This window comes from Coffea arabica, chromosome 2c (assembly GCF_036785885.1).
Source record: "Coffea arabica cultivar ET-39 chromosome 2c, Coffea Arabica ET-39 HiFi, whole genome shotgun sequence".
NCBI classification, from domain to species: Eukaryota; Viridiplantae; Streptophyta; class Magnoliopsida; order Gentianales; family Rubiaceae; genus Coffea; species Coffea arabica.
Window position 1 is genome coordinate 71492175 of NC_092312.1, and position 69739 is coordinate 71561913.

Here is a 69739-nt window from a genome sequence, read left to right on the forward strand (position 1 = left end):
TTATGTACGAAAAGAAAATGTAGTATGTCATTTATATAGATCACATCATACTTTGATACAAAAGTTTAGTTGTGTTAATCCATTTATTATATGCTTAACTATATATCCCAGTGAGTTGTGTACCTGTGTGTAAAAAATTCTTATCTTCACAGGATAATCTAGTGTGGTGTTACCTTGTCATGTTGATTGCCACCTTTGGGTCTCAAGAAATTGTAGTCACTAATATGGAATGGTTCTGTCATCCAGCATGATTTGTTCAATCCTCAGATAATCGATGTTAACTGTTCTTGGATTACTGTGAAGGAATGACAGAAAGACATCATAAAAAGTGCTTCAACATCAAGAGAAAAAATGTAAAAATAAAAACCAGATTTCAACTGGTGCTGACTTATACACAGTTGAAATGAGAACAGAACAGTTTAAGAGCCCTAGAGAGATGGTGGCTGAGAGATGCGTTGCAGTCACCTGTCATTAGCATGCATAAACAAGTATGCAGCAATAGTACAGTCAATAGGTTTATTATGTTTTTAGCTGCTTAAACAAATATATTTGAATGTGGTGCTGGTTGCCTTGAGTGTGCAAAAGTTTTAGACTGTACTCAAGGATTCTCATTCAACCAGAAAAAGAAAAATGCTGAACAGTTTCAGGATTACTATTGCTGGAGGCTAAGTTGGATGATATGGAAAATGCTTTGACAATTTATGAGCACCTTTAGTAGTTTGCTCCTGAGAAGTAAATGTTTTCTCCTTGTTTTCCATTGGCAGAGTGGAACTCTTCTTTTCTTATTGCTTTACTCTGCAGGGATTTCTGATCAAAACTGCACTTATCTGCTGATTCAAGTAGAAGTTTCTTTTTAAAACTCTTTTTTCATTAGGGGACAGGTGTTGTTTACATTATGTTGGAGTAAAAAAATTTAATATTGCACATTAAACATGTTTCCTTGAGCAAGTTGTGGCATCAAAATCATTATAGTCTAAGGGTTGTCAAAACTAGTCTATAATTACTTTTTGCATGTATTTCTCTCTTTCACAGATCCAAATATCATGAAAAAATTCCAAGTTGATAGGGGCGCGATTAAATTTGTCCTATCTGGTGCGAATATTATGTGTCCTGGGCTTACGTCTCCTGGAGGTGCTTTGGATGATGACGTGGAAGCAGAATCCCCTGTGGTAAGTACAAGAATCATATTCTTCATTGCTTTACCATGTCCATTTCTATAATCTAATTAGATATATAAAGATATTTGGTTTGATGTGCTGTTGTGCCATAGTTGTATCAATTTTGGTTTGATTGTGGTCTTAGAATTTATGACTCGTTGACTTCAATTATCAGGCTATAATGGCTGAAGGAAAGCAACATGCTCTCGCTATTGGTTTTACTAAAATGTCAGCTAAAGATATGTAAGTTTGTTGTAAGCTGTTAGGAAACTTCGACTGTCCTCTTATGTTTCTTTCCTTTTTCGGTTTGCATTTTCTTTGTTTTGATCATGTTATGTTGGTGAGTACGTTCTCTATGTTTTAAAAATTATTCTGTGCTATTGCAGAAGGTCAATCAATAAAGGAATTGGTGTGGATAATATGCATTATCTTAACGATGGACTCTGGAAGGTATATTCTTTTCTAGTTCATTTCTTTGGTCTCTTAAAGCATTAAGGTGGTTTTATTTTTCTTTTGGAGGTTTTCTGTATTTCTTGAAATTTCCTCACGAGTATTACAACCATCGGAATTGCATCTTATCAGCAGTTTCTTTAGATTTTGGCATTGTAAGTGGTTAAGTAAGTTGAGTTCATTGATTTGTTCATCAAATGGAAAATTTTTTTCTATTTGTTCTGCTAGCTACATTTGATTATGCAAATTGGTATCTATGGCATTAATTCAAAGTGTATTTACAGATGGAGCGTTTGGATTGAGCTGACACAACGGTCAAAGGATGTCCAATTTGCAAGAAAATGAATAAGTTTTACCTGCTAGAAAAGCTGCTTTCTTTTCTGCAATAGTTTTCAGTTAATGTGGATGCTGGTGGTAAAGTCAGTTTTCTTGAGACCCTTTTTTCTGCCTTGGAGGGTTTACAGGTTTTGGTTCTGAAAATGTATAACAATTGTATGAATGTTAGGTTATGCCCCTCCCTCTTGAGTGTGGATCTTAAAGCGGGGGCTGGTCCTCAAACATCTTGAGGCTGAACTTTAGTCATCTCTTCAATTTTGTTGCATAGTTGAGCCAAAAAAATGTAGGAATTTTCGAGAAATCGTGAAAATAGAAGTTGGAACCCGTTAAAATTTGTTGGAGAGACAAGCCTACCTTATATGTTGAAGCTTCAATGGCCATCTTCTTTTGATAATTGTCTTGGGTTTGCTTTATTAGTTCTACGTGGAGTACTCATCCTACAGGTTATGAGATAAGAATGGATGCATCTCTATTTCACAGTTAGACAGACAAATTTCGGAACGCAGGTAATGATTGCATGGTGCTGAAGTGTAATTTGACATGAAACCTAGTGGTGAGGCAAACCTGATGAGCTTGTTTCTCTCCTTACCTAGCATTAGTTGTCAGTCTTCCAGCGTTGGCTGAGATCTGACTAGCTCTTGGGTTCATGGTTCTATAGATCTTTGATCAAGTGCTTGACGTTGCAAAATACAGGTGATACTGGATTCTTATCCAAAGCGTTACAGAATTGTTTAATGGATGATTGATAGTAAGAATTGAATGATCTTGAAGCTTTACCATAAAATAAAAAATCAAAGAAGGAAATCCTGCAGCAGGAACAGCGAACAGACATAACTGAGAATACCTAGCGGAAAATCAAGCTTCTAAATGTTCAATTGCCACTCTGCAGAACCGCAGGGCATATTACCACAAGTAGCTCTCAGAACATTTTGATGAAATGATGGATGTGATGGTTGATCTCTTCAGCTCTTTCTTGGTGGAGGAAGTGGCCCGTGCCCTTCATTATCACAGGTTCTTCCAAGAATGGCACGTCCCTTTTGAAGCCGCCACCATGTACGTATTCCTGTGTCCCTGGAGTGGTATACACCATATCCAAGTCTCCGACTATGAATTTCACAGGAACTTTCACTTGTGCTCCTGTCCATGCTGCAGTCAGCTCCCAGTTTCTGCAACAGTGTGGAAAGATTACTATGAAAGGCAAAATCCATCTTTAAAACCAGGAAGAAAGCCAAGGGAATTTTCTCAATGCATTCTATCCTTTAGATTCATTAGTCTCCATGTTTAATCTTTCACTATTTTTCAATTTTGACCAATATTTTCCCTAACGACATTCATAAAACTGTGATGATCATTAAAGAGCTCAGTTCTTTCTAACTTTGCTGTGTAAAACTAAACAGCATGGACTTCAATAGTGTTTTGCAATGGTTTAAGAGGGAACTGCACCTGAGACAAGTCTATCAAGTATGATCCTAGATTTGCTCCAATTAGAATGTGGATGCATAAATGGAGACTAGAGACAAGAACAAGAAAGCCAAGAAGGCAATTCATCAAGAAAGAAAACGTACAAATCCAATGCACGGTAGTAGTTCAATCCTCCAGTGAAGCCCTTCTGGGCGTATTTGTTAGCATAGTACTTCAAGTCTTCTTCTGATAGCCAGGCGGGCAATTTGATGTCAGTATCAGGTGAAATCCCAAAAGGGTTCCCCTTTGGTAGACAAGGAGGACCAGGTTTACGATCTGTAAGAATTTTCTTGAGTACTGCTTTGCTCCCATATTTTGCAATTTCAGCTTCAATCTCTCCAGGTTCCTGTGACATGAAAATACTTAATTGGACAGGAATTTTCTAAAGAAAAATTGCTACATTTTCCGTGAACACATTTTCCAATCACTTTTTTACCTCACATATATCAAATCGCTACAGTAATTTTTCTACAAAAAATCTAGAAAAATGCAATCCAAACACAAGCTAACGATAAACATTTTATTGTCGGTTGTATGTTACCAAGATGTGTGTTATAGAACATGGCATAGATACTCAAGTCATAAAGTGCAAATTCATGCATTTAAGAGTGTAAAGTGCAGATTCTACAAGCTAAGTCATTCAAATCCAGTGCATGGTGGGACAACTTGATGCTATAAATTGATAGTTGAGGGTCTATAGTGCAAATAGGTGACATTTCAAGGGTATATATTGCAATTAATTCAAGTGGAAATAATTGAGAAATCAAAGACCATCATGACCAATGTCCAAAGGACTTGTGTTAAACAATTACACCTTAAACTAGGGATATGGAGACCTATAGTTTTAACAATCAATTATACATAGCTTTGATAGAGATTATGCGACAAATTTATCTATCTAAAACGTTTTAAAGGTTTGGATTGAGGGAGTCGGACAAAAACGAAAGGAAAGGAATTGAAGGGATTTGATTATGCTCATTTTAATTGATTCTTGAGAGGCAAAGAAAAGGATAGAAAGGGAATGGAAATGAAACGATCTAGTTATTTCGTTGAAGTATGATTTCGATCCAAAAGCGAGCAGAAATAGAATGAAAGAGAATCACATCAAATAAAATAACTTAAATTTTTTTAAAAAGTCATTTTTTTCTTATCCTATTAATTAACACTCGATCTTTTCTTTTCTCAATCTAAACAAAATTTCAAATGTTCTTTTTTTTTTTTTTCCATATTCAACCCAAACAAAATGAATGAAACCATTTTACTCCACTCTCATTTTTGGCTTTTGCCTTTTAATATGGGAGATGCAGGGCTTAAATTATGGCCATAAATGCAACTGGAATTTAGGTAATGGAAACAGCGCATTCAAGAAGACTGAATTGGCATTCAAGAAAAAATGCTTATGAACCACGAACAACAGGTCATAGCTCACAATGTACGCCCACAAACAACCAAGCCATATGAGTTGTATGACCTGCCTACGTCTTTAATGCCTACGTCTCATTTATTGGGAGCAGTGGTTTGTCTGCATTTGTAGAGTTATTAATCCAGAATATGGGGTGCCATAATAAAATAGCCCTTTTCTTTGGGTTCAGATCTAGCATACACGTTGTTGTATTTATTGGACTTGGCTTCTCTCCGTAGATTTTCTTTCCATTTTCTACAGTACACGTCTGGATGCATGATACGTGTCCTGATTTATTAACACTGATTAGAATTAAATTTATTTGTAATAAATAAAGACACATATCATCCATTCATTCAGACGTGCATTGTCGAAAATCGAGACAGGATCCACTTGAGAGGAGTCAAATCCGTATTTATCCTCTCCTTCTCACCTAAGAATTGTGCATGGTTTCACAAATTTGGACAAATTCTAATCTTTCGCAAGAATTTCTTCCCTTGCGTAAATCAGATTTCTAAAACTAAAAAACCCTTCAAATAACATAAAACATCATGAATAACTTTGAGGTAACAAGAAGATTTTGCAAGTAGCTATCTTGCAACTTTTTGATGTGTCATGTGACAACTACACCAGTCAATTGGACAGGCAAGTAGCCTAACTTTCAATATTAAGGTGTCCGTCACATGACAATTTTTTTTTGAGCAGACACCGTGAACTAAATTGGTGAATCTGGTGAACCGTAATTTAGTTGATTTGATATTTTTCTAAGATATACATCTCATAAGCATACACTAAAGTTCACAGAAAAATATATTAGCGACACTGGAATTAATGATCCCCTTAAATGATTTACAAGGCAACCCTAACCACCCAACCCTTACCCGACCCAAGTGGCTGAGGCCAAGAGTCGAGACCTCATACGCAGATACTAAGGCCCCATTTGGATTGTATTTTTCAATTGAAAAATTTCGTGGTTCTACTCTGTGGATATTTGTTCAACATAATTTTTAATTACCTTTTTATCTGACATAAATTTTATTTTTTGTAGTAATTTTCCCTCAAAAAACTCCCAAAAAATGCAATTCAAACGGGAAATAAGACAGTGAGAGGTTAATCAAAGTGGACGCATGATCCATTTCATTTCATTCCCTATTGTCCAAGAAGCAAATAGATCTATGGAAACAAATCCCTTTTGGTTCAAAGTCGAACATAAAAAGTTTCCAAAATAATAATAATAATAATAAAGAGTCATACTTAAAAAGCTGATTTCAAATCTAAATGCTTTTGGTCATCTGGAAAAAAAAAAAAAAAAAACCTGGAATCTGCACATGTAATACTCCTCCCCAAAAAATGCCCGCAAGCCGGCAATGGGCTTCATCTTAGGATTCCTTGGCCGGAAAGGCAGAGTCAAGCTCACAAATGCCTTCACCATGTCAGGCCTAAACAAGCACAAGTACCAAGCAATCATGGCACCCCAGTCATGAGCCACCAAGAAAACATGGTCTACGCCTAGGGACTGAATGAGGGCCACGAGGTCACCTACAATGTGGAAGCAAGTGTAGCTGGATATAGAAGAAGGAGCATCAGTGTCCCCGTAGCCACGGAGGTCCGGCGCAACGGCACGGTAGCCTAAGGTGGCGAACGCCGTGATCTGGTGGCGCCATGTGTACCAGAGCTCAGGGAAACCGTGGAGGAAGAGGACTACTGGGCCTTCACCTTTTTCAGCTACGTGCATGTTTATGCCATTTAAGTCCACTATCTTGTGCTCGATGCCCTCCATTTTGTGGCTGCTTTTTGGCTATGAACAAGGAGGAGAAGAAGAAGAAAAGGTTGAAAATTTGAAATGATGTAGGAGGAAGGTAATGAAGTGCATTTGAAGATGGATATATATGGTTGTGGCTGAACTACTCCCCTTCGACCCCCTTTCCCTCTCAAGTGGACTGTTCCTTATATGGTAATCTTTAGAAAGTTGCCTTGTCTGTCTCATTGAATGCATGGTTTCTAATTCAATGTCTTAGTTTGATTTGATAGAGTATTTAGACTTTAGAGAGAGAGTTGAAAATCACAATTTAAAAGATTTTCTAAGTAAAATATTTATACTGAAAGAATACTTCGTATTATAAATTTCCATTTATATAAATGCACTAAAATGTAATAGTAAGATATTAATTCAACTAGAAATGCAATATATATATATATATATATATATATATATATATATATATATATATATATATATATATATATAGTTAAAGTTCTATTTAGTGTTATGAGATTTTTTTTCGGTCAAAATCAGATAATGCTGTTAGAGTTCCATCTTTAACCTTAAGATATAGAGGTTAATTTTCATTATCTGAAATTCATTTCTGGATTCTTCCTTCCGTGTTCCGACTTGAAAGGAAAATTTTTCAATGATAAGGAGGGTTGGATAGAGTATTATTCCAAATAATTACTGCAGTACATTTTGTGATGTGTTGTATATGAGATAAAAAGGTGATTAGTAATATAAAAATGCAGATTGGGAAATGTATTTATGATACAAGCAAAAAAATTTTTTGAAAAAATTTGCTATCCAAACATAGCCGTTATATAGCCGGAGCTATTATTTTTCTGTCAGAACCAACTACTTCTAGAATAGTTGGCCACTAGGGAGAATGAGAATAGATAAAGGATCAAATCCCTTGACCTACATTCTAAAAAAATGTAGAATTTCAAAAAAAAAATTCGCCAACAGGTGTTGGATCGACGATGGTTCAATCCCCTCCAAATTCTCCCTTTAGTCCCTTTGGGTTCCCTCGTCCCTTAATCTAGACTCTAGAGTAGGTATAAGTGTAGAATAGAATCTATTCGTGTTTGGCAAAAAAAATACTATTATTTTTCTGTCATAGTAATTTTACTCCAAATACCCTAACTACCCTTTATTGGCAGATGATTTAACAGTAAGTGCGTCCCAAGCCATGTGGGCCTTTCTTCTTCCTCTCTCCCCTGAATTCATGGCTTCGAATCCTCTGTTCCCAAAGTAATCTCTATCCCCTCTGTCCCTTATTAGTACAGCTGCCACGTGTCTCTAGTCTTTTGTTAACTCAAACTCAAATAAAATTACAAGTTTACTCAAAATCAATTAAAACAGATAACTCAAAACTTTTTTTATTTTCTTTTTAACAAAAAAGAGCCTTGTTGATCATACATGATCTATTGATTTGTTTTACCTGGATAAAGATGAAATTGAATCTTGCTACTTGATCCTTTGAGCATTTTTGCTGCAAGATTAAAGATATAATAAGTGAATCAAAGTACTTGTAAGGGTTAAAAAAAAAGATGATTTGGGGTAAAAAATAAAAAAGAGTTTTAGTTGATTTCTATGCTTATGATCAACAAGACTTTTTTTTGTTAAAAAGAAAATAAAAAAAAATTTTTGAGTTATCTGTTTTAATTGATTTTGAGTAAACTTGTAATTTTATTTGAGTTTGAGTTAACAAAAGATTAGAGATACATGGCAGCTGTACAAATAAGAAACAGAGGAATAGAGACTACTTTGTTATTAGGTGGGAGCATCTCAGAAACAGATGCAAATGAACAAGAGGAAAGGGTGGGAGCAGATGGAAACATGCTGATCATTCGTGTAAATGTGGGGCAACACATTGAAGGACAGAATATGGGAATTGGAATAATAACAACAAATGCCATGAACCAGACAGGTGCAGTGTGGATGCTGAAAGAAAGAAGCACTGGATCAGCTGTCTTGGACAATTTAATGGCTATACAATTGACACTTTGTAAGCTAAAGAAACGAGGTTGGCAGAACATATAGATTCAGCCACCATGCAATCAGATTTTAAAGATCGATGATAATCTATCAAGCCCCTAGCAACATGCGTAAAGCAACCCACCTAGAGTATGTAAAAGATCTAAACTCAATGTTTAGGACATGCTCATTTGATAGTCAGTCTGGCAATGGTAGTACTAATATACTCAGCCATAAACTGAGTAAGCAAGCAATGCACATCTATTTTAATGAGAAGTTCTTTGATCCTTAGTGTCTTAGTACACTTTTGTAAAGGACAAGTTTGAACCCTTGCTCATATATTGTAATATTCTCTATTAGTAGAAATAAATATTTCTATCGTTTCAGGGGAAAAAAAAGGGAAAATAGTAAAAACATAAAAGGATTATTTTATGAATTTCATTTTGCTGTCCAAGATCCAAATGACACTTCAGCATATGAATGCCAACATAGAAAGGTAGCGAAAGGGGAGAGACAAAAGGGTGGCACATAAAGATCAATCTTATCATCGAAGGGGGATCGAGGTACTGGGATTTGAGAGATGTAAAAACAAAGATGGAACTGCCCCGAAAGACACTAAGTGCGACACAAAAGAAAAGTGGCACGTTTTCCATACAGCCATAAGTTACTGAGTGAGGATAGTTTGGGCATTTGGTGCAAAATTGCTCTGGCAGGAAGATTTTAGCTCTGGCAGTAAGGATAGTTTGGGCATTTGGTGCAAAATTGATCATATCAATGCATCGGAAATTTGGAATGGGACCGCATAATTATGGTTTGTCATGGCACTAAAGGAAAATTATAGAGCACAGATGTAAATGAATGGGGGAGTAAATGAGGAGGAAGACCGAATAATTTTGAGCATTCAAGTATCGACCGATTCATTGAAAGATCGTGGAGTAGTTACTCTGGGAGTCTCTCCTGTCACCAATTGGCTGGATGGAATTTCTCTGTGGATCTCCTTTAGATTGTTCTTGGGGCCGATTTTATCGATGTCTTCTGCGTCGTTTGAGTGAGTGGTGTGTGTGCATTTTCTGTAACATTTGTGAAAGAAAGAAAAAAGTATCGGCCAATTCGCGCAGAGTTTTTGTTTTTTTCTTTTTAAAAATCATTTTATTTAATAAATTTGTATTAATACTAGAAATACATCTCCTTTGTCTAAAGCACTTGTTGCGTTTTGCCAAATTGGAAAAGAAAATATTGCAGTGATTTTCTCACACTATAGAAGTTAAGCAATTTCTATTGTTACTATTTTTACAAGGGAAGACTCTAAGCTTAAACCTTACAAGGGATAAGGGAAAAATCATGAGAGTTTAAGAGTTGAACTCAATGTTTTTAAACTCGGACCGGCCAATGAACCGGAGAAGGGATTGGTTCGAGGTCCGACCGAGTCCGACCGGTTCAACCGGCCGGTTCACCGGTTCACTGCTTTTTTCTTTTTTTTTTTTTGGGAATGCAACTTCAGTGCTAAAACTAAATTTAAAAGCATTGTTATTGATGCTCCAAAGTAGTTATTGATAACTTAAGTTCTTAAAATGCAATCACTAAAATAACTTAAAATTAAATTTAAGTTGAGATAATAATAAAATTCCTAAAATTTATACATGAATTGGAATGATAAACATAACCAAAATATCGTAATTTACCGCAAGTTTTCTTTCTACTTTTCCTATAAATAATGTACTAAAAAAATTCGATGAAAATTGGACATGAAATAGAGCACAATCGGTTTATGAAATATTTGCCTTATTCAATTTATATTTTTTCTATTTATATTTTGTCTTTATTTCTATTTGCAACAATATTTCTGGGAGCATTTCTTACCCAATCTCTGTATCTTATGCATTCATTTATTTAAATTTCTCTTCAACATCAGTCCAAGCAAAAAAACCAAGTTGGACTGTTTGGAATTTGCATCAGTTAAAAAAACAAAAAAAACAACCCACGGGACTGTCTTTTTCCTTGTATTCCCCCAACAAAGCAAGAAGGATACAAACTAAAATTTAAAAAAAAAACTAATGGAAGAAAACAATAATAGTTATAAAATGAAATTGCCCATAGCATAGGTGTCTTTATTATATTTTATTTTGCTAAATTCAAAATGAACCAAAAAATAGAAAAAAGGGAATTACATGCAACAAATTTTAGCCCAATTAAAACAAAGAACAACCATAAATTATCCAAAAATCAAAGATATATGTAGTTTAGTATTGCATTTGAGTGTATTTACATGACAAAAAATAGACAAAAAAAGGACAAATTCATGAAAAAAAATAAAATAAAAAAAGAAAAAGTTGATTACTAGATTAGTACTTCTTTGGATTTCCTTCAAAATTTACTTGCGAATCTCAACTCTGCAACTGAGGCGAAGAAATCGTGCAAAAATAGTACAAACTAGATCAATATTCAATTCACGGCTGAAATGCCAAAATGAGAAGAGGAAAAAGAAACAGAACAGAGGAGAATGATTGAATGAGCCGCCGACACCAAGGAATTGAAGCCAACAAAGGAATAAGAGGCTGACGTGTTTTAGACTTTTAGTGCTAGGGTATTTTCAATTTTTTACTTAATAAATTAAGTAGATGTCCACAAATAACAAACTAACCTGTGGCTTAATGGCAAAGAACCCTCCTTGCAATCCTATGAACCCATGTTCGATTCTTATCAGCCACAATTCCGAAACTAATTTTGCAATGTTCACAAAAGTTTCAAAAACTGCCGGTTTACGGTTCAAGCGGTTTTTCACGGTTCGTCCGGATCAACCGGTTTCTAACGGTTTTCTATTAATCTCCGGCTTTAGCTCCAGACCGGACCGGTGGCATGTCCGGTTCAACCGGTTTTGAAAACATTGGTTGAACTAGGAACCTTACCTATCTAATGTCTTTACTAGCTAGATTGGGTTTTGGGGATATAGTTAAACATTTCATTAGACTTCTTTAAGAGGAAAATAGAATTCAGTATTCCCCAAATTTTTAAGTTTTCTTCTTTTTTTTTTTCTTTGTTGGGTCAAGCAAAGATTCCAAACCCTAATTTTACTTCGTTTAAATTATGAAAAATTTTTATGGTCCCTTTTGGATACCATCCCTTCAACTTGTATCTTTCAATAAAAATAATAGTTTGGATTTTAAATCTTTGGAATTGTTAATATTTAAGAGCCAATAACATATTTTTCACTATTTAACAGTGAATTTAACTTGGGCGTATGATATCCAAAAAGGACCGTAAAATCTCCCTGAAATTATTTTCATAAGGTAAAATGTTTGTCACAGGTCCAGGCTCCTAAAGTTTGGTGTAGATGTTGTGGATTGCCAGTTGACAGATTTGTAGGGTTGGAATGGGCCAGAAACCCACCCAGTTGGTTCAGTTTGGGATGGGCTCATGTCCCTGGAATGCAATAAAATGTTATCCATTCATATTTCTCCTTTTCCGTCAATTACACTTCTTTTGATTTACAAAATTTTGATTTCATAAAAAATACGCCAATGTTACATATTAGAGTTAGATCCAATCCAAAACAAGCTTAGTTGAGGTCGGAAACTGGGCAGCAAGACAATGATGGGTTTGGGTTGGGCTGCTGTCCCTCGATGCAATAAAACATCTGATCCGTCCATCATACTTCTTTTGACCCCTTTTTCGTCTCCCTTAGATTTGATTTTTTTTGGTCGAATTTTAGAGTAAAATTCTTATACATTGTGTACATTTTTCAGGCCAAATTTTTGAAAATAAATTTTTGTGTACACTATTAGTATAAATATATTTTACAATTATAAATTTAAATCATTACCGGATAACATGAATTCAAATTTAAAAATACAATGCATTCATAATTGTTAGTGTACAAAAATCACTACACTATCTATATATAAGAAGTTAATCCAATTTTTTCATTTGAGATGATCAACAAATCCTTCAATGTTTAAGGAGTGGTTGGATTGTAATTTTCTAAAGAAAAATTATTACGTTTTTCGTAGACACATTTTTCAATCACCATTTTACCTCACATCGTCACAATAATTTTTTTATAAAAAATCTAGAAAGATGCAATTGAAACAAAGAGTAAGAGTTAGATTCATAACAATTAATCTTTGATTAGGAGCCAAGTGCCACTCTTTATTTTCAATTTGCAGAACACAAACAATACATCAATAACTAGTAGTACAAGCATAGCATTGATATGACCAAGGACCTCGTACCTAATGCCTCATTTGAGAGTTTATGTGCAAAAAATGAAAAAGAAAAGACAATAACGTGTCAAATTTATAAGCTTGGCCTTCAAATCAAAGGGGCATTATCCAAAAAGAAAAAATTGATTTTGTTTCCATTTTTTGCCAATTGTGGCAAGACAAGGATTCGGACGTTTTGAAAGAAAAAATTATATCATTTTCTATAGGGGAAAGAATAATGTCATAGTTGAGGTGTCAGCCATTACCATTGAAGCATAGCTCCACAGTTTCATGGGGAGAAAGCTCAAGCAGAATGGATGATTTCTTTACGCACAGATAAAATCTTGGAAACTGTTGTGATTGAATTGCCAAGAAGAACTATGTGCGATAAACCAGAAACAATAAACCAAAAAAAATCAAAAAAAGAAATTGCTGTTGGGGAAAAAACGAAGACGAAAAGAAGAAGAGATACAGAGTAAAGGTAAAACAAGAACAGAAAACCCAAAAAAAAAAAAAAAAAAAAAAAAGAAGCTTCTGCTGAGAAGAAACCCAAGACAAAATGAAGAAGAGATACAGAACAATGGGTAAGATGAGGAGGCCGCATGGCGGGGTCTCGAACCCTAAAACGAAGTCACTGATCTGGGCTGCTACTATTTATACAAAGATTGGGGGGTCGAAGGTTTCCCGGGCCAATTTTTGTATGACGCTATTGCCCACATATGCATCTTCTTATTTCCTTTTGAACCCTCCTGCCCTTCATCCATTTTTCTTGGGATAATTTCGGAAATCTCCCCGGATGTTTCTGACAATTTCACTAGCCTTCTCTGAAGTTTGTAAAATTATACAAACCTACTCTGAAATTAAGATTTTGATAAAAAGGTTAGTCCAATTAGAAAAAGTAACATTAAAAAAGTACTTTGAGCAGAGAGTTGAAACTTTTATTTAATAAATACCCCTTATGCATGGACATAAGTCATATTAGTAAAAGAATAACAATAATTAATATACACATTTAACCACTCAAAAAGTTCATATTTAATAAATTAGACAGCACAGGTAAGTAACAAAACTATACTAATAATTACAAGATTTGCCAAAACAAACTAGTCATCTTTTTTAACATGATATTTGTTATAATTCTTGTAATTTGAACATAAAAATTTTCAAACTTTGCCTTTCTTTTCTCTCCTTTCAATTTTCTTTGAAATTTTTAAAGTTGTAACAATTGTAAAGTAATTTTATGGAAATAAATGAGACAATTGTAAAGTAATTTCATGAAAATAAGGAAGAAAGGAGGGAAAAGAAAGACAAAATTTAAAAATTTTTCTGTTCAAAACGACAATAATCATATCAAACATCAAGTTAAAAGAAATGACTGGTCTATTTTATTGAATTTTGTAATCATTAGTGTAGTTTTGTTGCTTATTTTTATTGTCTAATTTATTAAATATAAACTTTTTGAGTGGTTAAATGTGTTCATTAGTTGTTACTAACTTTTAATTATTTTATTCTTTTACTAATACGATTTATATACCTACATAAGAGGCATTTATGAAATAAAATTTTCATCCTTTTTCTTAAAGTACTTTTTTAATATTACTTTTTCTAATTGGACTAACTTTGTTATCGAAACGTTAAATTTTAGGGGAGATTTGTATATAAATACAAACTTCAGAAGAGGCCTTAATTATATACCTTAGGAGAGGTTTCTGTAATTATCCCTTTTTTCTTTCATAATCAATAAGTGGCTTCTAGGGAGAGAAAATGGCTTGGTTAAGTCATCACCACCAATGGGGGAGATATATAAGCAAAGTAAGAGAGCTGATCACAAATGAAAATTGGAACAAGCAATTGATAGAGTCCATTTTCAGCGAGGATACAAGAGAAGTACTAAAAATCCCTCTAAAGTACATGCAAGGCAAAAGACAGGTTCTATTGTTTTCACTCACCAACTGGTGGGTATACAGTAAGATTTGGGTATATGCTGGCGAGGGAACTGAAAAGAAAGAAGATATCCAGGAGTATCATAGGTGGAGAAAGTAGCAGAAATGAGAGCAGAACAAGAATATGGAAACTGTTGGGGGGAATGAATGTGAAACATCATATGGAAATTCCTAAAGGGGTTTCTACTTGTGAATGAAGTGATAAAGACTAGGATGGGAAAAGGAGAACAACGTGCAAGTGTCTGTGGCAATCAAGTGGAAACATTAGAGCACATGTTTTTCTTCTGTAAAAATGCAGAAGCAATATGGAAATGTGCTCCTATAAAATGGGATGGACTGAAAAAGTATAGAGACAACTTCTGGCACTGAGCTTCTGGGAGTGACCCAGAGAGAAAATGGTCATGATCATATTGCTTTAACCATCAATATTTTATGCAGATTTGGAAGGCGAGGAACGAGTTCCAGTTCAACACAATGAAGAGGCAACCAATGACACAGATCAACAAGGCCATATCAGAATGGATAGAGTGCAAAGAAGCACAAACAGCTATAATGGAACAAGAGGAGATCAGAGGGCCTAAAGAAGAAGATAAAAGATGGGTTCCACCAAGGGAGAAATGCATCAGAATCAATATAGATGCAGCGGTACAGACATCAAGAGGGAAAGCTGGATGGGGTATAGTGACTAGAAACTCAGAAGGGAAACTGATCTCCACGTGGGCAATTCCTCAAAAATGTCCTTCAGAACCAACTGTGGAAGAAGAATTAGCCATACAAATGGCCTTAATGAAAGCTAAACAGAAAGGATGGAAGGAAATACAGATTCGACCAGATTGCAAAAATGTAATACGGAAGCTGCAAGAAAACTCTGCTGAGAATGTGTACTGCACTACAATTCTGAAGGATATTATCAAGTTGAAGAATGAGTTTGATGTTTGCATTTTCTCTTTGATTAGAAGAATAAACAATGTAGTTAGTCATACGCTGGCAAATTTTGCTCTGAGCTTGATTACTGTTGTAACCTGGGAAAGAAACTTCCCAACTTGGCTCGATACACTAACCAAGGAAGATATGACGAGCAGTTGCTCAGAATTTTGTAACATAGTTTTTATGCGATGAAAGTTATCGTTTTGGGGGAAAAATAAAGGCATCCTCTAAATCTCTCAAACTACTTCATTTCCATTCTTGATCTAGCATGGCAACGCAAGGCTGTATATTACATCTGCAAAATGGCATTCTATATAGGGATGTGATCAAGCCAAGTCGAGCTCGAGTATTGTTATACTCGAGCTCGACTCGACTCATATATATCTAGGCTTGAGCTCGACCGAGTACAAAAAATCGATACTCGAAACTTGACTCGAGAAACTCGCTTTAAGCTCGAGACTCGACTCGATAAGGCTCGACCTTTAGTCAAGCCTTATCAAGTCGAGTCTAATCAAGTTTTTTAACTCGACTCGAATGTAAATTTCGTAAAACTTATACTGATAATGATCATTTTATAATTATAATACATATATTATTTAAATTATAAATATATTATTTAAATACTCCAGCTCGACGAGTAGCTTGACAAGTCTCGAGCCTCAAAATATTGACTCGAAACTCGACTCGAATGACAATCGAGTAGCTCGAGACTCGGCTCGAACTCGGGTTGAGCTGTTGACTGAGCTACTCGATTACGACTCGCGTACATCCCTAATTCTATGGAATGCATTCCGAATATTAATTTTATCACAAAAATAGCGCTACAAATGAACAAACTTACACGGCCTGTAAGTACAATGAAAATATTGAACATAGCAATCCAAAAGAGCATATTTAAGGTAAAAGATTCTTTAACTTGCATCCCAAAATAACATGCTAATATAGTTCGTAGTCGGACATTGCTTGAAGTTAAATCAAAGTATTGGATGCGGATCAAGAAAACTTATCTTGGAACATCTTGCGGCACATTCTATACTATAATTGATCAGCACCTCAATCAGTTGATGATAACAACCTGCGCAAATTTCTTTTTAACTCCAGTCCGGGGCCTTATCTATTTATACTATAAAAGCCAGGGAAGATGGCTGTGGATGCCCCAAAAGACCACCAAAACAGTTTTGATGTAACAGCTTTTGATACAACTAAATAACGCAAAATCAGGAGTCGTATAACGCTGAATGTCAGAAATGCAAAATCGAGCTACAATGTCAATAATAATAATAAGAATAATGATACAACAACCATATAAGTTCTCAAAAAACCATGAGGCGGAGAAAGAACACACTTCCATATCTTGTAATTAACTAATATATGGAGTGCCTTTGAATCCTCATGAATGTCTTACAGCTTCAATCATCTGCCCCAAGAAATCCCATTCCACGAAACCTTTCTGGGGTCCCTGATCAATCATAACTAGCATTCAAGAAATTCAGTAGCTTGTTCCGATTATTTTCTGCCATTTTGTCCTCCTTTGATTTCTCAAGCTTTAATAGAATCTACAAGTCAAGAACACGATATAACCTTAGGTGTCTTCCTGATAATATATATGACAATCTAAAGCTACTTAATGCGAATCAAATGCAACCAGTAGAAAGCAAATCTTTTCTAGCATGAGCATCGAGTCAGCTCATCTGACTTTTTCATATTTCAGTAAGAAGATCTACGCACAATATAGAGTCATGAAATCCTCCAAGACACCAGTTTGCATTAATGTTTTACATTTAGATGACTATATTGTGCTAATTTTAAGAAGCCGGACATCTACCTTTTTGCCAGAGACAGCACTACGACGGACACTGTCATCTTTGTCTCGTCCCAGAAACTGTATTGTACCCAGAATATAAATTAGTTCACAGAGGAAAAGAAAACTTAAGCAGCAAATTTCAAAAGGAAATCTTAGAGGGCGAAAAGACAACCTTAGACAGCTGCACAGGGCTGCTACTCTCCTCCTGCTGCTTCTATATATAGCTCCCATTACCAGGATAAAATCCGAGGCAGAAACAACATCCGAGCAAGCCAATCAACCACCCCATCATCATGCCACAGACCCAGCTCCAATTTCGAAGAGCCATTAATTAAAACAGACAGAAAGTATTATAAGCGTCACGTCAAAAAAAGTATACACCAATTCATAAAAACAAAACCAATAAACTACCACACATGAGAGAACTCTTAACATGGCTAAGAAGGTTGTTTCAATCACAACATTAGGGATGTGATCACTCTAATCCAAAGCTGAACCAGTAATCTACCTCTTTGACTTTGTGCTTGTGACGTTTATGCTGATGGCTTTTCCTTTTCTCTTTATCCTTGCTCTGAAAGATCAGAAGCCATTAGAAGGTTACACAATGGAAGAGGAATAGTAACCAATGGGAAGTAAATAAAGTCATTATTCAAGACAACCTTCTTGGGTCTGTCACTCGATTTGTGCCTCTTTGAACGATTTGATGCGTCATGTTCACTATCAGAGGAACTGCAATAACAAAAAATATGGCATGAGACGAAATCTCCAAGTTCCTGTTATAGTTTAATTAAACCAAATAGTAATTCGAAGTCACTTTTTCAATCTGCAGCATATATACATTAATAGAAATTCAAATTCAAGTTCCTTGTGTTTGAGGGGGAAAAGCCAAAGTGCAATATGGCATCATTTGAGAACAACATAATGTACAGACCCTCTAATGCACGGCATAATGAGTTTATTAACAGAGCAGAGAACTTTTAGGTAAGCCTTACAGAGATTGCCTAATAAGTAAGATGATCTGCCCATCTTTAGACCGCAATAAACCAAGCAACCCCCTTTAACATCGGATCAAACAAAACCAGAATTGAAAGCATTTTAAGAAACCTTATAGATACTAGGAAACCTCCTAACTACCAATTACTTTCCAGTTTTTTAATGTAGATTTCCTGCACTTTTGGAACAAGTAAGAGATCAGACTTGAAGCAGGCTTCTGGAAAATACAGTTCCAACTTTTATAGCTAAAAAGAAGTTGACCACATGGTAGTATTAAACAATTTTGAAGAGACTTGTGAAAAATTTGAACTGATTTAGGCTAATGCGATAGTCCTGTATTTCCAGTGCAAATCGTATTAAGGAATCTTGACCAATCTTCTACCATTTCTTGCTCAATACCAGGTAACCATGTTACCAATAGACAAATTAAAATCAGATCCAATAGAATGAGCACCATCTCATGGAGTGAACAAGTTATTGATTCCCAGCATTCCATGTTTTGTCTGTTTAATATAATTTGCATTCTATTAGTCTGCTCAACCTATGAAATAGTTAATTTTGGCAAAATATAGGCAGCATATTATCCCCCGTTCCCGTCCCTTCTCTTCATAGCAGCATCTGCTGACTGCACCGCCTCTATATTATGAAAGCTTTCTATTCAAGCTAAGAATACTCGAAAGTATAAAGTTCAAATTGGTACCACCATCTCATAAGGAAAAATCCAAGAAAAATTTTGACAAAGGCAAAGCCTAAAATTTTGCATTGAATTAATAAATGATTTCAAGCAAGTGACTAGACTTACATTCAACTGACATTACAAACACCTTAACAGCAAGTGTCTCCTAACTACAACAAGTGCGTAGGTTGCCCAAGGGGAGCCCACGCTGAAGTTGAAAACAAAGTGAAAAAGAATGAATATCCTTGAAAAATGATATTAAAACAGTTTAGGTCATAAACAACTCAAAACAAGGTTTCTAACCCCAAGCCTAGAAAGAAAAGTAAAAAACAATAAACCACCGCAAATACAAGGTTTATTTACTGTCACAGACTGTCAAGGCACCAAAGTGACCTAAGTAATGCCTTTATGAACGCCTCCATTATGCCTCCTTGTATTGCAGCTTGAATTAGCAAGTAGATGACAAAAATGGTCTACCTTACCCTAAAGGTCGGATTTCATGAGCTAATAGTATGTTTAATCTAGCACTGCTTACTTCCAGCTAAAGAATATTCTTAGATGTTCCTACATATCTATAGCTTCCTTTTAGCTTACTAAAAGCTCAATATTATTTTCAGAACAAGAAGCTAAAATCTTCTCTACCCAACCAAACCACCCGTTGCATTTTTCACTGCTTTTTGACAAGGCAGAATTCACGATAATTAAATGCAACCTTAGAAAAAGAATCTAAATTAAATAAATCACACACCCCCCCCCCAAAAAAAAGGAAAAATTAAAGAACTACAATCCCCAAAACAACCAAATGCAATCCGTAACATCCTAGAACAAACGTCAGTCAACAGATTTCCGAGAAAAGAAAAATCCAAACTTCATCAAATAACAGAGGGGAGATTTTCTTTTCGAAATAATTAAAATACAAGATAAAAGGGAAGGGTCGAAAAAAAAAAATGAGACCTGTAATCATCATCCGATGAAGCGGAAGAGGAGTAAGAAGAGTATCGGTCGGACGAGGAGGAGTGGCGCTTATGACGACGCCGTTTGGATTGAGAAGAGCGGTGGTGGCTTTTCTTGCTCACCTTGAGCTCGTCTCGGTCTTTGTCTTTGTCTCGGCGTTGATGGCGGCGACGACGGTGGCGCCGAGGCGAAGAATCCGACGAGCTGTCCGATGAAGAGGACGCCGAGGATGATGAGGTGGAGGAGGCCGGCATACTTACGCCAGAGATTTGGGAAGTTCTCTTCTCCTTTTGCAAAATCTGGGATGAGCTTCGACTTTCGATTGGTATACTGGTGAACGGTTGGGACTTAAACGACGTGGTATCAAGGGTTTTGTGCTTTTTTTTTTTTTCTTTATTTTAACCTTTCTTTGCTTTGTTGTACCTAGTGCAAGTGTACAACTAGAACTGCTATTTTTAATTTTCTAAATTTTACTCCAATGACTCCACTTTTTCCTAAAATGAACCCTGCAAAGTTTGCTATCTTTAATCAAACTTAAAAAACTAGTAAAAAATTGAATAAAGTTTAATATGGTTTTGACTAGATAATTAGGAATCTAGAATAATGCAAAAAAATTATATTGGATGGCTCTCTAATTTGATGTGAAACTTTAAAAAAGAAATATGATGGACAACTCTCTACACTGTGATATGGATATTAAAACTAATAATGTCATTGTAATAATTGCGGAGTAGCAAGATTTTGAATTTTTAGTTTAACTTGGTGGTGTTTGTAATTTCAACTTCATAAATTTTTAGCAATGTTAGTTTGATTTGCAATACATATTTTTAGAAATTCTAAGAACATATACAAAAATATTTTATTTGTATTCAATAAGTAGATCAATATGTTGTACAAAAGAGGGAAAAGAATGCAATTCCATATAACTTTTTTTTTTTTTTGTCAAAACGATAACATTTGTATTGATTTAAACTTGATAATACAAGTATGCTTTACAAAAGGGGCAAGTTACCCTCACAATCCTTTCGTGCTAGATATTTTATCCAACCCGGGAAATTTGTTTCTCAATACACATCATTAACTAACTTCAAAGTGAATTTTGCTAGCCTATGACACACCTCATTTCCTTCCCTATATATAAAGGAGAAATTGCATTGATCATAAAACTCCCTTAGCTTATAACTAAATGAGACTTATTTGTATGTAAACATTAAATTCTTGAAGGTGATGATGCATAGACTAAACTTTCATTTGTATAGTGTTTTTGAATACTATTTTAACCATTTTTTTAAAATTTCATCAATATATTTATTAGAAAAGTGTTACAATAAATTTTTTTCAAAAAAAAAATCTAAAAGCACCATATTTTGCTATAAATTTCTTTTTTACCCCCCTTTTTTCACTTTCATTTTGTTTGTTCCCAAATGAAGATCCTTGGGTTTAAGGCCTTCATGATGATGTAAGTACCTTGCGAGTCAATAATATTCGATTGAAAACTATTTTTGACATGGGAATAGTGGACCAAAAAGTAGGAAAGAAAGCTTTGTGAATCAAGAGCTCAGTTTGAGACAAAATATGAAGATTCTTATTTACTTTTCTAGCTACAAATTAGAAATCTTGTGCTCAAGGGTTTTTTTTTTTTTTTTGAAGGAAAAGTGTTTAAGGGTTTGAGTTTGTGTTAATATAGGAAAATTATAGATATTTTCATGGTTAATATACACTGCATGATACATAATTTACATTTAAATTGTCACATTAATTTTCATGTGTTTTCCCTTGCATTTAGCCACTTTCATGATTAAGTTTAAGTTTTTCAACAGGCAAATGGATGAACTTAATCAAATGAATGCCTCAAACACACTGTAGACATACTTCACATTTATCTGTAGGTATAATTTTTATTAACATATTACAGAACTCTTGTCTCTCTAACAAACTTGTAGCTGATCTTGAATTGGTTTGCAAATTCTTGTTTCCATAATAAAATTTGGGAAAAGCCTATTTGGACGTACTTCATTTTTTCTTATTTGCACTCCCATCATTTTGTTTTATCATATAATTTAATAAATAAAAATGATGTGATTAAAATGATAGTGGAAGTGTAAACAACATTTTCCAAAATTTTATGTATCAATTTTTGTGGTCCTAATTGGCTATGCAAAATATCATAGTGGTATTAATTTGCTAGTGACTAATGGGATGATTTTATCTTCTTCTTCTTCTTCTTATCATTTGTTGAGAAATCAATGAATGATAAGAAGAAGAAGAAGAAGAAGCCCTTGCATGAACTGAGTTGGCTTATTTTATTGGTTAGGAGATGGAGCAAGCTAATTGTTTGTTTTCTGATAGAACGATTATTTGGCGTATTTTGCACTATTATTTTGTCCTAATTTTGGCTATTCACGGTGCTAAAAATTGGAATTTCACTCATATTCGATATTTGTGTGAATTGTAGGTGGTAGGCATGAAAAATGATCTCGCGAGATAAATTTCTAGAAGACTTTTCGTCTCAGGGCGTAGCCACGCCTTAGAAGGTGGACGAAACCGAAAGACGGACCATAGTCCACGTGAACCCGAAGCACTGGATTGGAACCTTGAAACAAAAGTTGTGGGCCTCCTAACCCTTTGAAGACTACTGACGGCTACAAAAGGCGGAAGAGACCAAAAGAAAAAGGGATTCACGTTTTTGAATTGGGAGGATTAGCTCTAGTTTTCTTATTTTCGTTCCCTAGCTGTCAGACGGCAGAGACCTTTTTCGTTTTCGCTCTTGGTTTGGGCGCTTTTGACTCTTTTGTTTTTACTTTGGCTCTGTACAATTTCCGTTGGCTTGTGCGTATACTTTTGGGGCTTCAGTACAAACATCAAAGCGGAGACAAGGAAGACTTTTTCCTTTTTCTTTCTTCGGTACTTTAGCGTTTCAAATTCTGTGATGTTTGCACGGGTGTCTTCAATTAAACCACGCGGGATTGACACGATGAGGAGCGGCTAATTTCCTCCTCTACCCAAAGGTTGACGCGAGGGCGCGGTCCATAATATCTGTGAGATCTAATCGAATTTTCATTATTTCTTCTAATTTATTGCTATTCGTGCGTTTCCTGAATTAATTGTTCATGGGTATTTTATTAATTGAATATCAACGGCCGGGTATTTGATTTAATTTAATAGTCTACTGCCACGTTAATTAAATAGAATCCGTAATTGTTCATTTAGTTAACATCTCGTGGCAACCACCATAATTGATTTTATGATGGGGAAACGCAAAATCTAGCTTAAATAAACCCTCTTAGCGTGTTTATTGTTTAGGGTTGGGTTCTTCTAACTTTAATGCAATTGGGTAATTAAATTCCTACGGTCGTACCTAGGGTTGTTATCTGGTTAGAGAAGCAGTCAATGGTCGTACCTTGACTGTCGAAAAAGTAAGGAAGAGCTGGTTGTTAGAGTTTATTGATGGCTATAACCAACCTAGTGATAAATGGATGAAATATCTTTGCATCGATGAGCATTTATTTGGACCGTGCCTGAGCAGTTGATCCTTTGGGTAGAACTTTTATTAATTGCTATTTTTAGTAAATTGTGCTTTGTGAGTTAGTTTTGAATTTTGCTTGTTTTATTTTATTTTATTTTTATTTTCCTCCCATCAAAAACCCTCCATACTCTGAACTCTAGAAGAAACGAATTATCCCCAATCCCTGTGGATTCGACCCTACTCACCGCTATATACAAAAGTCTGTATTTTTTCTCGAGTAGGTATTTATTATTGCACAGGTTCGGCACCTGTCAATTTTTGGCGCCGTTGCCGGGGATTGGTGCCTGATTAATTTGTTTCTTTTTGAGTTCATTTTTTTTATTTTTCTCTTATTTTTTTGTATATATTTTATGGCTGCTAACATTCCGTATTTTGGTGATAGACTGGATTTTAATTTTACAAGGGGTTATGAGACTCATGCTTTTTCTAATGATCAATGGGCTGTTGCAAATTGTGGAGCTTATTTTGCTTCGAATTATTCACCCGACATATGCCCTGCATTTCAAGATGGTCGAAGTACTCCAATCGATACTTTTGGAGATTTTCCACCTCAATATCGAACGTGGTATGACCCTTATTCAAACGGGTATGAGTAAGGATGGTGGGATGATTCCACTTTTAATTATGAACAAAGGCCAATAGATTTTCAACAGCTAGAGTCTCAAGGACCGTCATCCATGTCAGGTATGTCTCTTGAAGAAATAGTTAAATTAATAGCTATTAACACATATCAAATTCAACAGGAGACATATCAAATTCAACAGGAGACACGTCAATTTCAACAGGAGACACAAAGGTTGATTAAAGAGATGGAAGATGGAAGGCGTGAATTGGCATCTACAATGAGCAAATTGATTTCTCCATTTTGTGAAGAATTGCCCTCAGCGATTATTATCGACCATGAAGAAGATGAGGGTATAATTATCCTGACAAATGACATGGAACTGCAAGAGTCTCATGAAGAAGAATCTAAAGATGCAGTTGAAAAGAGAATTGAAGTACAAGAAAAGGAACCCCAATATCAAATTGTTCAAGTGGATGAATCCAGTGAACAATCTCCAAATGCAGTGACACCTCCCCCATTCCTTGATCAATATTCTCCTGACTCTTATTCTTTAATTCCTGTTAGTGAGATTGATTTTATTATACCAGAAAATTTTGAGTTTCATGACAGGAATGAGTTAAGAGTCACGATGGCAAAATATCTCGAACTAATAAGTGCCCTTGATGGAGGAATGAGTGAAGATTTAAGGTCATCACTTATTTGTTTGGCGCCATCAACTAATCCATGGGAGACCGTATCTCGTGTGTTCAAAGATTACTCTATTTACGAGGGATATCAAGATTATATAGAAGATGAAGCACTGAAACGAGTTATACGATTTTATCCTCTATGAATAAACATGGTGATGTCTAGCCAAAGACATTAAAAAAAGGCGCTGCTTGGGAGGCAACCCAAGGATTCTTTTGTTTTAGTTTTCTTATATTTTTGGAATTTTTATTAAGTGTTAGTATCATTTAGTGGATTGTTGTTTTGTGGCAGGAAGCTGGCAGTTGGACATGCCCACTCTAGTTGATCATGCCTAAGGAATGAAGTTTTGGAATTGATGGTCAGAAGACTCTAGCTTCCAAGGCGTGCCCACGCCTTCCAACCCTTCCGAAAATGAAACTTCAGTCTTCTCCTTCCTGTTGGTGTTGCGTCCATCGCCGCCACTCTACATTGTGCACGCAGCCGTCTCACCTCCTCCGCCTTAGTGTCTTACTTTCCCTCCCCGGTGGTCAGGGAAGTTTCTTTTCTTTTCTCCTAATACTTCATTTGTCTTTTATACATTGAGGACAATGTAGATTTTAGGCGTGGGGGAGTGGCTTCCATTTTTTTTTTTGCTTTGTTACTCAAAAAAAATGAAAAAAAATGAAAAAAAAATGAAATAAAATGAAACAAAAATGGATAAAATGAAAAAAAAGGAAACATTGTAGTTAGTTGGCTTTTTGTTTATTTCTATGCTTGTTAATGCTGGAGCATGTTGCTGTGATAAATGACACAATCAAGGTGCGTGGGTATGTGGGTAAATATACTAGTTATGCATTTCGTTTTTCCTTGGCAATGTTGTTGAGTGTTGAATACGCTGGACGTGACCCATTCTTGAAACTTTTGAGAGCTTTTGAGCCTTATATGAGCACATTATTCTTGTTTGCTCTATTTTTGTTTGATTGAGTGGGTATCACACATGGTATTGGCATTCTAGAACTTGCTAATTTATACATGTCGAGATCACATTTTTGTTGAATGGAATGCATTTGAAATGATAAGGGAATTTAGGATTTAACCCTATTTAGCTATCTTAAAAAATCAAACCCTCATCTTATCTCCCAATAGTGAACCAATTTGAGCTTTTATCCCTCTCTTTGTTTGTTAGCCGTACTGGATAATCCATGACCTTTTTAGACTCTTTTGTCCAACCTTGTGTCATTAAGTGATGTCTGAAATTCATTACTTGTGCAAGGTAAATAAATCTGTAGTGGCAAGTGTTGTAAAAAAAGATGTTGTATGGTGCTGTTTCTGTACATCTGAGATCGAAAGAAAAGCCAAAAAAAAAAGAAAGAAAAGAAGGAAAAAAAGGGGAGAAATCGGCAAAAAGCTGGTGACCAGAAGACTCTGTCTTCCAGGGCGTGCCCACGCCTTGCTAGACGTCCTCTCCAAAAAAAAAAAAAAAAATTTCGAGCACTTGTACAGGGTGTACAGCAAATGGAAACTGCCTTGTTAGTGAAACTCCTCCGGTAAAGCACTGTGGTTATTGGTGAGTTTCGGACATTCTCTTGACACTTTACCCCCTATCTATACCTTCTTAACCCGCCTTTCACCTGAACCCCATTACAACCCTATTAAAGTCCCTTTGATTTATGTGTTTGGTTCACTTTTAAGTGGTGGAGATGCGATAAATGTGCAAGCCTATGGTAATGGCATTCCGTGATGTTGAATTGAGCGTTCCTAGTATTCATATATATTCTTTGAATTACAACATGTCCGGGGTGTTTTACTTTTGGTGATATTGTCAGGGACTCTAGATGCTTGTGTTAGTATAAACTACTACATGACCTTTGCTCTCTTGGTTGTACTTCTGAGCTCCGAAATGCTTGAGGGCAAGTATTGTTTAGGTGTGGGGGGATTTGATAGAACGGTTATTTGGCGTATTTTACACTATTATTTGTCCTAATTTTGGCTATTCACGGTGCTAAGAATTGGAATTTCACTCATATTCGATATTTGTGTGAATTGTAGGTGGTAGGCATGAAAAATGATCTCGCGAGATAAATTTCCAGAAGACTTTTCGTCTCAGGGCGTGGCCACGCCTTAGAAGGTGGACGAAATCGAAAGACGGACCATGGTCCACGTGAACCCGAAGCACTGGATTGGAACCTTGAAACAAAAGTTGTGGGCCTCCTAACCCTTTGAAGACTACTGACGGCTACAAAAGGCGGAAGAGACCAAAAGAAAAAGGGATTCACGTTTTTGAATTGGGAGGATTAGCTCTAGTTTTCTTATTTTCGTTCCCTAGCCGTCAGACGGCAGAGACCTTTTTCGTTTTCGCTCTTGGTTTGGGCGCTTTTGACTCTTTTGTTTTTACTTTGGCTCTGTACAATTTCCGTTGGCTTGTGCGTATACTTTTGGGGCTTCAGTACAAACATCAAAGCGGAGACAAGGAAGACTTTTTCCTTTTTCTTTCTTCGGTACTTCAGCGTTTCAAATTCTGTGATGTTTGCGCGGGTGTCTTCAATTAAACCACGCGGGATTGACACGATGAGGAGCGGCTAATTTCCTCCTCTACCCAAAGGTTGACGCGAGGGCGCGGTCCATAATATCTGTGAGATCTAATCGAATCTTCATTATTTCTTCTAATTTATTGCTATTCGTGCGTTTCCTGAATTAATTGTTCATGGGTATTTTATTAATTGAATATCAACGGTCGGGTATTTGATTTAATTTAATAGTCTACTGCCACGTTAATTAAATAGAATCCGTAATTGTTCATTTAGTTAACACCTCGTGGCAACCACCATAATTGGTTTTATGATGGGGAAACGCAAGATCTAACTTAAATAAACTCTCTTAGCGTGTTTATTGTTTAGGGTTGGGTTCTTCTAACTTTAATGCAATTGGGTAATTAAATTCCTACGGTCATACCTAGGGTTGTTATCTGGTTAGAGAAGCAGTCAATGGTCGTACATTGACTGTCGAAAAAGTAAGGAAGAGCTGGTTGTCAGAGCTTATTGATGGCTATAACCAACCTAGTGATAAATGGATGAAATATCTTTGCATCGATGAGCATTTATTTGGACCGTGCCTGAGCAGTTGATCTTTTGGGTAGAACTTTTATTAATTGCTATTTTTAGTAAATTGTACTTTGTGAGTTAGTTTTGAATTTTGCTTGTTTTATTTTATTTTATTTTTATTTTCCTCCCATCAAAAACCCCCCATACTCTGAACTCTAGAAGAAACGAATTATCTCCAATCCCTGTGGATTTGACCCTACTCACCGCTATATACAAAAATCTGTATTTTTCTCGAGTAGGTATTTATTATTGCACAGGTTCGGCACCTGTCATTTTCCACGTTACCTCACATGAAGAACTTATATCCCGCAAAAAAATGTCATTTTTCAAATACCTTTCCTTTTCCGCATGAAAACCTATGAGATTTGCCGTATACAGCCAACACAAGTTTTACACTCAAAGACTCATATATAGCCAAGTATAAAAGGACAGGATATTATTATACAAGCAAGAAACTATTGGTAAAAAGAGATGAATGCTAGTAGTAGCTACTCTCTCTCTCTCTCTCTCTCTATATATATATATATATATATATAGACACAAACAAAAGTTACTACTTTTTCTCCCCTATGTTAATACGGAATTATGTTATTAAGCATTTGAAATATATGTTCAGAAATATAATGGCAATACATTAAAACAAAAATCTTGATATATATGATAAACCATAAACGAATATAAATTACTACTGTTACTACTACCATATTCCAAAAAAAAAAAAGAATATAAATTACTACAAATTGGCCATGAACTTAACATTAAGTGAAGAAAACGAAATTACAAAAGGGATAAAAAAAAATACACAATTGGTTATTTCCAAAAAAAAAAAAAGGGGGAAAAAAATTTAAAAAAAAGTCTTTTTAACTCGAGATTTCTACACTTGATTCCTTCGAGCTGTCTGCATTGTCATGGGAAAATTGAATCTTACAGTTCATTGCGATTTCATCACTGGAATATTCTACCGTCGGATAACAGATGCCAACATGTCACCAAATCTTTGCTATAAGCCGCCTAAGACGTGAACCTGATCTCCGTTTGCGAGTGGGAGTGGGAGTGGGAATGGGAGTGGGAATGGGAGCGGGAGCTGGAGCGGCAACTGGGCTCAAAGCTGGAGGAAGGCCATAGCTTGTAAGAGGAGGGGCCGCTATTGATGCAGATCCAATGTCTGCATTATCAGTTGCTGCTGGTTGACGGAAATAGAATGCCTCCTTGCTTCTGTCTGAGCCTAAGTCTTTGGTTTCTTCTGGTGCTACAGGGGAGTATTTAACACTGGGATCCTCCTGTGGTGGTGGGTAAATGAATCCAGAGTTGTAGGGGACACGAGCTGATTTTATCCAGTGATTGCCGTCGATGAATTTGGATGGAAGAAAACGTTCAACTCGAGATGATGGAAGCTCCTTAACACCATTCCATTGAGCACGGAGCATCTTATTGGAGGAAGGTCCTCTGTTGTTGAATTCAGCATAGAAGAGTGTGTCGAGAGCAAAAGAGCCATTCCAGGCCAACCATCCCTCCGGCTGGATCAAATCATCAATGAAAGATTCCATGATGATGGTTCTTGAGAATTCTTTCCATGGACGGCCAAGATATGATTTGAGTTGAAATCTGTATGGGAAATATGCTGGATCGGCCACAAAGCTGCAATTCTGTAGCACCAGACCTGTTGGCTGGCGCACGTCCTTCCTGCCTTGTGCTGTGACGATACACTGTTGATTGTCCAGAGGCTTTCTGACCTCCAATGTGCAGTTTTGGAGCACGGCAGCACTATCACCAAATACAAAATCTATGGTTCCAGAGATTTTACAGTTGCGGTAGAATTGGCGATAGGTGTGTGCATAGAGAGTATCTTGGAAGCCATCGAAATGGCAATTGTAGAAAATTGTTTTGTCAGCTCCAACACGCACTGCCACGGCTTGATGCTTTTCAGGGCCAGCAGCATTCTCGAAGCCAATGTCCTTAGCAATGAAAAAGTCTCCAAGCACAGCTGCATTCAAAGATATTTCTCACATTATTAGAAATCCAAAAAGGAAAAAGTTACATTCCCATTTGAATTACTGGCGTTGTGTCCTTTGTTTGATATATTATTAGTAAACCAAGGCAATGTATCATAATAATTGGGAAAAAAAAAAAAGAAGGGAGGGAATACATACCGACTGTAGCCGTGTGGTAAGTCGGAACTCCATCAATGAAATTCAATTTTCCAGTAATCCTTGTCTTGGTTGGGCCATCACCGATAACCGTCAAATGAAGCAAGTTCTTATGAAAGGTCACCTTCTCTTCGTAGACACCCTCTTTGATGTAGAGCACAAATTCTTTTTCTTCATTTTTGGTGATATTCAGGAGTGCCTCGTTGATCGTCGTGAAATTGCCGGATCCATCCTTGGCAACAATGAGATCAGGTTTAACTTTACGTGGCTTAGCTCGAAGCAGCCTGCGCCTTCCTTCATCTATCCAAGAAGGTAAAATGTCCATACCGTGACCGAGGATATCATCAGATAGGAGACGACGATTTGTGAAGGCAGGAAGTTCCAAACTTGTGAGGACTGAAGAGATGTCATTGATCATAGCAAGACCATTGCTAGTCAGTTCCATACTAGTCTCCAAAGATTGCCTCATTTTCTCTCCTGCATCTCCCTCGGCACCTTCAAAACCATCCAGACATGTCTGTTGATATGTAAGGGCACCACTGAGCCAAACCTTGATATCAGCAAGCATGTCATCTATGTTGCTGAAATCAAAAGTTTGGAACTTGGCAAAAGATCTTTCAAGATCCTCAACAGCCTGGTGTGCAAGCTCTTTGCAGTTTTCAAGAGCCAATTTGGTTCTGGGATCTTTCTGAAGCTCTTGCAAAACAGTTGAGTTCTTGGCTGCTTCGTTGATGTAATTAGTGGTAGCCTTGAATGCAGCCTGAATGAGTTCTTTGGGATCTGTGGAATTTCCAGCTTCGGCTTGTAGGGTCTTGATGCAAGTCTCTTTGTAATCTGTAGGTTCACAGATTGTCTGGATGGCCTTCTGGGAGTCAGAAACTGCTTGGTGATTGTAGTTGTCGGTGTCGGAGTTTTGGGTGCCTAAGGTGACGGCAACCACCATAGCCACTAGGACAAGTGAAGCAATGCCAAGAATGGCAAATTTCTTCTTGGCCTGGCCAGCCATATTTGACAATTGTATAGCTATCAACAACTGCCAAATGAAATCACTTTTCTTATAACTTTTTCAGAAAGGTTGTGGCTAATAGAACGAATTATTAACCTGATGATCAGTGGAGAAGGGCCAGAACAGCTACTTTGTGACCCTCTCCTTTCAAGCTATGTATTAGCCCGCAGGATGCTGTTGGCCCTGGAGAATTACTAGAAAGATTGTTTTATAGGAGGTGTGTAAATCAGTATGTGAAACTTAGTAGTTATTCTGTTATATAACATGAGGCTCAGAGAGAAACCTGTATGGAGAGTTAGAGATGTTTTTACTATGGTTAGCAAGTGGTGATTAACATTCGGCTGTTTTCTTTGCTTATATAGTGGAACTGTTAGCAAGTATGGACACAATCACATCACACGGATAGGACACGGCAAACATCCAATCTAACCTTTTATTTTTACATTTAGACACAAAAAAATGTCTTAAATTACGGAGGACACTTCTTGCACACGCTATAAACTTGTGTTGGATAAATTTTAGGTAAAATACCAAAAAATTCCATGTGATTTGTTGAATGTCTAGTTTAACTCCCACTGATTTAGAAACTTACACTGTAATTCCCTGTAATTTCAACTAAATTGAAAATTAGACAAAAAGCATCCAATTTAACGGTTATGTGTGAAATATCAATAATCTCCCTACTATACAAGAAATGTTTTTCATTCGATTTTCAATATAGTCAAAATCACAAAAAGATATAGTATAGCTTTTCAAATCAAAGTGAGTTAAATTGAACATTCGCCAATACGTTATCAATATGTGCTACATAATGGCCAAAACAAGCATGTGTACGTACATCAATTGATTCATACAATATCAAGCATATAACTGCAATCAAAATGAATTAATCATTTAGGAGCTTTATTCTTCACACAAGACTAAAGTTTAGATTCTGTAAGACCCTTTTATGTTAATTTTATTTCGTATAATTTTCCACATTGGTCGCAAGGAAATCATCTCTTATCGTGCAAATAAATCATACAAAATAATTTTTTTTTGTTTTTGTTTTTTGATTTTGATCATTGATAAAATAAGCTGCAAAATCTCTTTTCCTTTGCCTTTAATCATATCATCATTACAGCGAAGTTAAAACATTTCTGATGCCAAAGTTCAATAAAGCCGAATTGAAAGGGCATTACAGTATACAAGTTCCATCCTACAGTCTAATTATCACCTTAATTAAATCGATTATGAGTTTACCCAAAGTTGCCTCGCCCCAGTTTATTTCCTTCTTAAAAGCTTTCTCAAACTTTGACCACACACTTAATTATTCAAGAAATATTTCGCTTGAAAAGATTAATCACCTCACTTTCTCCAACAATTCCCACCATGTGATCCAAGGAGTTTGGCATAAGATTTAGCAACCAAAACAAAGCTCACATTAAGAAAGACTAAAAGCCAAAGCCTTCAAGTGATATGATTACAACATTGCAAAATAAGATTAGATGCTATCTATTTAGCCAAGCTAAACTGTTTAGAATATAAGGTAAAAAGTAAGGCAAATTTTATATGCATTGACAGTGTATATAGTATTACCGTTAGATTCATGATACGTGCACAAAAATTGGATTTCAAATTCAAATTTTGCATAGTTGTTCTTCATCCAAAACTGGCAGTGTAGAAAAAATTAGTCCTAAAAATTATATAGATAAATCTCAGTTTATTGATTTTCGTCTTTCTAATCTTGCACCAGCTTCAACCAAAACAAGAACCGCCCAAATGGAAGGATTTTTAGGCATAAAGAAAGCCACCAATGTAAGGAACTCCGGTAGCAGGCAACCAGAAGTCCCCAGATATGAAAATGGACACAGTGAAATTAACAACAGCAGATGCACTTGTGATCACATGATAGCCAGGCCATGTAACCCTGTTGGTAGTGTTCGATCCCGGACCAGAGTTGTTATACTCAGCATAGTACAATGTACTAAGCGCAAAATCCCCTGACCATGGTGCCCAACCAGCAGGATTAATCAAACCATCCATGAAGGATTCCATATAAACCGTCGTGGAATAATTCTTCCATGGTCGTCCAAGATACGTTTGTACCGTCGCATTGCTCAAAGATAAGTCGGTGGCGGCCAAAATGTTGCAATCTTGAATAGAAGTACCAGTATTTTGGTTTATGTCGGTTTTTCCTTGGGCAGTGATGGTGTTGAATTGGCCTTGGAGAGGAAGTCTTGAGTACATGTTGCAGAGCTGGAAAACAACAGCGGCATTTCCGAAAATGTAGTCTATGGTTCCATATATGTCACATTCCCTGTAAAACTGCCTCATAGAGTGGGTGTATAATGTGTCTTGGTAACCTTCAAAACTGCAGTTGTAAAATGTAGAAAGATCAGCACCATTTCGAACAGCCACAGCTTGGTATTTTGCTGCTCCAGCAGTATTACGGAACGTAATATTAACTGCAACAAATCCTTGTGCAACCACGGCTGCAAGAAATATATATTATGTTGAGATATGTACCAACATGTAGTTTTGATTTCTGAAATATAACAGGGCAAACATGAGACGATTGGCTCTCATTCTTCCCCTCCCCTCCCCCCCCCCCCCCCCCCCCTCCAAGAACCCCACCCACACACACAAAGAAAATAAGAAAACTCGAACTTTTGAGGGAGATTTGGAAGCACAAGTTACCCTGGTTCGATTTGAAAAATCACCTTATTCAGGAGGGAAGGAACCAATTAAGGTGTACCGCCCCCAAGCCTTAGGAATTTATATTTTTTGGGGGTAAATTACCTTTTAGCTCCATGTGATTTAGTATTTTATAACATAATCTCTTTATGGTTTGAAAACTTATGTATAGCTCTCTCATGGTTTGAGTTAAAGTGTCATCATTAGTTTTTCCCTTAAAACTAATCGTCAATAGTAAAAAGTCAAAATCAAACTAAGAAATTAACAAATTCACCCTTTTACTACCTTTTTTTTTTTCTTTTTCCTCTCTCTGTCTCTCTCTTTCTCTCTCTTGAAGAGAAGAGATGATTTTGAAAACCTATATTTTGGCCTACAAAATTTTAATTTTCTCCAAATACAAAAATGATGGAAGGGAAGTAAAATATAAACAAATAAGAAACAACAAAAATGGAAGGGAAATAAAAATAAATAAATAAATAAGAAACAAAAAAGATGGAAGAGAAATATAAAACAAATAACTAAGAAACAAAAAAAATAGTAAGAGGTGGTTATGTATAGGTTTGTAAACCATAAGGGGGTTATGTGGTAAAACATCAAACCACATAAAGTTAAAAAGTAATTTACCCTATTTGCCATGAATTTTAAAAGGATTTCATAGATGTTAGTTACAAATTAAATAAACTTTTTGCCTTCACAAAAATTTTCAAAAACTTTCATATTGACCCCCAAACCTTATAATCCCTCCAAAGTAAGTTTTCCATTGTGAAAAATAAATAAGAATTGCAAGGAAATGAATATATAGGAAAATTTGATGAACTAGTGAGACATTGTTTATTGGATGTATGCAATGAGATTAAGTTTTACGTATTCTTCGGAAGGTGCGCATGATTGACAAACACTAAAAAATCAATTTCAATTCTTTGCAGATGAGCGGATTAAAAAGAGAAAATTTAAAGAAGTCAAGGCTCAATCTACTAATTATGGTACCAAACAACTGTGACTAATGAAATTGCACGCCATATGGTCTAGATGCAACTCCACCTAGTCAGTTGGAAAAGGGCTTTAAAACTAGGCTGGCATACTATATATAGAAACAGGCTAAAATAATTTTACCCAATTTAGTCAAAGAGCCAAACACATTAATGAATAGAGCAAAAGGCTGACAGTTTCAGCATTTCAGGCAATTGAAAAGAAGAAGACATCCAACAATAACCAACAGAGGCTTGGACTTTCTATCAGTTATGTCCATTCTTGTAATAGAATTTTCAGCTTAAAGAATTGCAAATTGTGTTCAATTATGATTTGTCAAAGAGTTAAACTACAAATTTATTCGTCCTGCTCCATAAAGATTCATTTCTCTTAATTAATCTAGCTATCACGTAGGTAAACATGAGAAAAACATTATTTAGGGTGAAATTAATCATCAGATAAGCCTAAATTAGATCTTACTGAATCAATTGATCTGGGGGAGGGAAAAGGATGCTCTAGAGTCTTAGGTCATAGGCTACAATAGGGTAGTGCAAAGCCTCTTTACCACATCTGATCAGTATTCAGTGTCAACATTTTCCCAAAGCCAAACATTGACATCCCTCACGAAGCTGCATGCAGTATGCATACGACCTCATTCTACAATGCCAGGGCTTCTACTTTCTTAACTAGTGTTTTTGCATAATTATAACAATTTTTTGCTTCTAATAGAACAAACAAATATTACTAATGATATTGCTAGATATCGTTCAACACAATTTACTCTTAATAAATCTAGAGGAAAGTTCCAGAGAGGCTCCAACATAGGGCTTACTCTTAATTGATTATAGATTTTTTATTTTGGAAAATCAATTTTTTTGATGTTCTCGTTTAGTTTTTGTATTTAAATTATAAAATTTTTTAGTAACCAAAAATGCTAAATTTCATATCAATCAAATAGTAACTTTTGCTGATTTTGATTATTTTGTGTAATCACTGTCTATAATTAGATTGTGCAAAATCTAAGGCAGACGAGAACAAGGTATAGTTTTATCTAGTACCAATTCGAAGGACTAACTAAACAAAGTCGTAAAATAATTGAAGAAGTGTACGTACCAAACGTGGCAGAATTGAAGGTTGTCCATCCATCACCCACGCTATGATTACCAGTTATAATCGTCTGGTTTATGCCATCACCAACCATCATCAGATACTTCTTGTTACTAGCAATAGAAATGTACTCTTGGTAAACTCCAGCAACAACATGAATCAGGTAATATCCCTGGCCTGCTTGAGTGTTGTTAGGTGCAGCTGAAATGGCATCGTTAATGGTGGTGTAATTGCCACTTCCATCAGGATTCACCACGACTACTTTGGTAATGTTAACACTACCACCACCAGATTGTAGGAGTTTTCTTCCAATTGTTGACTCATAGAATTTAGGATGCCACCTTGATAGTCTCAGAGGCAAGTGATTTCTTGCATATTTCGCACCAGAAAAAGGGAATTTTTCACCAAGCAATCTGGATTTTGGGGTAGATGGGATCCAACCATGCTTGACAAGTGCAAGGGACACGCTACAAAGCATGGTTCCATTAGCTAATGAAGGTGAAAGGCCATTTGCGATTGCCCAAGCTGATGACACAGCATATAGTCCCTCCAAACAAGTCTGTTTGGAGGTAATGGTTGCACTAAGCCAAGTCTCCAAGTCATCATATTGTGAACTTTGGAGGGCATTTCCATCTTTTATAATTCCAGCAACACTTGATAACAAATCCACATTTGAACTGAGGAGAATTTTGCAATCCTGAAGAGCAAAAACTGTGGTCTGGGATTGTGAAGAACTTCCGGAATGTAAGTAACGGTTGATTGCAGAAAGTAAGACTTGGGATGTTGAAAGAGATTTCTGGATGGACAACCTGCCATAGTCATATATGTTGGTTGATTTGTTTTGAGGCATTTCAGAATTACAGAAATCCGGGTAAGGAGTAATGTCACAGAGGCCATCGGATGAAGTAGGTTTTGAGAATGAAGAAGATGCATGGATAGGAGACATGATTGAATGAATGATCAAAAACAGTGAGAAAGTAGAAATCGACATTGTTTCGATACAACTAGATTGGAAGGCAGCTTAATGTTGTGATTTATGATACACTTATGCGGGTTTAAATAGACAATTATGTCAAAAGAATACGATCAAGTTGGGGAGATGAACGTGGTGCTGACTTTTGGATGCCACTCTGTCATGAGGAAGTTTCCATTTCTTTATCATTAATCAAGCTCCTCTTTACTTAATAATGCACCAACCAAGTATGGTTAAAGCAGTTCCAGATCAAAACTGCGACTTAATATATTTTAATATGGTTTGATTAATGGGTGCACGTCGTTAATAGGGTCTCAAAAGTTTTTTTTTTTTTTTTTGAAAAAGTTTTTTAATTGAGAGGTGCAATACTTGTGATATTGTATATTTACATGACAAGTTAAATGTAATTTATATGTGTTAACAAGTGTTTGCTCATCCCCCAAAGCTTTCTTACTTAATGCGTCCAGATGAAGACTTCAATTACCATCCGTGTGAAAACTTTGGAGTTTTGAGATCCAGAAAACTGATGGTGCGTTTGATAAAACTGAAATTTGAATATCGAAATCTGAAATTTGAAATTTAAAATCTAAATTTATTAAGTTACTGAATTATTAATTACTAAATGTGACACATTTGAGTGTATATCACATTAAATAACAAATGAATACCTGATCACTTTTTTTTGTGGAACAAATTTTGGCTAAAAAATTCAGTAGTATTTAATTAATTCAGATATTCTAATTTTAGTTATCCAATGCATATGAATATATTAAGATCTTAACCCATTAAATTTAAGTGTTAAATTGAATTTTTAAGATCTAAGAGTTACTTTTGGAACAACACCTCAAATTTCAGAAATTTGTCTTTTCTCCCCTTGAAAATTTGTAAGTTTTCAAAATTTTCCTTATAAATGATATTTTGCCTCGAAAAAAATTCAAAGAATTTTATATCAAGTCTAAAGTTTATATGTGTATGCATTTCGCCCTCAAAGTAAATTTTTCTAGTTTCGTCACCGGTCAACGTTATCTCCCAATCTTGATCATCTTTACTCGTTGCCTATCACGTGAAAAATCAGCTATGTATTTCTGCTTGCATTATAGATGTATTATCCCATCCATGTAGTTGACCTTACGAAAGTCTCATTCTCGTTTCCTTGTGAACATTGCTGCATTTGGGCTTTTCCAGATTGTAGCCATTGGTAGATTCGTCGAAGGTTTTGCGCAAAAGACAATAATCATCAAATCTGGTTAGGGGTTTGTCATAAGACATTGAGACCCCTCGCAGGTTACTGAATAACTCAGGGGAGATTACAACAAAAACCTTCAAGTGATTAGTGTGAGATTGTCCAATGTGAATAATCCACAATTCATTTAGCTAGCTGAACGTTTTAAAACGCCAGGAATATTAATTAAGACACTGACAAGTATCCGACCATTAGCTGGTTCTTGTTTTACTAATCTTTAAGCTGCTCCAAGAAAATAAGAGACCTCGGATTGAGAAATCTTTATGAATGCAAAAAGCCACCAAGATAAGGAACTCCAGTGGCAGGCAACCAGGAGTCTCCAGATATGAAGTTGGACACAGTAAAATTAGAAACATCAGATGATTTTGTGATGACATGATAGCCAGGCCATGTAACCCTCTTGGTAGTCTTTGATCCCGGACCTGTATTATTGTACTCAGCATAATACAATGTACTCAGCGCAAAATCCCCGGACCATGGTGCCCAACCAGCAGGATTGATCAATTTATCCATGAACGATTCCATAACAACCGTTGTGGAATAATTCTTCCAGGGTCGTCCAAGATATGTGTTCACAGTCGCATTGCTCAAAGCTAAGTCCCTCGCGGCCAAAATGTTGCAATCCTGGATAGATGTACCAGTATTTTGGTTTATGTCAACTTTTCCTTGAGCAGTAATGGTGTTAAACTGGCCTTGCACAGGAAGCCTTGAATATATGTTACACATTTGGAGAACCACTGCTGCATTTCCAAATATGTAGTCTACAGTACCATAAATGTCGCATTCTCTGTAAAATTGCCTCATGGAATGAGTGTAGAGAGTATCTTGGTAACCTTCAAAACTGCACTTATAAAATGTCGAAAGATCGGCACCACTTCGAAGAGCCACTGCTTGGTGTTTTATTGCTCCGGCCGTGTTACGGAAGGTAATGTTCATTGCAACAAATCCTTGAGCAGTTACAGCTGCAAGAAATATTATTTTTAGACGTGTTAGTAGGTGGCATTACGTAGTTTTGATTACTAATTAAAATGATCCTCCACAAGATACCTCACCAGCACAGAATATTACTCAAACGTGTATACATGGTGAGAGTTTCAGACAACAGGATGAAAAACTTTTATCCTGAAAAGCATTTGTTCATCAAACTATAGCATAAGTTTTGACTTGTCTTTTAAATTTTTAATCCTATAATGGATTTCAGCTTCATGAACTGCAAAGTCCAATACCATTATGAATTCTTCAAGTATAAAATTATCCACCCTTTCCTGTACAAAGTCAGCCAGCCAAATGAATCCAAGCTTACACTTAACGAAAAAGGAGGACGATTTTAACCAGATCAAAATGTGTGATTGAAAAGAAACAAATGAGGTACCCAAGTAAAATGCGCTGTATGCATTTCTCTTGTTTTGTCATAAAATATTGGAATGGAACTAATATATTGCAATGGAAAGTCTGAAAATGTGAATTCCAAATACTACTTTTCAGTATGTATTAATCACAAATGATCCTGTTCGGAATCTTAAATAGTGAGATGTAAGTGCCAATTACATTCTATAATGCTGATTAAAAGGTGTAAAATTCCTTTTATACATTTTTAAAAGCAAAAACCTTAGAATAAAGTACTCCTCAGGGAAAGGTATCGCTGTCACAGCATGAAGTACTATATTAGAACTGAGTTACTAACATATCAGAGGATTGTGTATTTGTTTAGGGAGTTAATTCTCCAAAAAAAAAAAAAGAATAATAATTTGATTCCTAAAGAGAAGTAAAATGGAGTAATAGTGTTACCAAATGTTGGAGAATCGAAGGTTGTCCATCCATCATCCACGCTATGATTACCGGTGATAATTGTCTTGTTTATACCATCGCCAACCATCATCAAATACTTTTTGTTACTAGCAATAGAAATGTACTCTTGGTAAACTCCAGCAACTACACGAATCAGGTAGTACCCCTTGCCAGCTTTAGTGTTGTTTGGAGCTGCCAAAATGGCATCATTAATGGTAATGTAATTGCCACTTCCATCAGGGTTCACCACAACAGTTTTGGTTATGTTAACACTCATACCACCAATTTGTAGGAGCTTTCTTCCATTTGTTGACTCATAAAACTTAGCATTCCACAAGCTCTTTCTAGCATATTTTGCCATAGACAAATGAAATAACTCTCCAAGCAATCTGGATTTACCGGTAGATGGTTTCCAGCCATACTTGAGAAGAGCAAGAGACACCCCACTTAGCATGCTCCCATCGGTGAGTGAAGGTGAAAGCTCACTGGCAACGGGTGAGGCTGATAGTACAGCTTTCAGTCCGTCCAAACAAGTTTGTAGACAGGTTATGGTTGCGCTAAGCCATGTATTGGAGTCCTCATATTGAGAACCCTGGAGGCCATCGCTATTTTTTATAGTTTGGAGAATATTTGACAACAAATCCACATTTGTAGTAACAAGATCTTGGCAATCTTGAAGAGCAAAAACTGCGGTTTGAGACAATAATGAACTTTTGGAACTTAAATGACGGTTGATTGCTGAAAGTAGGACTGTGGATGTTGAAAGGGATTTCTGAATAGACAGCCTGCCATGGTCATGTATGTTGGTAGATTTGTTTTGAGGGAATTGAGATTTACAGAAAGTTGAGTACGGAGTCAGGTCACATAGGGCATCAGATGAAGTAGGTTTTGAGGGAGAAGAAGAAGATGCATGGACATGAGGAAATGAGATGGAACAAATTACACTGATGAGCAACAGGAGAGTAGTGCAACTTAAGAAAGTAGACATGGACATTTTCTCCATACTCAATTCAGAGGGTTATCAGATGTTGTGACAAATGGTATGCCACTGCAGGAGTTTTATAGGCAGGAGGGCTATAAAAATATGATCAACTTGGCTGGGTGAACTTGGTGCTGACTTGACTTTTGGAGGCCACACTGTCACGAACAGGTTTGCATTTTCTTTGACATAGATCAAGATCTTCTTTACCTAACAAAATTCCAATCGTGCATTTTAATTAGAAGTGGTTCTTGATCAAATTTGTACTTGTACTAGTGTAACATGGACCCAAGAAAAAAGTTAATAGTATTGTAAAAGTCAAAGTCCAATGCAACCGCAAGAAAAAATCAACACGGCTTAGCCTTTGAGCAATTAGCTAGATCAAAATGTCAAACAACCCCCCATAAAAATTTTCATGAACTCACATGCAAGAACACAAGTTGAAGTAATTAAAGGGCCATAAATTTCAGAAGTTTCATGTTCAGCTAATCAGATTGGGGCTGCGGCAATTCAGGGTTCAAATAATACTAGTATTTGTGTAAACATTATGGGGATTCGAGTTTAGAAAAACTAGCAATTGCTGTGCTTTAATGATCTAAAATCGGCTAATGTCAAGTTGGTAACAGTTGCATTTGATTGCCCAAATATGTCAAGTTGTCAACAAGTCTGCCTTACGGGACAAATTTTTCAACATCTAGAAGAGTGGAGGTTAAGAAGGTGAGGCAGAGGATAATTGGATTCGTGACTCATTCATCAGCCGCTATGTTTCCAAGGGTTTAAGATGTACGCTTTCCACAGTTATTTGATTAAATAGCTTCTTCTTGCAAATATTTACAGTATATATCATCTCTTATATGTTTGCCTTGCACTCGATGATTTATAGAGCTAGAATAAGAGAAGAGTTGCTCTAGACTAGACCAGATAATTATGCCCAAAACCCAACAACCCACCCAACCCACCCGCTAATTTGACAGGTTGGCTTGGGTAAGTTGGGTATTGAGTCAATTTTGGGTTGGATAATAAAAACCCACATATATATTGGGAGGTTTGGGTATTTGTGTTGAGCACACATTACCCAACTTGTACTAATTGAATCGAGTGAATAATCAACACAATCTTAAAAGGGTGAATAGTTACTCAAAAGCATCAACTATAGACTTTTTTTTATTATTTTTTGCTATAAACATCTTCTGTGATTATAACATAATTCGCCAAGCAAGTTAAAATTTTTTTACTTGGCCTTTTTTTAATTCCTTGGTTACATACTTAATAGGGTATTACCCTAGATATGGAAAAGGCCAGATGTGTTAGAATAATTGCCAGATTCATCGTGACAAAAAAATTAATTTGCATTTATGAGTTAAATATTTAGCTACAATGTGACTTTTTTTCATTTATATTATTGTCATCAAAATGTGCAGTATAAAGAATTTGAACATTATTAAATTCGAAATTAATTTTGAGACGTTAAGGTTAACTTACAACTACTTGTGCCCTCGGTGCTTAATAACTACCACATAACTCATTCATGCTAAAAGATTTTTGTTTTTATAAATCGCATTCTCAATATGTAAAAACTACATAAATCCAAAATTACCATACTTTCTTTGTGAAAATATAAGCATAAAATCTTTTTTTGGGCGGTTTGGGTATTTGTGTTGGGACATCTACTTAAAATTTTTTTTTTGGTATGTGAAAATATATTTGAGAGAGTTTATGTATTAAAATCTATTAATTAATATATTGGGTCATGGGTTTAAGATAACCCAATATGATCCAACTCAAAATTAATCTAATCTAAAATTGAGCGGGTTGGATGTAACCCATTTAAATAAAAATTCAATATTAACCCGCGCAACCCACCCAATTGCCAGGTATACTCTAGACTGTCATAATTTTACACATACAAAGATGAGGGATAAAGAAGGTGGCCATGCAATCGTCACTAGTAAGGTATGTATGAGTATACTCCTTTGGTCCCATAAGTTTTTAATTGTTTACGCACTTTGAAATTAGTACATTTTATGCATGGTAAACTTCACTCAAAAGCTTTAAAGCTTTTGTTTCATATATGCCCTTTAGCCACGTTCAAGTTTGTGGGTTGAAATGATTGTAAGACTACTCAATACTTTATGGACCAATTTGCATATATATATCTGTGATGATAGGACAAACATTTTCATTGTATACAATGAAAGGCAGAAAATAACATCAGAAGACAGAAGGTGTGTACTAAAATAATTGACAAAGGTTTGATTCACTTCGTTTCCAAATAAAGTAAAATCTTTTTTTTTTTAACATAATAACCATTTTATTGATGTATCAGTAAGCTTTACAAGGGAGGATATACTCTTACTAAATCTACAACACAGCACTAGACTACTGAGTACAAGAATAAAACTGCTAAAAAATACACAAACAAAAGCTATTCCTACAACTAGCTTTGCAAACACTCTTGAGATCACCCCCCTGCCAGGACCAGTAGCTAGTTTCCATGAGTTCTGGGAGCTCAAGTCCATGACACCAGAGTCAATTGAACCTCTTGGTTGATAGCAGCAGCAACTTGTTCAGTGGTAACGGCATATCCTGCTATTCCTTTGTGCCACAGGTGCCAAAACTGTTGCAGCTAGTGCTAATCTTCTAAACATTGCAGCAGGAGAATCAGATCCGGCAAACGTAATACCTGTTGATTTCCCTTTTGCCTAATAATAAATGGATGCTCAAATTATCAAGCCCATACTAGTAGTCTAATTCAAGCAATACTGCAAAAAGATAATGCAACTTAACATTTCCCATAACATATATGAAAATACAATAATAGATGAAATAACAACTCAAAAATTCTTTATCACCCGATACATAAATACAAGAAAAAAACTAATTCTATAAAGCCAGCGAGTTGCACTAGCTAGTTACATATTTGCATCAACACAACGTCTTGTGAAAATTTGAATATCCTGATATTGAAAAAAAATCTTATAAAGAATCAAGAGTTGCAGTGTATAGAAGTCTTGGACAAGTGGCAATTATAGCAAACCGCTGGTATAGGTTACTCCTGTCTGGGGTAACCAATTATCCCCTAATATGAAATTGGCAACAGTGAAGTTAGCTGCATCAGCCGCATTTATGACATGGTAACCAGGCCATGTAACCCTGTTGGTAGTATCAGATCCGGGGCCTGAATTGTCGTACTCAGCATAATACAATGTGCTCAGTGCAAAGTCCCCTGACCATGGAGTCCAGCCGGCAGGATCAATCAGGCTCCCCAGGAATGATTGCATGTAAACAGTTCTTGAATACTCTTTCCAGGGTCGTCCAAGATATGTCTTAGTCGTCCCGTTACTCGAAGCCAAGTCTGGGGCTGCCATGATGTTGCAATTCTGTATAGAAGTCCCTGTGTTCTGGTTTATATCTGTTCTACCTTGTGCAGTGATCGCATTGAATTGTCCTTGCATTGGAAGACGAGGATAGAGATTGCAATTTTGAAAAACAACTGCTGCATTGCCGAATATAAAGTCTACTGTTCCATAAACGTCGCATTGCTTGTAAAATTGCCTTAGGGAATGTGTATATAACGTGTCTTGATACCCTTCAAAACTGCAGTTGTAAAAGGTGGACAAATCTGCACCATTTCGCACCGCCACTGCTTGGTGCTTTACTGCTCCTGCTGTGTTCCGAATGGTTATGTTCATCCCAACAAACCCTTGCCCAGTCACAGCTGTGTGTACACAACACGAGTATATTTATTTAGATTTCAACAAATAATAAATATTATCATGCAATTATTTAGATGAAACAGTTTCTAAGGACAAACGTTTGGAAAACAATCAACTTGTTAACGGTAAATTGATCACTATAAAGGATTTAAAGTCTCTCTCTAGATTTTAGGTCAGGGTTCGAACCCTTCACCCTACAATTAAAAGAATCTAGAGAGTGTGCCTATGCACTGCCCTAGCTTAGATGCTATTCATTGTAGCCCTTTCAAAATTAAACGAAGAAAAAAAAAGCTTGGAAAGCAACAATTACATTACCAACCCCAAAAAAAGAAAAAAAAATGATAACAATTACATTAGTCAATTCTTACGGAGTAATTAATAGATGTGATTGACTCATGACGTGAAGTTTCAAACTTCCAAGTAGTAATATGGTGATAAAATACTAAATTTTAGTACATAAAATGACGGCTGTGGCACACTTTTACGGTCAACTAATTAACTTGATATACTAGTTTAGTGTACTCGATACTGAATCCAGAAAACCAGATCAAAGTTTTTCAAATCTAGCTACCAGCTGAATCAATTTTTTAGCAGCACCCAACAGAGATGTTGATGTTTGGCATGTTCTTGAAGCGAAACGTGTAACCATTTAAGCTTTGAACATTTCCAAAAAAATTTTAAAGCACATCCATCGTTGCAGCTGCCTTGTGTTTTCCAAATTAAATTGAAACAAGTCAAACTATGAAGCAATCCAATTATGTTCTATTTTACTGCATTATTTTTTCAAAAAAGAAATTTCTAACTTGCGAATAAAGAACCTGTAGGAAATGCACAAGAATATGGTTTGGCAAATGCTCTCAAAAAATTAGTTAATAATCTTCTCCCACATAAATTGACACAACTTGTCATGACGGTTCAAGCTTCTTGGCTTGCTAGAGATTGGATAAATAGGCATAAAAAATAGTAGAAGATATTCTGTTAGCTAGAAGCTAGAATATGAATACTTACCGAATGTTGCAGAATTAAATGTAGTCCAACCATCAACCACGCTTCTGTTCCCCGTAATTATCGTCTGGTTGATCCCATCTCCAACCAACATAATATACTTTTTGTTACTAGCAATTGTGACATACTCTTCATAAACTCCAGCAACCACGTAAATCATGAAGTAGCCCTTGCCGGCGGCCGTATTATTGGGAGCTGCAGCTACAGCATCACTAATGGTAGTGAAAGTTCCATTCCCATTTGGATCCACAACCACCATCTGATTCACCTTGACATTATTATTCCCAATTTGCTGCAGGAGTCTTCTTCCCCACCCAAAAGATTTATCAGAATTCAATTCACTTAGCGACCTTCCTGCTGAATTTCTGTAATGACCCCAGCCACGCATGAAAAGGGCTAAAGAGACACTATAAGACATACTCCCATTAGTCAGTGGAGCTAAAAATGCACTTCTAACACTTGAGGAAGAAGTTGTTTCTTTTAGGCCATCTAAGCAAGTTTGGTAGTTGGTTAATGTGGCACTAAGCAATGTTTGCATATAATCAGCTTGGGAGCTTTGAAGGGTTGTTGTGGAACCAATGGATTGAATGGTATTCGACAAGAAATCCCTGCTTAAGCTAGCTAGAGTTTGGCAATCTTGAAGAGCTCGAATCGTGCTTTCGGTGAAAGCAAACCGAAGCCTGAGATATCTGTTGACTAATGAGAGAAAATTGTTTGTCATGGACAGAGAATGATAGACAGAATATCGACCATAATCATGTATGGTCGCGGATCGATTGTTTGGTAGTGTGGATCTGCAGAAGTAAGGGAATGGAGTATAGCTACAAACGGTTTGTGGATTGGAAGGAGTTGAAGGTGGTGGTGGAGAAGATGCATGGATTGTGAAGACGAAAGAAAAGATGAGAAGTAAAGCGAAAATAATACAAGTTTTGGATTGCATGGTTTTCATGGTTACTGAAAATGACACAAGCGAATTGCCTAATTTTCAAGACTATGAATTTTATGCAGCACTGAAACCTATATATATAGAAAAAGAAATCGAAAGAGATTCATGGAACTAAAAAATTTCAAACATACAGTACAAGTCAAGATGTTAGCTGTAAATCTGTCTTTCTTGAAATTTGAAACCGTGTTTAGGTCTTAATTTACGCGAAGGGTTGGAAGTCAATAAAAATTCTCTTTCCTCCGAATTCTATGAGTATTTTACTCTCTCCATTTTTCCACAATATGTGAAGCTGTTATCCAGGTTGAGAATCTGACTGGTTAGTACCTAACGCAGGTTCTAACTGGGAATCTGTCTGCAGGTTTTGGAGAATGGATATTGATCTTCCAAGGCTGCGCTAGAGTCTTCCTGTAACAAACCGCGTTTTAACAGAACAAGGGAACATAAAGGAACATTTAAGGCTTGTTTTACATACTGTAATCTGACAAGTTGAGGTTTTTTTCCAAAGAACTGTGACAAAAGACAAACCTCGTGGCTGATTAAGATGCTATATGGTATAATAAATAACTAATCTATGCTAAAGCCAAAGCGGAGTTGTTAGAAATTAAGGAACAAGAATACATTGGCCAAATCTTGAAAAAGTTGCAAGAAAGAGTAGGACAAACATGTAGCATGTATTAACGTGGGATCCAATAGCAAGCCGCCGCGGACGACAGACGTGTTCCGCAGATTTGGTTGTAAGATTAGATATATCTCTAAAGTTTTGCCGGTCCTTCCACCCATTCAGAAGTAAGATCTCACTTTACCTTTACCTTTAAATGCCTCTCATAGCACAAATAGATAGGCATAGTGTGACTCGGAAAGATTTGGGATATATAATCGACTGAAAATGTTCTTTGTGCTGGAATACTAATGACTGGATTTAAATTTTAGGGTAAATTACGTGTAATTCCCTTATAGTTTTATATAATAGTACATGACTCTCTTAAGATTTTAAAATAGTCATATAGCTCCCGTGTAGTTCTAAGTATAGTGAAAAATGGACGGAAAGCACCATAGATTATACTAATTGAACAAACGCGCTCTAAAATGGCGTGAGATGGAATCATAATATCCACTTAACCTCACGTGATTTGCATGAACATTCCGTTAGATGGAATCATAATATCTACTTAATCTCACATGATTTGCATGAGCATCCATTTCACCCCTTCCCCTTATACTTTTTGTATTTGTCTACATAATTCTTCTATGCTTTTATGTAAAATCATTAGGCCATTGATCGATTTAATGTTTAAGAAATGGTGAATATTGATAGTTTAACTAACAATATTATAGAGACTATTTTCCATTAAATTTTCATTTTACATGACATCACAAGAAATTAAAGTAGATATTTTCAAACGTTAAGGGGTCACGTGACAACAGACAAGACCACATAAGTGTTATTTGTAATGTACCCTTAAATTTATTGAGCTAGTGATACAGGTTTTTAAATCATGGCATTAAGCATTTGTTACATTTGTAGGCTAGCCAACTTAGAGAGGGATGCTTTACGTATGCCACAGGAAATGCATCTTGATTGATAACAAAAGGTTTGAGGAACCCAAAGGAAATGCATCAAAACAAAATCGTAGTCACAAAAATAAAAAGCATACTCCAGATTTTTGGCTATGTCAAAGATGAAATAAAGAAAATTTCGTGCCCCGACCACAATAGGGAGCGGAAAGCCATTTTGATGGATAACGAATAGCTCAAAATGTATTAAAACAATTGGTTTGCATGATTTCCATCTTAAAATGAATTAATTAATGTACTAAAAGCTAACCACTTCACCGACCCATTTTCGATCACTAGATATCCTTTTTTTTTTCTGACACGATAGATTCGACTTTATACCTATTTCTACTCTATACAAGAGAGAAGGGGAATCAAAAGCCCCGTTTGGAACCTGAGTCTTTTAGAAGTTTGTCTAAAACTTTACTATAGTGCACTGTAGAAGTTTTTTGGAAAAATTTGTTAAGATGAAAAACTTTTTTTTCCTTTTCTTTTTTTTTTTTCTCTTTCTCTTTCTTTCTCTTTCTTTTCTTTTTCTTTTCTTTCCTCTCTCTTCTTCTTCTTCTTCTTCTTCCCCCGACTAGATATCACTTATGTCTAAGTTTTAACAACTGTTGCTTTGCGTGGTCAAATTAGAATAGAATACAAAACATGACTGTGTTGTCAATTCTTCGCCAATTAATGAGGCATAGCTTCAGGTCTATAGTACCCATTCTCTTATATCTGTGTTTTGATACCTATGCATGAATGATATGATTAATTAATGATATAACTTCTGTCATTAATATAGATTTTAATGATATTATGACATTTTGAAAAAGGGAAAAAAAAAGGTGTTGCTTCAAAAATTTGATCTTGATCTCATGGACTTCTTTAGTGAATTAGGACCCTTTAGCAATGAATGAATGTTGAAGGTTCCAATTCTCCAAAAAGCGTGTTGCTAATTAATTGTCCCACCTTCGAGAGATGGGAATAAAAAATGGCAAACAGCGGAAATAAAGAGGAGGTGACCCAAAAGGACTTGGTCTATATGGGCAGCTGCTATCAAGCAAACATGTCAAATTTGAATTTGGCAGCTGATTAGGAATTCTCGATTCTTTTTTGTTTTCTTACAACCTTTATTCGGTCAAGACTAAATATAGTTCGGCTAAAGTAGATGTTGATTTTGAGGGAAAAAAAATAGTTAAGAGCATATTGATTTACCTCGATCAAATATAAGCAAAAAACTTTGAAAGTGCACGTATTTACAAGACTGGCAATTGACCTATTGGTTCTAGTAGCTAAAATTCAATTCTTCTTGTCATACGATCTCAAAACTAAGACCCTGTTTGATAATGCAATTCAGTATTTAAAAAATTTAACAGATTCAAATCTTAACATGTTCAAACGCGCGTGTTTGATAACTAAAAATTGAACATCTGAATTAATTAAATGGTACTAAATTTTTTAGGTAAAACTTACTCCCAAAAAATAAGTGATGAACTATTTATTTATCGCTGAATATGATATACATTCAAATTTATCATATTTAGTACTTAATAATTCAATAATTTAATAAATTCATATTTCATATTTCAATTTTATCAAACGCACCTTAAGCATTTCACTGGACATTAAAATGTGAAGATAAATAGCAAGTTAACGAAAGGTAAGCAAATGATAAATCGAATACAAAGGCGAATAGAAAGAATTATCGAATGAATGTTTTCCTTCACCTATAATTCATATGGTTGAATATTAAGAAAAGTTCAGTAAGTAAATAACATTCATTGGAAATGCAAAAAGTAGGAGCCTGTTATATGTTTTAAGTTCAATGTTTCATTATGAAAATATTGAGGGAAGTTGTAAAAAAATTCATTACTTTTAGGGGACAATCTTGGGGTAATAGGGGATATTATCAAAATTCAGACAAAAGTGAGGTAATACTAAAATTTTTAAATTTTTTACAGCTTATGCTATAGTTTCTATCAAAAAAAAAAAATGAAGAGGTGCGTGGACTGAACATGATTCCGCCACTAAAAATCAATTTAAAAACTTCCTACAAATAAAATAAAGATTTTCCCCCAAAAATACAGAAATTGAGAAACAGGGGAAGATAAATTAGCTATACCGGTTCTTTTCCCTCATTTACTTAGTCATTCAAAAATAGGTTTTAGCAGTAACCAGGCTCACTGGCTATTGGCTAAGCATACGCCTAATTGTTTATTTGCACTACGTCCGTAAAGTACGGAAGTTCCAAGCTCCCACCGACAGTAATTAGAAATTTCAAAAGGTATATATTTTAGTTAGACCGTCTAATCAAAGATCTCAAACAGTTCAATCTTTTCCCCTCAAAACATTGCTTACATTGACTCGGATTAAGATAGTGTTTTGATTTAATGTTTGGCTACATACAAAGCTAACAGCTGTGCATTTTCCCTTTACATACGCGGGGAAGGGACGGTTCATCTATTAACCGTGTAGCATTTTTTAAACGTTTTGTAATTGTATATAAACTTTTTATACATCCTTATAACGGATGTGTGATATTCTGTTACTATTCATATGAGTCCCATATGTAATAATTATTGTTAAGTTTTACAAGTAATTCACATAAAGTTACACCTTATTCAAAAAAAATATTATACTGTTACGAATGGTTGTTATTCACAACCGACCGGGCTTCGTATCCTTCCTTTACCATGTTCTGGTACCAGGACGACTAGCAACTCAATCCAAAATTAGTGGTACACCAACCAAAAGGCATACTAGTTTTGTAGCAAGCTCTGTCTAGACAAGCATTCTTTAAAATATACTTCAGATATTAGATTTTCAGAGAAGCAAGGTTAATTAAGGAAAGTATATAAATAGAAGGGAAGATACGAATTATTAGTACGTGTATATATATATATATATATATATATATATATATATGATAAGTTAGATGAAATTTAGGTGCGTTAAACAGTACCCAATAGACAATCGTTAAAAAAAACCCTTCGTAATAAGATAAAAGTCGTGCTTCAAAATCAAAGAGCTGGAAGATCTGTTGGTTGCTGTCATAACAAAATTAACATTAAGAGAGGTAAGGAAATACAAATTAGGAAATTTTGATGTTCAATAATGTCCTGCTTTTCAAGTCAAACGACAAATAGTTCCTTAATTTGGATGCAATCGAAGTCAACTCAATTGAGTTGAGTTGGCATTTCTTGGTGGAGAGATCAACTTCGATATTGCAAGTTGGTTAGATTGAATTATCTCTTGTGAACGGGAAAAACGCGAACATTAATGAATGAAGCTTGATTCCACCAAAAGATAAGATTGAATAAGTTTTTGATACCATTCAGATTATATGTTGAAGAAAACCAGAATGCAGCCAACTTCTAAGAAGCCACACTTGCAGAAAATGGATTCTTGAAGGACGTAGTTTTGTAGCCAAGCGATGACTTGGGACTTCTTAATCCAAGGGAAGACGCAAGTTAGGTACTATTCGAGGATTGAGAATGTGAAACAACTACTTTAATTCTGTATAAATTTGACTCATATAGTAATAGCATACCCCTTTTTTTTTGTGTCCCTTCCATTTAAGCATTATTCTTTTACAAATATACCTTGGTTGGTCCGGTCAAATTTCTAAAGCAGAATTGGAAATGGGAAGCAAAGCGATGGTGTAAAAAGGGGTACTTCCACCGGCCTAAAGAATACTGCCTCGGTCGAGCCTGCCGGTTGAACCTTCGCTAAGTTATTAACTTACTATATGTTTTCAGCCATTTACCCTCGGGAACCTCAGCTTCAAATCTTCTGTTACGAATTTTGTCTCTGTTCCGTTTTCATTCAACTGCTGCTTGTATTGTGCTGCTGAATTTATTCTCTAATAGAATCCTAAAAGTTATTGATTGCTGGACTTATGCAGAATAGAATTTTAAAAACTATTAATCAATCAATACACGTGACAGTTAAACAAGGACGGAACAGAGACAAAATCAGGGACAGACGATTTCAAGCGTTCTTCTTCGCCTCCTTTGAAGTGTAACACATGGCATTAAGCAAATTCTAAAATTATCAAAAACAAAAAATTATTCCTTTGTATAGCCATTCATGTGGAGGTCTTTATAATTTTTTTAAACAATAAATAAAACAACTTCCCTATAAATAAATACTTAAAACAACTTCCCTAGATCAAACCGTCAAGGGCTAGCACTACAACACTGGCTGGCAACCAATATAGCCCATCATTATTGTACATCTTAGGAATAGATACTAGTGTTTAGTTGGTCAAACCCTCTGTGAACTTGATCCCAGTGCTCGGCAACCAAGACCGCCCATCAATGAACCGCCCAACCGTGAAGTAACCGGCGGCAGAAGCATCCTTAATGATGTGATAGCCAGGCCATTTAACCCTGCCTGCTAGAGATGCACCTGGCCCATAATTCCTATACTCTCCAAACCACAAAGTACCCAATGCAAAGTTCCCACTCCACTCCAGCCAACCTCTAGGCTGGACCATAGAACTCATGTAGGTGTTCATGAACACCGTTCTTGAAAATTGTTTCCAAGGCCGGCCTAAATAAGTGGGCCTCGTCGCGTAGACCAAACTATCTTGAATGATAAATCCAGTGCTTTGATCTGGGCTTTTGCGGCCTTGGGCTGTGATGGTTACTTTTTGGAGGGGTAAGGGATTACCTGTGAATATTTTGCAGTTTTGAAGAACAGCTGCACCATTGCCAAAGATGAAGTCTATGGTGCCATAGATGCTGCATTCCCGGTAGAATTGGCGGAGGGAGTGGATGTATAGGGTGTCCTGATGCCCCTCCATGCTGCACCGGAAGAAGGCCGATTGGTCGGAGTCGACTCGGAGTGCCACTCCTTGATGGTTTTCCGGTCCGGCAGTGTTACGAAATGATATGTCTCTGGCTATAAATCCCTTGCCGGAAACAGCTGCATGAAATACAAATTGATTGTCATCACCGAATAACTTTTATGAATGAAATTGATCGAAATTTGTAGCTTGTTAAATTGAAAGTTAACACCAATGAACATATCTAAGTTCATTCCGTATAGGTCACCTTTGGATAGTCAAAAGAAATTTTAAATTGGAGAAAGAAAAGGAGCTGATCATTTGAATGTACACTTTTTTTTTTTTTTTTGTTCCTTTTGGCTGTTTTCTTTTCTTAGAAAAACCAAGTTGTTGTTTTGATTGTTACTATACCATATGGCAATCCGTTGGCCTTTTCCTGTAGTAAAATAATAGGAAAAAGAATCCTTTTGGCCTCACCTTATTCAAGAAAAAATATTTAATGAAAACTAACGTGTATTTAAGTGTATAATAGCTCATAGAAATAGCAAAGGTTCAAAGTTTTGAAGAACCATATAAACAGAGTATTACGTACCAACAGTAGCTGTCCTGAAAGTTGTCCATCCTTGCATGAAATTTCGGTTACCAGTGATCACAGTTTGCCCAATTCCATCTCCCACAAGCATGATATTAGTCTTTTTCTTCCTCATGTCAATATTTTCATGGTAAACTCCTCTCTTCACATATATGATGTACCTCCTAATACTATAGCTAGGAGCCTCATATATTGCTTGAGCTATAGAACGATAATGCCCACTCCCATCCAATGCAACAACGGAATCAACATGCATCCCTTTTGGACTAGCAGAAACTATTTCTTGATCTCCCTCAGTCATCCACTCTGGAAAATCCACGCTTTCACTAGTGTCATTAGGACTATTTCTTGGTGGCTTAAAAGGTAGACTGTGCAGTCTAGTGTACAAACTCAAAACATTGCTAATTAGTTGGGTAACTTGTGTTAGACTTCCCCTAACAAACCGCTCAAGACGCCGGTCCGTGCCCTCGAATCCTTCCAGGCATGTGTCTTGATTGCTCAACGCAGCGCTGAGCCACGCCTTTAGATTTCCTTCATAGTGAGAATTCTTGACGCCGGATCTAATCCTGTTCATTTCTGCTAAAGACCATGCTAGCTCGGAGACTGAAAAATCAAGAAGCTCTTTGCAGTCATCTATTGCAATTTGCTCGCGATAACTCACCGAGAGTGTACTGAATTTTGTGAGTGAATCAACCGCTAATCTTGCCTCATTGAGCGTGTTCTCCAGGGCAGCTTTGAGGACTGAGATGGGATTTTGTTGGCTCCAAGTGTCCAGCCTAGATTGCAGGTTGGCGAGACATGAAGTCTGATCATCAACATGTTGACAAGCTTGTGTCATCATGGTCTCAAAGCCCTGGTGGTTTTGATCTTTTGGATAAGCACTGGTTTCTTGGGATTGAACTTTGGACCCGCAAGGTAAAAGAATGAGAAGAAAAAGAACAACATTGGAAAATGCCATTGTTTTACTAGGGTGTTGCATGGTGAAGAACGTGGCTGGCATTGCCTGTTTTACAGGTAGATCGGCAATATAATATGCATTCATTTAGAGAATTCTTAGATTCTTTGATACGAAAGACAAGGAATATCTATCTCTTCACTCATGCTTGGAAAACTATGCTTTTGCAAGTAACAGAGTACAAGTTATGCTTCCTTGCATACTATGGGATCAAATATTCTTCACTGTTTATGTCTTGGAAGCTAAGTAGTCTGCTTCTATCAGAATTTTTCAGGGATTCTGGAGCTAAACGTGACGCTACTGTAAATGTTCATGTAAAGTTAGCTAATTGCTGCTCTTTAAGAACTATATTCCTAAATCTTTTGTCTTGACCAGCATTAGAATTTTGCAATGTCATAAACTATGTGCTTTTATGTGTGTAAGTTGTGTGGGGAGAGGAGGGTGGTGGGGGAATGGAGTCTAAGGAAAGGTATATAGTTAAGGGGTGCAAAACTGCGTAACAGTTCCAGGAGAGCTAAAAAACCACCCAAAAAAAAAGTGATTTTGTAATGCAAATTATGTTCTAGATTAGTCATACAATCTGTTTAAGTGATTTTACATGCCACAAGCATTAGAACTTCCATATGTACAATCACAAGTTTGGCTGGCAATACTGTCAAAGGGATCATCTTCTTATTAGAGCAATATTTTTCCAAATACCAACATTACTCTCGATAGTTAATCTTATATATTTTCATTGATTTTGTTGGCCCCATTACCCACCAATTACTTCTTTTCTTCTCTCTCTAATTAATTGAATAGCTTGCCTACTTCTTCTATCTCTTTAATTTATTTATCTATTATTTTCATTACTCATTGATTTGGTTTTCAGTTTTTTATAATATTTTGCTTCTTATATTGGAATTCTTTTACTTTAAAGCGCTCTTATTTTTAATTTTTCAAGTTGTATTTAAAGTTTTTTTTTTTTGCCAAATACAATATGATTTAACTCAAACAACTAACAATCTAAAATGAAAATAATCCAAAAAAATGTACACACACTTTTTCTTCATATTCGTGGGATCTAGAATGTAACACATTTTAAAATAAATTTAATCTAGTTATTAGAAAATATGGACACATGTTGAAGTCAAGATTTATATAATAATTAAAATAGTGGAAAAGATAGTGAAGTTTGAAGATCAACTACACACTAATAAACCAAACAACCAAAATTCAAAGAAATATAATATGTTGCATATATCCTAGGATTGAGTTCGAATAATATCATAATAGCAATCACACAATTTTTCCATGGTCTTTAATTAAAAAAAATATAGTAGACCTTCAAGATTTTAATTTTATAATATGGAAAAATTGATTCTTGTATGAAGGATTAGATGTGGCCTAATATTCCCCTTCTTCTCTTGCAAACAAATACGAGTTTGTCTACTAAAGTAGCCATTGCATCGTAAAGGTTTAAGGTTCAGCAAAAATTGATGAAGCCATCTAAGAGTAGGTAAAGCAGTTATAACAAATCTAAACAAATTGATGAAAAATTGTAATAATGTACTGATAATGATGGAAAACATAATGGAATAAAAGTAAAACAAAATTGTAAGCAAAGATTATTTAATAGAAAACATAATGGAATAGAAGTTAAAAAGAAAAAAATCAAGAAAAACTGAATGATATTGATGAAAAAATAACAAGAGCAAAATGGAGAAGAGAGTAATGCAAAAAATCTTGAGCCACATCATCTCTAAGTATCCACAAAATGAAAAGAAATTATAAAATAGAAAAGATTGAGAGACATTGGAAGGCACGAGTTGGAAAGGATGTGAGAGAAGCAAACAAAACCTTATTGTGTCAATAAGAAAGAGAAGAAAAGGAGTAATTGTTAGATAATTGGTCCAACAAAATCACTGAGAATATATAAAATTAACTAGATTGGGATAATATTGGTATTTGGATAAGAATAACTGTGTGTATTTGATAGGTTGCAATTTTATCATTTATTTCATTATTAATTTCCTCTATTACCTGATCCGATGTGGATTAATTGTTGGATTCTACTCATTTTTAGCAATTTGCATTTATTTCAGAAAGTAGAATGAAAATATGGTAACAAATGCCAATTTGATAGGAAAGGAGTCCAAATTACAGAGCTTATTCCAGGGGCATTGTTGGCAAAGGAAAACTTTGGCCCATTTTGGTAATTGTTGGAGAGAATGAAACGCAGAGAGTTTTCTTTTCTTCGGAGCCGCCACACATCTGAAGGCATTGGATAGGAATTAGAATAGAACGCAGAGGAAGAGCACTCTCTTTTGGTAGAGCTTTTGCTCTTTGACTTTTCTTTTGTCCTCTTAGTAGCTTGCCTCCTCGCATGTCAGGGACAATTAGAGGATTTAACCATTCTATGCAGTTTTCTTTTCCTTCCATTATTTAAAGCGAATTGAATTCTCCCAATTACTGAGACAATGGCAGCGACTATTACTCTAGTTTTGTATGGATTTTTCGCATTAGAGATGAACTAAATTTCCCTTTCTAGTCAAGGAACAACGGAGGTTTTGATTCGCCTAAAAATTGTGAAATCGATTTAATTTTATCCTTTTCTTTTATTTATTGGTATTCGCATATTTCTTGTTTGCAATGCTTGTGATTATTTAATTAATTGATTATTTTAGATCCAAATAATTAGTTAATTTAGTAATCTATTGTCAATTAGGACATTAAATCCGTAATTGTTTAATTGCTTTGAAATAATGATAACTGGCATGATTAGATTTGTGTCAGGAAAATATGCGGACTAATCTAAATTAACCATGATAGTGCGTTATTTGGTTAGAATAAGTCTCCTCTAATACGTAAGGCAATTGGGAAATTAAATCTTACGGGCGTACCTAAAATTATTTCTCAATTAGGGCAGTAATTAACGGACGTACCTTAATCACCGACACAGTAAGGAGGGGTTGACTGTCATCGCTTGTTTGACAGTTATAACCTATTTATTAGTAAATAATTGGAATTGCCTTTGTTTCAATGATCAATTAGGTGAACCATTATTGAAGTTATTTCTTGGCTAGATCATTAGTTGTCATTCATCTGACTTTAGTAAATTGTTATTTAATTTTTAGTAGTTTCTTGGATTTTATTTGCATTTATTTGATTGTCACCTTCTACACAAAAATACCCCCTGATTACTGTAAATTTGAAAAGAAACAGTTACACCCAATCCCTGCGGATTCGACTCTACTTACCACTATTTACAAAAATTAACTTTAATTGAGCAGATTTATTTTTATTATTGTACAAATTTCAACAACCTGTCAGTATTTACATAATAACTTGAGCTTAGGGGTGAATAGACACTCATTTAAAATTCCAAATACAAAATAGTAACACGCCATTACATTTTAGATTTAAGAATTCTTTGCTTCCATTTGCCCAAATATTCGTAACGAATCTTCTGTCCTATTCCCTATGCCACTCTCTGTCTTATTTTTTATTATATTACTATTTTTCGTTCATAAACATTATATTTGAATTCTTTTTTTATTTTCTTAAGATTCAATAACTATTTAATTAAATAAAAAATAAATACAACAGTCTCAAAAAAATAATATATAATAGAAACTTAAAAAATACAAAAAAATAAAAAAAAATCTCATTTTTTATGCATTTTGATTTTTTTAATTTGTTAAATTTTGTGTATTACTCAATTAATAGTTATTGGATCTTAAGAAAACAAAAAAAACTTAAAATATGATATTTATGAACAAAAAATAGCAAAATAATAAAAAGTGAAACAATAAGTGACATAGGAAGTGGAACAAAAAATACGTTGCACAAAGTATTACACTCCTGTAAGTCCGCAATGGATCTTCTGTCTCACACTTTGTGCCACTCCATTCCACTTTTTATTATATTGCTATTTTTACTACATAAACATCATGTTTTAGGTCTTTTTTGTTTCATTAAGATTCAATAACTATTAATTGAGTTATACACAATTAAAACATGATTTTTATGTAGAAGAAATAACAATATAATAAAAAGTGAAATAGAGAATGACACAAAGTGTGAAACAGAAAATCCGTTCCGCCGCAAGTCTAGTACGGTAACACGTCTTACAATGCTTGCCAAACGTGATTAGGGTATGACCCAAGATTCATAAGATTCTAGCAATAAACTAAGAAGCTAAAACAGTTGCCCTGAGAATCTATGCAAGAAACCCCACACTAAATATATATATATATATATATATATATATGCAAGAAACCCCAGATTAGGATGCAAAATTCCACAAATCTCTTGGGCGTTTTTCAACTGTTCAAATGCACAGATAAAACCGTTCATCATTTAATACAGATTAGATCATTAGACTGCAATTAACCAACCCCTTAGTGTTTTCTACTCGATAATAGAATAAAAATCATACGAATACATGTGCATCCCATTCAAGGAAATGATCTTATTTAGTGGCTTGAGGCCTTTTACAACACCATTAACGTTCTTCATTCCAATTTCCCAGTTGCTACTACCAGTTTCTTTTCTGTTGCATGTATAATATGTATAATCTATAATATGAAGTTGCACACATCTAGGTGTAAATTATTGTGGAAGGCCTAGTCCCATCTAACCCTGCAGCCCCTTGCTGCTAGCATCTCAACTATCTCCTGGGATAAGCGAAATCTAAGGGAAGTAAGCAACTTGACCTTCTTGAGCCTCACGCAGCATGCCCTAAGAGCAAGCTCAAATCCATTTACTGTTACATTGATGAGGTTGACCAACTTTGCATCCTGCAGCCGTGTCAAATTTCCCATCACCATGCAGAGTCCCACGTCTCTAATGGCACAATTGCTCAAATTGATCTGCTAAAACTAAAGTATTTCAGTACTTTCAATGACCAACTTTCTTGGCTTATATCATAAAGATTTTAGTTAGTAACAGCATATATGTATCAGTATTTTGATAAGCACAATGCAGAAATGACAAAAAATATTGGCCTAAATCTTCTCAAGAAGGAACACGATAAGAATACGAGGATAACCAATTAAGCACAGCTAAAATCTGTACTTGTACAGCAGTTTTACATTGTAAAAAGTACAGCAAGCAGACTCGCAAAATGAAGGTTCCATATTGTCAATTCAAAGTGGATGAAGAGATGTTAATGCTTTATAGCCTATCCTATATGTCCATCCTTTTGGAATGCATGCACTACAGTTATAAGTAGGGATGTATGCGAGCCGAGCTACTCGCGAGTAGCTCGGTCAACGACTCGGCTCGAACTCAGGTTGACCGAGTTCGAGCCGAGTTTCGAGTAGCTCGAATGAAAATCGAGTCGAGTTTCGAGTCGAAATAACCCAGCTCGAGTCGAGTCGAGTAGCTCGACGAGCCGGAGTTATTTAAATAATATATTTATAATTTAAATAATATATATGTATTATAATTATAAAATGACCATTATGGGTATAAGTTATATGAAATTTACAATATATCCTTCTTTATAATAAAATCCTATAATGGCAAAAAAGTAATAACATAATTGTAAAAAGACCTAAAATGAAAAAAATTTTCGAGCCTCGAGCCTAAAGGAAATTTTTCGAGTCGAGTCTCGAGTATCGATTTTTTGGACTCGCTCGAGCTCGAGTCGAGCTCGAGCTTTGGTGTATATGAGCCGAGTCGAGCTCGAGTATTGCTATACTCGAGCTCGACTCGGCTCGATTACACCCCTAGTTATAAGGATTGGTCTTTCCTACACTGATATTGTTTATGACTTGCGCACACTAGATGGCACAAACAATAATTTCTCCGAAGTATGAACTACAATAGTGACCTGATTATAGTGCACAAGTTAAGGAGTTAACTTATAAGCACACAGTCTGACCCTTCGAATAGGCCAACAATTTTTATCTTACCCCATAAGGTATTAAACCTTTAGGTAACTTCTATATGCAAATTTATGTGTTTGCATGATTTGTTCCACTAACAAATAATTTAAAAAATTTTTTGTGGTCGAGTATATGCATACAACAAATACCAGAGGTATTGCTGCATGCTACAGAAAACACTAAAGCTTCATTAACAAAGTCTCTGCACTCGAACAACCATGTTAATGAAACCATTGACAATTGAGCAATAAGAGATATATATACAGATTCAGACTGTGTATACAAATAACATGAGGCTTTTTTCATGTAATTTGTGTATGTCATATCATTTTGTGTCAGAAAATTTTGGCAGGCACCAAATATATAGAGGTGATGATGATTATATGTCTTCATATTTTAATAGAAAGTACAACAACTCAGTAGAACTATCATACTTACAGTTAGAAACTTGAGCATGAATCAAAACAGAAATGCTCGTACCAACCTTACCTTTAATTCACTCCTCAAAAATTAAAAATATCTAAAACCTAAATGACATCATCAGTTCATCTCACACCTCAATTATCAGATCTAATAAGTTATATAAAGAAAAAGATTCTCCTTACTTGTACCAATTTCCTCGAGATTTTTTTTCGCGCGGGGGGGGGAGGGGTGGGGTGGGGTGGGGGTGTGTGTTTAAAAGGACAAAAATTGCTAATCTATCACATGTCTTGCTGAGTCAAGTATGGGAAATATGGAATAAAAGGTAACTGTGTAGCAATGATATCTGAAAAAATTAAAAAACTTTCACATCATAAGCCGACAGTAGCTGATACATGTGTCTTCCTAAATAAATTTTCCCACTTCCAAACAAGTGTTCCACCATCATGTCACATAGGTAATTTTTAATGAGAAAAAAGGTCCAATGCTCAAATTTATAATTGTTCTCTTGGAAAGGCAATGTTTTAATTGCTTCAAGACCTTTCTTTTCAACATAAAAACCTGATGACCATGGCTTTTGTGAATTTACAGATATTCATGATTAAGATTTAAAACAATAGTATGGCATCATACTCCACTGCTATACCTACTCCAATTCAACACTTTTCTATTTAAAGTTTTCAACTTTACTCGTATTCCAATTCAAAGTTGAGACCTTTTTACCTGTCGCAAGTTCCTTGAGTAGTGGGCAAGAGCCCAAAACCCTGAATCATCAATGTTCTCACAGTGTTTAATGTCCAATTCTGCAAGTCTCTTGCATCCAGCCGCAACTGCTATCAAACCTTCGCTTGTTATGTTCAGCAAACCCCGTATCTCCAGATCAGAAAGAACCTCTATGTGGCCCAAAAATTTCATCCCTCTATCGGTTATTTTATTGCAGTAAGACAAGTTCAGCTTCTTTAACTTCTTGCAACCAACTGACAATGAAGCTAATGCATCATCCCCAACTCCTGAACACCTGTGGCCAATTATCTAGATCATTATACAAAATTTAATACCTCCACTTATGCTAAAACCACTTTAGAAAAATAATTACCTGTAGAGATCAAGTTCACAGGTTTTTGTGCAGCAAGAAGCAATATAGGATATTCCCTTGTCTGAGATGTTAGTACACAGCCCCAGTTTCAAGCATACAAGCTTTGAACATCTAGACAAATAGCTGAGCCCTGAAAACGTCAAAAAGAAGAAAACATCAATACCAAAAGTATCTAATGATTCACTAAATTATTTTAACAAAAAAAAGAAAAAAGAAAAAAAAAAACAACCATGTGGTAGCTTCAAAAATATTTTCTAGTTACCTAAGTCAGTAACACCAGAACAATCTGTGAGATCAAGTTCCTCGAGTAGGTAGGAAAATGATCCAAGACTATATAGGCTCTTCTCAGTCAATAAATTACAACACTCTAACTTAAGGCACACAAGATTCTGACAGGATTCTGCTATTCCTGTTATTGCCATGTCTGTAATGTCACCGCAACACGTCAAGTTGAGCATTTTCAAATTTATGCACCCAGATACTAGCTGCAAAATGCCATTGTCTGTTACCCCTTTGCATTTCCCAAGTCCAATTTCAACCAAAAACTTGCAACTTGTGCTGATAAGTTGGAAGCTAGAATGAGCAATCCGTGCTCCATCGAGTGTTAGAGTCTTTATATTCTTTAACTCCAAGAAGAGACAATATGGGGTCAGGTGAAGCTCCTGCATAACATAAATGACAATGACAGCTCAGATTCCACACCAATGCAGTTAATAAGAACTTAGGTTAACTTTCAACTGGATATCCACTTACAAAGAAACAGTAGCTAGCATGGAGCTCTATCAAGCCATTATGTCCTTTGATAACTGAAACAATTGAAGTGCAGCTCAGCTTGTCACATCGTGATATGTCCAGTACCTGTAGACAATGCAATCTCAAAAGTGAATTTGAAGAGCATGGTTTATGCCATGATAGATCCCTCAACTTCATTAGCAGCCTTAAGATATAATGACACCTATAAACCACCATTACAATAGCAAGGATGATGCAACTAATTGACAAAGTATATGATACCATAGGAAATTAACTGCTTGAAGTTCAGTTACTGTTTAAACGTGAGCAGCAAAAAAATTACCTTGCTATAAAGTACATTTGTTTGAAATATAAGTGTTCATGCTTCTTTTGAGACTGCATATGTCCATTGAGAATTTCATATGACAAATGTATATGCTATCACTGGTTTACATAGAAAATACCAAAAATGGCATCTTTTCACAGTTCAAGATAACATGCACAAACTGAAAATGCAATGGATTACTGCACACATATTAAAACCCAATTACGCAACTTACCCTAAGTTAACATGGAAATTGTCGTTTTAGTTTTGATGCCAGCTGGTAGACTGCAGCTTGTGAGCAGCAAATAAATGACCTTTCAGTTAAAAAGTAAATCTGTTTTTAAAAATAACTTAATTTTCATGATCGTTTTGTTACTGCACATCCACTGAAAATCGCACATGGTTATTATATTCTCTGTAGGGTTAACCAGACTATCTAATAAGTATGGGCATGCCTGAAGACTGTGCCACCATATAATGATAATATGCAGCAAATTCCTTCCAAAAAGAACAGCAGTTTATTTTGGGAATAAATTTATCTTATAGTACTGAATATAATCTAACATCTATCAACCATAGGAACTAAGATTATGTTAGTTGACTGGTGGACAATCAATAATGCAATAGACCAACCAAGAAAAACATCACGTTCTCTGACAAAATTGTAAATCTAATATTATATCCTTCACATTCACAATATTCAGCTGCATGCTGTTTCAGCTTCTCTAATTTTACCTTGAGGAACTTGAATAAGAACATGTTTGTGACACTAAGCTCCAAGTGCACTTAACATGCACAACACCTGAATTATGTTCAACTAATTATGTCTATGATGGAGACTAGCTTACTAAAAAGGGTAATATTTCCATAATTTTGATTAGGCTCATCCTCATAATGAAGAAATATTAAAGATCTTAAACTCCTCGACATTAAAAAAAGGTAATAAAAAAATTCCTTAAAGCAAATAAAGTTGAGCACTGGTGCACCTACCTAAACTACAAAACGAGATATCCACTTGCCAAGGCAAAAAGCCTTCATCTTTTCATCTAGTTTTCAATTGAACATGTAACAACGGTTTTTTTTTTTTCTCATTTCCTTGTATTATCTACTATGTCACCAGCATATTTAATAGTTAACGCATTTTACAGTTTCTTTTTTAACTCTTTTAAAATGCACCACTACAGCTAATTCCAAGAGTTCATTTCCAATTGTTAGCAACTATCAAATGGGAGAACTTGAGAAGTTGAACTACAAAGGAGAAGTTTGAACACATTTATGGAACTCCCTAGGCCCTATTACAATCATACTGGCAGAGAATCAAAGTACATGAATATGACCATTTTAAGGTAAAAAATAATGAAATGAAGAAATAAAAGATGTGATGCAAAAAAGCAAGCAAAGATAAAGGATTAATACACTTCAAGAAAGTAACAATTTCGCTTGCATCACAATATTTCGCTTGCATCACAAACACATTTCCCAACTTACCTTTTTATATTCCCAATCACCTTTTTATCTCACATACATCATATCACAAAAAGTGCTACAGTAATTATTCCAAATAATATTTCAAATAATACACTATCCAAACAAACCAATATAAAAAACAACTTCCAAAATAAGACATAAAGTTTAAACAACCATCACAGACTAAGATACGTAACAAGAAAATGAAAACTTCCATAACACATAATTTCGGCTATTCATCAGAATCCAACTTCTAAGACAGCTCCAGCAAGTTTCAGCACTATAGCTACAATTACTGTGCACTAGATCACATTCAAGTACAAAGAAATAGTACACTGCAAACATTTTCTTGAAAAGTATGCAGTTATAACTATACATACCGTTATATCTATCCCGTAGATAACTTAAAAGAGAAACTGAATCGTAATAAGTGTTTCAACCACTGCTACAACAAACTTCATTAATTAATAACCAAATAAGACACCCTCATAATTATGTCAGAAGCTATGAATTGAAAGACTAACCTGCAACAAAGGGCACCCTTTTCCCAGATACCTCAGCCCAACATCATCCACCATTCCACACCTCATCATCGCCAATACCTCCAACTTACTTATCCTACTAATCGAACGCAAAGCCTCATTTGTTACCTACAAAAAAAGACAAATAAAAACACGTATCAATATCCACAAACAAACAACTGAAAAATACCTTCACTTGACTATCACTTTGCATGCAAATTCGTGCTCCCAAAAATCTATTAATATAAAAGGATTAAGTACACATGTATTCATGTCTGTGGAATATTTAGATGTTAGTAAAGAAGATGAACAAACCTTTAGGTAAGAAACGTCAAGTTGCTTCAAATTTGAACATTTCTTGGACAAAAGATCGATCCCAATATCAGTTATCTCCAAGCACCACTTCAAACTAAGCTTTTCAAGTCTTCCACAGCCCACAGCGATCTTAGCCAACCCAACATCAGTTACACCAAGACACTTATCAAGCCTCAAATCCCTCAAATTCCCAGCACAAGAGATCGCAGAAGCCTCCAAATCGCCGAATGTGCAGCAATACGAGACGTCGATAATCTCCAGTACTGGACAAGACTTAACCAGAATGTCCAGCCCGTAATATCCTAACCCACAAGACCGACTCAAAACCGCCCTCCTCAACTTCGTAGCCCAAAATGGGACCGACCCATTTCGGAGAAGGACGGCCAAAGCGCCGTCATCGATGCGGGGGCAGCCGGAGAAGTCAAGGGAGTTAAGACAAGGGAATTTCGAAAGAAGCTGGGGGAGAAACTCCGGGCGGAGGATTCTGAAATGGGTTCTCTGAAGAGAATCCACACGATAGAAGGTTTTGCAAGTAGCCCGGAAGGATTTCTTGTCGGAGGAGTCACCGGAGAGAAAAGAGTAGATTCGAGTCAAAAGGTCTTCGTTGAGCAATAACAGTAGGCCTCCTGCGGTAGAGATGTCCATATTAGTAATATGATAACAATTCTGGGGTTGTTTTGGGATTCTTGGAAAAATGAAGCAGTAGTTTAAAGGTGGGGACGAAGAGGAAGAGTAGGCGGAGGTTGAGCAGGGGTTCAAGGGTTGAAGAGGAAACCGAGCGAGATGAGCCAAAACGTGTTTTTCGGACCAAAGGTGTCATTTTTCTCTTGAAGTAGTTAAGGTTTATGTGAGTTTTGAGGTTTCTTGAAGTTTGCCAGTTTGAGCTACTTGTCTAACAAAACTATCATAACACACAGGATTGGATCGTGGATGAGGATGACCGTGTTTTGGTGTTAACTGTCTGTGTTTAGTGGGTGTTTGGGTGTGAAATGGTGGGTTGATTGGATCGTGGAGGAGGAGGACCGTGCTTGGGTGTTAACTGTGTGTGTTTAGTGTGTGTTTGGGTGTGAAATGGTGGGGCAAAGGGGAGGTGATAAGTGGTGGAGGCAGCTGTTAGAGAGACAGAGAGAGAGAGAGAGAGAGGGAGGGGATGGATGGCATTGATTGATAAGTTGAAAGTTCACACATACAAACAAACAAACAAATGGTGTAGGGGATAATAAATGAGTGGGGCAAAAATCTGTGTCACGTGATAGTCACGTGGATGAAAATTTATCATTCAAAGCCATGTTTGGTCGGGTTGTTTTTTTGAATATATATATATACACACACATATATATATATATAACAAAAAGTGTGAATAATTTTGACATTGAGACCCTGATGTACAGAGATCATGAATGGCCACCAATATAGTTCTCACTTCCTGCTCTTTTTTTTTTTTTTTGATAGAAAGAGTGGAAAATTTTATTAATATCAAACTAAATCTGTTTCAAAAGCAGAAATAACAAAATAAGGTGGAGAGTCATGAATTGGCGACCAATATAGTTCTCATATTGAGGATCACGAATTCAACTCAGTACTATCATAGAGAACATAATCCATCTTTCTTACAATTGAACCACATAAATTGGCTCAATTTTAAGATCTTTATTCAGTATGTTGGAGCCTGTGCATAGGAGCAAAAAATGTCCAAAACTATGTACTATTTTTTTTTTTTTTGTAAGCAAGAGAACTCGAACCCGAAATCTCACGCTAATACTCCCTCTCCCGGTACCACCCAACCCATTCTTCCCCCCCTATATACTATTAAAAAAGAAGTAACAATACAAAATTTAATGGTTTGACTAACGAGATTATGTAGTCGTTAAGAGAGATTTTATGTATTATTTTTGTATAAAAGTGTCATTTTTTAAGAAAGTATCAAAATGCAGGGGATGCAATATCTGTGAGTGTCTATATTTTCGTGATAAATAAATTAATGGTTTGTCTAACGGGTGTCCAGGTTCATACCTACGGGAACTCATTAAGATGTATTTTAGACGTTAGAATTTTAGAAATTTAAAACTTATTAGGAAAAACGTATAAATACAAGGAGAGTTTTTTAGAAAAAAATATATAAATACATGAGAAAGTAATAATTATTGGTATATGTATACATAACAAGTTATGTGGAACCTAGGTGTATTAACCAATATTTACAAGACACCCAATAAAAAAAAAACCCCATAAATTAAACATAATTTAAATGTGCTAACAAGTGACACCCGTTGTAAAAACCCAACCAATGAAATTATCTCAAATAATATATTTTGCTTGTATTATAAACATATTTTTTAATCTATTTTTTTATATTTTCTACTATTTTTTTATTTCACATACATCACATCATAAAAAGTACTATATCAAGTATTTCAAATAATACTCCATCCAAACAAATCAATCTAAGACAATAACATGGCCTTTGACTGTGAGTTTGTGCCCTTTACGGCTTACGCAATTACTGCCTGATGCCTGATGGTAGACCGCATGTGAGTTGACCGTGCATGTGGAGGGACTTTCTAAAGCAATTCACTTAGGGGGAGACATATTATATAACCGTAATACCCTAATCCACTAATAGGCTATGTGGTCATTGTTATGTGATGTGAAATGGACTCGGAACTGGATAATCGCTGGAATACTTCATCGTGCTTAGCTGGAGAATCACTTTCTCCAAATAAGTAACTGCTTTGATACGGGGAATCAGGTCAAGTTTGGAAGAATTATTAGAGGAAGGGATTTTGGCAAAGCTATTATCGAGCACAAAACTGATGCTGAACCAAAATGTTTGTATTCAGAAGATGGGACGATTAAGGATTAAGACAATAGTAGTGTCATATTTACTTTGATTTTTTAAAATCACAAACACAACATAAAACGCTTTACCAAGGGAATGGTATGGAGAAATCAATAGAGGAAGGGACTTTAACAAAGCTATTATCAAGGACAAAAACTGAACAGAGCCTAAGGATTTATTATTCAAAAGATGGAACTAGGATTGCAAACAAGTCAAGTCAAGTCAAATTTTGAACTTATCAAATCGAATTAGACTTGTTAATGTGTAAGTTCGAGTTCGAGTTCAAGCTTGAACTCATCAAGCCAAAAAATGAGCTCGAACTCATCAAGCCAAAGGTTTGTTTGGATAGAGTGTATTATTTAAAATATTATTTGGAATAATTACTGTAGCACTTTTTGTGATGTGATGTATGTGAGATAAAAAGATAATTGGGAATATAAAAAGATGGGTTGAAAAATATGTTTACGATGGAAGCGAAATATTATTTGAGATATTTGTACTATCCAAACGCTCCTAAAGCCTGAGCTCGATTCTGCTTAGGAAAAGGAAAGTTCAATCTCGACTCATTTCTATCTCATGAGTTTGGCTCGATTTTTGACTCACGAGCGGTTCGAGATGTCAACTCGAGTTTTGCTCGGTATTTTGGCTCACAAGAAGTTTGAATTCACCTCGATTTTAATTGATGTAGAGTCATTTTTGTAATTTCACATCAATTCGAACTTTTTAAGTGATTCATTGAGTAATTGAGCCTAACAAATGACTACTCAAGTTCGACTAATATATATTAACGCTAAAATCGAACTCGATGTTAACCGAATTCAAGTCAATTGCAACCCTAGGCGGAACAATTATAGGACAATCACAGTATAACTGAATATTCACTTTTGATATATTGAAAATTTAGGTATATGTAATTTTTTTAAGTGTAAGTGACAATATTCAAATTTTGGACCTCTCACTTATACACCCTCCTCTCATATCATCCAATCCATCCCTCTCGCCCCATGTAATTCTCAAAGTTACGTCATTTGTAATCTTAATAATTTTCTTAAGGATTAAGTAATTGCTTAAAACTCTAACCTGCTGGTTGATCTTAAAATGTGAAGTATTATTTTTGTATCACTAATCTTTTGGTATCTATATCATAGTCTTTTCATGCATAATGAAATCAACCCCAGTTTATTACACTCCACTATATTTTAGCTTGATGTTACTATAGAGGTAAAAGAATCTTAGTTGAGATTTAGCTAAAAACTTATTGAAGGAGACCCTTGAAACTCAATTTAGAATATTAAGGTAAGATAAATAGTGTGTTTGGATAGCTAAGTTTTCAGGAAATTTTTTTAAAGTATCGAGAAAAAAATTGTCGCATTATGTAAACACGTTCTTGATCATTGTTCTATTTTTGAATAACTTTTTTAATTTTACGTAAACCATATCAGAAAAAGTGTTATAGTATGATTCTAAAAAAAAATTTTCCAAATAGTTTTCATTCCAAATTTTCATTTTGACGATCTCTATTTCAATTTTTGCACGTCTTTTTTTTCTAAAACTAGGCATCATTTAATCATTCAACAATTGCCTTAATTAGTTAGTGGGCATGAAATTATGATGAATCAACAACCAATGGGCTAAATCTCAAAAAAAAAAACCAGTGGGGCAAATCTCGAAAAGCACAAGAATAAAGTGGTATGGATATGAATATGAGAATATGATGCACCCCGGGGCACGCAGTACAACGAATAAGACGGAGCAGGTAATAGTACAACAGTAGTACGCGTACGAAAGTCGTCGGCTGACATGAATCAATTCC

The 69739-nt window shown here is 35.6% G+C and overlaps 9 protein-coding genes across 12 annotated transcripts in view; 1 reads left to right on the top strand and 8 right to left on the bottom strand.

The window, feature by feature from the left end:
* Positions 1–2337, top strand: part of LOC113727730 (uncharacterized) — a 5090-nt gene extending 2753 nt beyond the window's left edge. For both annotated transcript variants that reach the window (XM_027252049.2, XM_027252050.2), the window contains 4 exons: positions 1033–1169; positions 1333–1400; positions 1544–1607; positions 1892–2337. In XM_027252049.2, the coding sequence (XP_027107850.1) occupies positions 1033–1169; positions 1333–1400; positions 1544–1607; positions 1892–1909 (287 nt within the window). In that variant the 3' untranslated portion in view covers positions 1910–2337. The remainder of the gene's footprint in view (positions 1–1032; positions 1170–1332; positions 1401–1543; positions 1608–1891) is intronic.
* Positions 2338–2698: 361 nt separating this feature from the next.
* On the bottom strand, positions 2699–6713 carry LOC113727697 (epoxide hydrolase 1-like). The gene is made up of 3 exons (XM_027251995.2): positions 6122–6713; positions 3509–3750; positions 2699–3109 (listed from the first exon to the last, which is right to left on the bottom strand). Exons 1-3 carry the CDS (start codon positions 6584–6586, stop codon positions 2863–2865), a joined length of 954 nt encoding a protein of 317 aa, XP_027107796.1. The 5' UTR covers positions 6587–6713; the 3' UTR covers positions 2699–2862.
* A 10114-nt stretch (positions 6714–16827) lies between these two features.
* Positions 16828–20384, bottom strand: LOC113727699 (uncharacterized). 2 transcript variants are annotated; one of them, XM_027251998.2, is made up of 6 exons: positions 20048–20381; positions 18084–18153; positions 17933–17995; positions 17597–17638; positions 17446–17502; positions 16828–17176 (listed from the first exon to the last, which is right to left on the bottom strand). In XM_027251998.2, exons 1-6 carry the CDS (start codon positions 20299–20301, stop codon positions 17084–17086), a joined length of 579 nt encoding a protein of 192 aa, XP_027107799.1. In that variant the 5' UTR covers positions 20302–20381; the 3' UTR covers positions 16828–17083. The 2 variants fall into 2 exon arrangements, 1 of the variants encoding a protein (XP_027107799.1); XR_011839609.1 differs by having other exon boundaries at positions 17140–17176; positions 17597–17732; positions 20048–20384.
* An 8279-nt stretch (positions 20385–28663) lies between these two features.
* LOC113723717 (probable pectinesterase/pectinesterase inhibitor 58) lies at positions 28664–31207 on the bottom strand. Its single transcript, XM_027246696.2, has 2 exons — positions 30056–31207; positions 28664–29889 (listed from the first exon to the last, which is right to left on the bottom strand). The coding sequence occupies exons 1-2, from the start codon at positions 31056–31058 to the stop codon at positions 28892–28894; spliced, it is 2001 nt and encodes a 666-aa protein (XP_027102497.1). The 5' UTR covers positions 31059–31207; the 3' UTR covers positions 28664–28891.
* A 1490-nt stretch (positions 31208–32697) lies between these two features.
* Positions 32698–36822, bottom strand: LOC113724630 (pectinesterase-like). Its single transcript, XM_027247512.2, has 2 exons — positions 35817–36822; positions 32698–33532 (listed from the first exon to the last, which is right to left on the bottom strand). The coding sequence occupies exons 1-2, from the start codon at positions 36799–36801 to the stop codon at positions 32832–32834; spliced, it is 1686 nt and encodes a 561-aa protein (XP_027103313.1). The 5' UTR covers positions 36802–36822; the 3' UTR covers positions 32698–32831.
* Positions 36823–38134: 1312 nt separating this feature from the next.
* Positions 38135–40830, bottom strand: LOC113727732 (pectinesterase-like). The gene is made up of 2 exons (XM_027252052.2): positions 39815–40830; positions 38135–38988 (listed from the first exon to the last, which is right to left on the bottom strand). The coding sequence occupies exons 1-2, from the start codon at positions 40815–40817 to the stop codon at positions 38288–38290; spliced, it is 1704 nt and encodes a 567-aa protein (XP_027107853.1). The 5' UTR covers positions 40818–40830; the 3' UTR covers positions 38135–38287.
* Positions 40831–43615: 2785 nt separating this feature from the next.
* LOC113727733 (pectinesterase-like) lies at positions 43616–46487 on the bottom strand. The gene is made up of 2 exons (XM_027252053.2): positions 45518–46487; positions 43616–44511 (listed from the first exon to the last, which is right to left on the bottom strand). The coding sequence occupies exons 1-2, from the start codon at positions 46461–46463 to the stop codon at positions 43820–43822; spliced, it is 1638 nt and encodes a 545-aa protein (XP_027107854.1). The 5' UTR covers positions 46464–46487; the 3' UTR covers positions 43616–43819.
* A 5565-nt stretch (positions 46488–52052) lies between these two features.
* Positions 52053–54369, bottom strand: LOC113727734 (putative pectinesterase/pectinesterase inhibitor 22). Its single transcript, XM_027252054.2, has 2 exons — positions 53384–54369; positions 52053–52931 (listed from the first exon to the last, which is right to left on the bottom strand). The coding sequence occupies exons 1-2, from the start codon at positions 54360–54362 to the stop codon at positions 52261–52263; spliced, it is 1650 nt and encodes a 549-aa protein (XP_027107855.1). The 5' UTR covers positions 54363–54369; the 3' UTR covers positions 52053–52260.
* Positions 54370–58703: 4334 nt separating this feature from the next.
* On the bottom strand, positions 58704–66283 carry LOC113727735 (F-box/LRR-repeat protein 3). Of its 2 annotated transcripts, none has more exons than XM_027252055.2 (7): positions 65088–66282; positions 64776–64901; positions 62481–62585; positions 61990–62389; positions 61728–61857; positions 61355–61649; positions 58704–59191 (listed from the first exon to the last, which is right to left on the bottom strand). In XM_027252055.2, the coding sequence occupies exons 1-7, from the start codon at positions 65730–65732 to the stop codon at positions 58946–58948; spliced, it is 1947 nt and encodes a 648-aa protein (XP_027107856.2). In that variant the 5' UTR covers positions 65733–66282; the 3' UTR covers positions 58704–58945. The 2 variants fall into 2 exon arrangements, with proteins under 2 accessions (XP_027107856.2, XP_027107857.2); XM_027252056.2 differs by having other exon boundaries at positions 59048–59191; positions 61347–61649; positions 65088–66283.
* Between the last annotated feature and the right edge of the window lie 3456 nt (positions 66284–69739).

Bases quoted from the DNA above. Each gene is read 5' to 3' on its own strand.
- LOC113727697 (XM_027251995.2), bottom strand. From the start codon at position 6,586: ATGGAGGGCATCGAGCACAAGATAGTGGACTTAAATGGCATAAACATG. The intron at 3,751-6,121 runs GTTTTTTTTTTT...TTCATGTCACAG, and splicing joins ATTACATGTGCAGATTCCAG to GAACCTGGAGAGATTGAAGC. The intron at 3,110-3,508 runs GTACGTTTTCTT...ACACTGTTGCAG, and splicing joins TACTACCGTGCATTGGATTT to AAACTGGGAGCTGACTGCAG.
- LOC113727699 (XM_027251998.2), bottom strand. From the start codon at position 20,301: ATGCCGGCCTCCTCCACCTCATCATCCTCGGCGTCCTCTTCATCGGAC. The intron at 18,154-20,047 runs GTCTCATTTTTT...TTGTTATTGCAG, and splicing joins TCATCGGATGATGATTACAG to TTCCTCTGATAGTGAACATG. The intron at 17,177-17,445 runs GTAGATGTCCGG...CTTGACTTGTAG, and splicing joins GTGCTGTCTCTGGCAAAAAG to ATTCTATTAAAGCTTGAGAA.
- LOC113723717 (XM_027246696.2), bottom strand. From the start codon at position 31,058: ATGGCTGGCCAGGCCAAGAAGAAATTTGCCATTCTTGGCATTGCTTCA. The intron at 29,890-30,055 runs GTATGTATTCCC...CTTTGAATGCAG, and splicing joins TTACCACACGGCTACAGTCG to CTGTGCTTGGAGACTTTTTC.
- LOC113724630 (XM_027247512.2), bottom strand. From the start codon at position 36,801: ATGTCGATTTCTACTTTCTCACTGTTTTTGATCATTCATTCAATCATG. The intron at 33,533-35,816 runs GTACGTACACTT...TATTTCTTGCAG, and splicing joins CTTCAATTCTGCCACGTTTG to CCGTGGTTGCACAAGGATTT.
- LOC113727732 (XM_027252052.2), bottom strand. From the start codon at position 40,817: ATGGAGAAAATGTCCATGTCTACTTTCTTAAGTTGCACTACTCTCCTG. The intron at 38,989-39,814 runs GTAACACTATTA...TATTTCTTGCAG, and splicing joins CTTCGATTCTCCAACATTTG to CTGTAACTGCTCAAGGATTT.
- LOC113727733 (XM_027252053.2), bottom strand. From the start codon at position 46,463: ATGAAAACCATGCAATCCAAAACTTGTATTATTTTCGCTTTACTTCTC. The intron at 44,512-45,517 runs GTAAGTATTCAT...GTGTACACACAG, and splicing joins ATTTAATTCTGCAACATTCG to CTGTGACTGGGCAAGGGTTT.
- LOC113727734 (XM_027252054.2), bottom strand. From the start codon at position 54,362: ATGCAACACCCTAGTAAAACAATGGCATTTTCCAATGTTGTTCTTTTT. The intron at 52,932-53,383 runs GTACGTAATACT...TATTTCATGCAG, and splicing joins TTTCAGGACAGCTACTGTTG to CTGTTTCCGGCAAGGGATTT.
- LOC113727735 (XM_027252055.2), bottom strand. From the start codon at position 65,732: ATGGACATCTCTACCGCAGGAGGCCTACTGTTATTGCTCAACGAAGAC. The intron at 62,390-62,480 runs GTAAGTGGATAT...TATGTTATGCAG, and splicing joins ATGCTAGCTACTGTTTCTTT to GAGCTTCACCTGACCCCATA. The intron at 61,650-61,727 runs GTAATTATTTTT...AATTGGCCACAG, and splicing joins TGTGAACTTGATCTCTACAG to GTGTTCAGGAGTTGGGGATG.